This window comes from Serinus canaria, chromosome Z, assembly GCF_022539315.1.
Source record: "Serinus canaria isolate serCan28SL12 chromosome Z, serCan2020, whole genome shotgun sequence".
NCBI lineage: Eukaryota > Metazoa > Chordata > Aves > Passeriformes > Fringillidae > Serinus > Serinus canaria.
In genome coordinates this window covers 25488529-25559838 of record NC_066343.1, presented here as the reverse complement: position 1 = coordinate 25559838, position 71310 = coordinate 25488529, and the positions used below count along the sequence as shown (strand labels likewise).

General features: G+C 45.5%; 2 protein-coding genes and 1 long non-coding RNA gene across 7 annotated transcripts in view; 1 reads left to right on the top strand and 2 right to left on the bottom strand.

The window, feature by feature from the left end:
• Positions 1–26137: 26137 nt before the first annotated feature.
• Positions 26138–31526, bottom strand: TOPORS (TOP1 binding arginine/serine rich protein, E3 ubiquitin ligase). 2 transcript variants are annotated; one of them, XM_050987147.1, is made up of 3 exons: positions 31274–31401; positions 30111–30223; positions 26138–29683 (listed from the first exon to the last, which is right to left on the bottom strand). In XM_050987147.1, the coding sequence occupies exons 2-3, from the start codon at positions 30171–30173 to the stop codon at positions 26708–26710; spliced, it is 3039 nt and encodes a 1012-aa protein (XP_050843104.1). In that variant the 5' UTR covers positions 30174–30223; positions 31274–31401; the 3' UTR covers positions 26138–26707. The 2 variants fall into 2 exon arrangements, with proteins under 2 accessions (XP_050843104.1, XP_030093248.2); XM_030237388.2 differs by lacking the exon at positions 30111–30223 and having other exon boundaries at positions 31274–31526.
• Positions 31527–35592: 4066 nt separating this feature from the next.
• On the top strand, positions 35593–53786 carry LOC103821847 (E3 ubiquitin-protein ligase Topors-like). The gene is given in 6 exon segments (XM_050987357.1): positions 35593–35651; positions 39694–39932; positions 47339–47506; positions 47509–47601; positions 47604–48750; positions 53681–53786. Coding segments are annotated over 6 exon segments (1812 nt in total).
• Positions 53787–63340: 9554 nt separating this feature from the next.
• Positions 63341–71310, bottom strand: part of LOC108963040 (uncharacterized) — a 9773-nt gene continuing 1803 nt past the window's right edge. The window contains exons 1-3 of one of the 4 annotated variants that reach the window (XR_001991758.3): positions 70241–71310; positions 68124–68456; positions 63341–64631 (exon numbers count right to left, since the gene is read on the bottom strand). The exon at positions 70241–71310 is cut by the window's right edge and continues 46 nt beyond it. This is a non-coding gene — a long non-coding RNA (uncharacterized LOC108963040). Of the gene's footprint in view, positions 64632–66435; positions 67308–68123; positions 68457–70240 lie in introns of those variants that run through there. The other 3 variants (XR_003945807.2, XR_007780489.1, XR_007780488.1) reach the window with 3 other exon arrangements.

Genomic DNA, 71310 nt, shown 5'->3' with positions numbered 1-71310 from the left:
GGTCTCAGTACTCTCTGACTTTGGCTAACTATCACAGTTCAGTCCATCCATCCTTCAGTTTTATCCTTCAATTCCACATCACCAAAAGGGTGGGGACAATATGTCTTCTCTGCTGGCCTTGACTCTTGCCCATGAGGAGGACAAGACCTCTGCAAAAAGCACCGTCTCGCTTGGCAAGCACCACAATAAGGCCTGTAAGGTCTTGGGCAAATTGACTAAGAGGTCATGCTGCAGCTGTTTGACTCAGTACAGACAGATGGCCTGTGCTCAACCAAGACAAAGAAGGTCCCTGGAAACCTTTGTCCTAAGTTTTGAGTCTTACAGCAATGCTGAACAGGGTGATCTGTACACTAACCTATGGAGGCTGAACTGGTTCAGTAAGGAGATATTTTCAAAAATTTTACCCAAAATCCTGCCTCTGCAAGGCTCATCCACAGCAGGGACCCCCCTGGCATGAGTAGGCATTTTAACAGTGTTGTGTGAATTTAGGTTGCTTGGTCCAGTCCTTGTACTTGCTCTTTGCAAAAACACAAAATATCCAAGGGCATTTTAAACCTTAGTTTGTGATACCATTATTTGGCTAAAAAATTTGTCTCTGTGTATGTACACACGAACAATGATAATATTAATTCATTTGTGATAATTTTTTTAAATTGCATTGATTTTAAAATATAACAACAGTATATGGTGTATCCAGTTCCTGTCCCTTCCTTACACAAAAAAGAATTAATTATCTTTCTTCTTTAATTTTGAAAATCACAAAAAATTTTTGCCTGCTTTGGCAATGTTCTGCAATGTAATCATGTACATTGCAGAACATTGAAGTCTAGAAGTCTAGTACAAGCAATTTTATTAAGAAATACTGTTATTTTATAGTTTCTAGTAACTTCTTCGATATGCCAAGCCCTTAAGGTAAAAGCTTTCCACACCCTGACTGCATTGCACTCTGGCTGGCACATGTGAAAGGCAAGCACTTCAGGAGAGGAGTAAGGTGATTGTGCACTCCAGGAACACTTCTGTTACACCAGTTGCAGAATACTGGCAGGTCTTTTCTTTGTCCAGCCTGCAGGAGTGAGCATGTGGAGTGCGGTAATCCGTGTTTTTTCTGGGCCTTATATAAGAGTCCAAATCCGGCTAACTTAAGACTCTAGCCCACACGGATCTGCATAGACAAAGGTAAAAGACGAGAGGCGCTCTTCTCCACGTGGGTGCAAGTATCCTGTTTATTGGCTTGGGGCAGGACACAGGTGATGGGTCACCCAGGTACAAAAAACTTGGAACTCTCACACAGGAGGTTTTATACCCTAGGGGGTGAGGGGCGGGGGAGAGAGAACCGGAGCCAATGGGACGCCACTGGGGAGGGGCGAAGCACCTGAGGGACAGACCAGGTGTGTGTAACAGGCAGGTGTGTGAGGGGGAAACCATGTGATGAGGGAGGGGGAACCCGCCACCAGTGCAACAACAACTAAATAAACTATTTAGTGAAATACAACACCTCCACTTTTTCTGTTAACTAAAATTGAAAGGAGATGTGTTGGACCATTTGTGCTACTGATTAAAAATTTGTCCACCACCCCGAGAGTCTCCAGTCCTTGAACAGTCCTCAGATTCTTGCTTGACTTGTCCGATCAGGCTTTTTACTTCTCGGAGGGCTGCGTGGATGTCGGGTGACTTTGATGTTAGGTTCATGCAGCACAGTCCTGTTGGAGCGTCCGTGCCAGGGTCACCCAGATGTTTTGGTGTGGCTGACGAACAATCCACGCAGCTGTCAGACTGCTCAGCGTGAACAGGATCACAACTTGGACAGGGCTCTTCGTGAGGTTAAGTGGGAGGTAGATTTCCTGTTCTACAAAGGAAAGCAGACAATTTTTTTTAAGAAAATACATACAAGTTCACGGGTCTGCCGGAATGCAGCTGACTTTTCTATGACGATTTTTCTCCTCCTCTTTCCGGCGGCGTCTTCTCTTGGAGGCAACAGCTGCTTGCTTCTCATCCCCGTCTGCTGGAGCTGGATTTTTAGGGATGAAAGGTTTTACCCACTTTTGGGGTATTCATCGAGGCCCTGAGGGGGTGGATACACATGCGTAACCACACCCCCAGGTGACAAGCTCATAAGGACCCTTGGTTGTCCAAGTTTCTGGGTCCTTAATGAGAACTGGTGGACGCTGTGACAACTTAAACCGGTTGTTATTATTGAAATGATGTATTACCGGAGGGTTCACGTTTTCAAATGAACAATTCAGAAAATTGATGGTAAACAAGGCTTTACAGAGCTTTTGTTGTGGAGTCATCCACACTGCAGAATTTCCCTGCCTAGCCAGAACTTCTTTGAGTGTATGGTGGGCACGTTCGATCACAGCTTGACCTGTGGGGGAGTGGGGAATGCCTGTCTTATGCTCCACTCCCCACTGCTGGACAAACTCCAGGAACTCCTTGGAGGCATACGCTGGGCCATTGTCAGTCTTGATCTCCCTAGGGACCCCCAATACTGAAAAGGCTTGCAGCAAGTGTTGTTTAGCATGCGCAGCCCTTTCTCCTGTGTGGGCAGAGGCATAAACCGCACCTGAGTATGTGTCTATGCTGACGTGTACGTATTTCATGCGGCCGAAACTGGGAATGTGTGTGATGTCTGTCTGCCACACTTCACAGCTGCCAAGGCCTCGGGGGTTAACCCCAACACCCAGGGATGGCACTGCCTGAAGCTGGCCACAATGGCTCGAGCCTGACTTCGTGTTAGCTGGAACTGGCGGATTATACCTGGAGTATTTTGATGGTATTGTTGGTGACTTAGTTTTGCCTGTTGAAAGATGTCTGGAAGGTGTGCCATTTCTGCTGGAGCTGCAAGGGAACCTGCTTTGTGATTACCTTCTGCGATCTCGCCTGGCAAATCGGTGTGTGACCTCACGCGCATCACATAGAAAGGGTGCTCCCGCTGTGAAACCAAGTAAATTAGTTTTGAGAGCAACCTGTGGAGATGCCTATCATCAATGTCCTTGAGAACTGCCTGCTCCGCCCTGGACACTACTCCCGCCACGTAGGCTGAATCAGTAACCAAATTAATCGGCTCCAAAAACTTCTCACTGGCTCTCTTACTGCGGCCAGTTCAGCAATCTGGGGCGACCCCTCCACAAACTCAACATCAGCTTCCCAGTGCTGGGTCTGGGGATTTCTCCAAGTCATCACCGACTTGTGGGATGCTCCAGATGCATCAGTGAACACTGTAAGCACCTTGAGTGGCCTACGACTCCTTTTCTCAGGAGCAATGAGGTGGAATTCCTCGTTGAACAGCTTGTGTGACGGGGCCTGGACTGATACCTGTCCACTGTAGCTGTGCAGGGATAGCTGAAGACTGGCATTGTTTTGGAGCAGGTCATTGAACATTTTCTTTGTCAACTTCTCAGGAGAGCCCTTTCCCTCCTTAGCAAGAAGGACTGGAAGGTGAATACTCAAAGTCACAACCGGCCAGCTCATGCAATCTTAACCTGGCCTTCCAGATCAGCTGAGCTATCAGCTCCTGTGGCTGTGTGATGGTTTTGGATCTCTGATGGGAGAGGAAAACCCACTCTATGATTAGAAGTGGATCTTTTTGTACTTCAAACCACTGGAATATCAATCCGTGTATGTGTGGTAACTTCCCTAAAACAATGAATTCAAAAGGCAGCTCGGGCTTATAACGATGAGCCTGCCTCTCGGCCAAAGCCTTCTGAACTTTTTGGAGGGCGATTTTTGCCTCTGGGGTCAGTTCCCTGGGAGAGACTAGCTCTCTCTCTCCCTTCAGTAAATTGAGAAGGGGAGCTAGGTCCCTGTTAGTGAGACCCAGCCAAGGCCTGACCCAGTTCAAAGACCCACACAAGGAATGGAGATCTGCTAGGGTTTGGGATCACTCTTAATTTCCTATTTCTGCAGAACAATGGTCTGCGCAGTGATTTGCAAGCCCAGGTAGTTCCAAGGTGTCATCCTCTGCAACCTGTTTTCCTGCAATTGAAATCCAGCAGAGGTTAAAACTTTAACCACTAGGTCAAGTGTGTCTTGGAGTATTATGTCATCGGGGGCACACACAAGCACATCATCCATGTAGTGTAGGATGATTGCCTCTTTTTTCTGGGCGTGCACTGGGGACAGCAATGAAGCCACGTACCACTGGCAGATGGATGGACTGCATTTCATTCCCTGTGGCAATACTTTCCAGTGGTAGCGCTTCATTGGGGCTTTTCGATTGGTGGTAGGACCGAAAAGGCAAACCTTTGAGCATCTTCTATGTGTAGAGGGATATGGAAGAAACAGTCTTGATGTTTAGGACAGCCAATTGCCCATTTTGGGGAAGCATCGCTGGGGAGGGCATCCCTGGTTGGAGAGACCCCATGTCCACAATTTTTTTGTTTATTTCTCTTAAATCTTGGAGGAGCCACCACTTATCCTTCCCTGGCTTTTTTATTACAAAGACTGGGGAATTCCAGCAGCTAGATGTCTCTTCAATGTGTCCTTTAGCCAATTGTTCTTCCACTAGCTCCTCGAGCGCCTTTATCTTTTCATTACTGAGTGGCCACTGTTTTACCCAGACTGGATCTTCATTCAGCCATGTTAACTTTTGGCAAGGCGCTCCACAGTGGCCGCTTTTAAAAATCCTGGGGTGTCTTAGGAATGACAGTTTGACTCCCCACTGGGACATGGTGTCTCTACCCCACAAGGGAGCTTTGTAATTAGTAACAAATGGACGGACACTGGCCAATTTTCCGTCTGGTCCCTCAATTGGTACGATGCTTTTTGATATCTTTGCCAATGTGACTCCTCCTACACCTTGGATTTGGCCAGCCACAGGCTGCAAATTCCAATGTGATGGCCACAACCTTTCAGGTATGATTGTCACATCTGCCCCTGTGTCAAGCAACCCTTCCACGTGGAGATGTTCTGTTCCACGCATCAGGTTGCATCCCATGATGGGTTTGTCCTCGCCAACCACTTCTGCCCAGTATACACCAGGTGCCTTGTCATCTACCGAAATGTCTGCTGGGACAGGAATGGCCTGGGCGATGATTTGGCCCTTAGGCCAAATAGAAGGGTGGCTGTGGACAGCGCGCCAGGAGAATGAGGTTAGGTACGTCCCCTTTGATGGTCATAGGAGCCACCTCAATCTCCATGGGTGTGTGTGCAGTGTCCCCAATAACAAAGTACTCACTGTCCAATTTTGTGCAATCTTTTGTCAAGTTTTGCGAGTCCTCAGGTGGGCCCACTCCAATGACCATCCACTGGGTAGACCTGAAAGCAAAAGCTTTGGTGGTCACGAGCTTGAAGCGCTTGTGAGACCACCAGATTTTATCCTGTAAATGGCAATGTTGTTTTCCCGCATCCACTCCCTTCCTCCCCCCTTTCTGTTTTGAGGGTTTTCCCTTCAGGGAAGCCCGCCGCATTTATGTCGTGGCGCTGGGCGGGTTTGCGCTGACATCGGAGTTTTTTGGTGTGAAGGGTGTCTTTTGTTGCTGGTTTTGAGGGCAGTCCTGGGCAAAGTGTCCTGGTTTTATGCATATGAAGCAAATGACATGTGTAAGTTGTTCTGGTGACATCTGTCGCTTCCTGACTCCCAGAGATACAGCTGCCACCGTCTCTGGGTTTGTTGGCCTTGACCATGCCTCCCATGCAGCAAACAGTTCCGCCTTCCTAGCACAGGCTTCGATCATCTGTGCAAGTGTAGGCAAGGGGTTGAGAGGCAGTCCCAGGAGCGCCCTGGTGCAGATCTCATTGGCATTCCTCTGTGCCATCTCTTTCACTATTTCCATTTGTGTCTTGGGGTCCCGTATTTGTCTCTGAACCTCTGCACGGAGTAGGTCAACAAACTGCAAGAAACTTTCTGAAGGAGACTGTTTAATGTCAAGAAAACTACCAGTAGGTTCAACAGGTGGTAGTGGTTAAAAGCCTTGTATGCGCTTTTTGAAACCTCGGAACGGCGGTTGGGGGTTTTTGCCGGTTACTTTTTCAGTTCTTCCATTTAGTGACGCCTATGTTTCCGTTACAGGGCATACCTCCCATAGTGTAACATCATTATATGATTTTTTGTCCGCAATCATGACAACATCTTGCTTTTGCTGTTTCGCACCATTGGCGCATTTTCTCCCACTTACTGTGTTAGCTTCCCTGCTTTTTGTTGTGGTGGGGGTTTGAGGTCCGCCTGTCGTTTACGGCTCCGCAACATCCCGCGTTGTGAAGAGAACCGTTTTTATTCTCGATTGTCCTGCTCCAGGTGGTCAATTGTGGGGGGTGTTTTCTCCTCCATAACACCGTAGGGGTCTTGATATGTTGATTAAAACTCGTCGTTTTCTCGGCCCGTTGCCTCTTTTACTGTTTTGGACCGTCACTTTGCATAAGCACCATCAGCGTCGATGACTTTCTCGTAGTTCCTGCTCTCTCGCGGTCTTTTCTTCCGGTCGGTTATGTGTTCTTTGGCTCGTCGCTTTTCTCCTTGTAATCCCCTTAAGATTCCCCTCTGCTCTTGCTGCTTCTTTTTTTTCTATGAATGGACTTTGCGACAACCTGAGCTTCGGTCCAGGCTTATCCACTACCCCTCGCGCATAAATGTTTTTTCTTTCTTTTTTTTCTCTCCTGTCAGTAATCGTATTTGTTTCTACAATCTTCGGCCAACCTGTGGTGTTTGGTTGAGAGTCCTTCACCGAGTCAGCCTCTTGAGATGATCTCTTCCTATGAGCTTTCCTCGATCCAACTCGCACTGTGTAAGCAGTATGCCTCCTGGAAAAGGACACATCTAGTATTTCTTCAGTAGGTCCCAAACTTCATATGTGTTTGATTGTATTACCTCTGTACGCTCTGACTATCAGAATTTTTTTGTTCCTGTACTACGACACCTCAGTGTGTCACATGCACCATAGTTGACCCCTTTTTTCTGGGACGACTCTGCCCAACATCTAATCCTACCAATGACCGCTTGTCAGATCAAGACCCACTTATTTTGTTCTTTCTTGTGTCTGACTGAGAAGTTGCTGTGAACGTTTCTAGTGTCATAGCCCTACCCAAACTTATGTTGTTTATTGATATCTTTCGTCGCCCTGAGATACCATTGAAAGCATGGATTCCTTTGCCTTCTTTATCTTCTTCGTCTGGTCCCTTTTTTATCTTACAGTGCAGTCGATTCGCCCGTTTGCATGCCCTCACATCGAGCTGTGGGACCAGCAGGAGACCCACTCCCTGTCCCCACGCCCCAGCTGCCCGATCTGACGAAGACGGAAAGGGGCACACGCTGCGTTCCGTCAGCCTTGGCTTCTTCATGCTGTGCTTCGCGCTAAGGAGTCCCAAAGGCAGGCGGCGGCGAAACACCGATGTCACCCCATGCTCCGCGAGACGAATCCTCGGCTTGCTTTTGCTCCGTGATCGGTCGCGCGGGACAGGGCGGACCCAGCCAAGCGGCGGCGCAACCGGAACCGCGACGCTCGAGTGCCCTGGTGGAGGTCAGGTGAGCGCGGCGAGGAGAGGTGCCCGAATCGTGCACCCCCACGCACGCCGCGGCTGTGGCCCAGACCATTGTTTAAAGAGCCGCGCTTGAGTCCGCGTAGATGTACGGACGAGGAGCAGCTGCACACTCCTCCTTCTGTACCACCTCTCCCCGTGGGAAACAGGCACAGGCATCTTTACAGCTTCCTCCAGCCCACCTCAACTACAGCTCCTTCGTGCCCTAACACTCGTTCGGGACCCAGCGAAAATTTAGGGGGGAGGTGAGCAGAACTCTTTCGCCGGAAACAGCGCAGGTGAGGAATAGTGAAACAGCCTGCGCGAACTATTTACGTTTTTGTTTTGGTTCGGGGTCAACGTTGATTCATAATATTTGGTTTGCGGCGGGCGCCCCCCCCCAGACCCAACCGAGCAGGCGGGCGAGGGACCGCTGCCGACGGGAAGGACTAGAACCGGCTTAGGGTTTGCCTCGAGGGACCAGGTAATGTTGTCATGGCTGGGAGCTCACTGTGAGCTTGGTCATGTTTGGTGCTGCTGCTACTAGCCATGTATACAGAAAGGCATATGATTAGTTGAGGTGTGCACTGCAGAGAAGGCAAAAGAGGTGGGGCATGATGAGACCACTGAATGGATGTGCCCATTTTGCGGCCTTACACACGAGCAGGTCAGGTCGTCTAGTACACGCAATACGCCCAACCATGCGGTCTGTCAGACCACTTATTGTTAAGTAGTGGGCACGCGTACGTAGTACAGTCTGCGCAGAGCCGCCCCTTTTGTGCGTCATACGGGGGCCTTTGGCCTGGATTCGTTCGTGTGGACGCATTCTCTTACCCCGCTTCGCCTCAGTGTAATGTGTCGCCTAGAATGTGTCATCTAGTCTCCGCTGGACTAAAACGCAGTGAACCCGGTACCCGCCAACCAGCCGCTATGTTCGCTGGACCAGTAGAGGACCAACCCAGCCAGTATTGTCTATTTTCTGATCCAGCTTATGAGCTTAGACGGGTAGAATTATTTGGAGATTGTGACCGAAGTGTCTACACAATGTTCGTTCCCTGTGTGACCTAGGTGATATCACGCGAGGGACTGCCAGTCCTATGAGAGAGGAGATTCTAGAGATGGGTAGGCCACGGCCAGACAGCAAGATCGTCGCCACTACCCGTGCAGCTTACTCCTGAACACATCTGCAGCTCATGCCGTTAGACACCGCACTTCGAGTGTTCTCGGAGTCAGTGGGCAGGACGTTAGACGCTCGTTTTTTTGGAAGTAAAACGTGATGTGGCAGGAGCTGCGTAGCGGAGGAAGTGGGAGGGATGATGACATACGTTCTGCCTGTGCGTAGAGTGGCAGGAGAGCGAGACGGCAGCTGCGGGAGGGGAGACTTGTGCTGGCCGTACTTTAGGCATCGTCTGTTCGCGACTCCGAGTCGTTCCGCGATTCCCTTTCCACTCCACTTTAGGTAAAATGACCAACAGTGTAATAACATTTCGAGACATTGTTCCAATTCCCCTTTCAGCCTGGGTGTAACCAAAGTTTCTACGCTTTTGTCCCCAGGCAGAGACTTGATTTTATGAAATTCTGCTGTGGTGCAAACTGCAGGGAAACAAAAAAGTAAAGAAATCCACCGAACGCGAACCGTTTTCAAAACTGCTTTGGGAAAGGGAACGTCCACACTTAATGTGTCTAAAAGTTGGGTATAAATGCCTCTCTGTGTAGCAGAAAGCTTACCACCCATTTTTGCTTTCTGCAGCACTCAATCTACCTTTTATACAGCTAGTGCAAACAAAACTGAAAGCACTGAGTCCACAGCCAATCCGGGAAAGAAGCCGGCAGCCTTCCCCACCCCCTCTCTCCGGGGGAGAGACGAACTGCTTGCGTACACACCGCGCGGCTTTTAAAATGGTGGGCGCCCGCTGCCGACTCCCCCGCGCCACGTGACCTCCACACGGGCACTCGGAGCGGTCCGTTCCGGTTCGCCGCCGCTTGCTGGGGTCTGCCGCTGCCCGGGCGCGACCGCTCACGGCAAAAAGCAAGCCGCGGCTTTCGTGCCACCGCCGCGCCGCCGCCGCTTTTGGGAGCCGCGCGCCGCAGAAAACCAATCGACGGAACCCCGCTGCCGCCGAGACGGCACACAGAGAACACCGGACTCGCTGCACCCGCGCAAACTGCACGGAATCCGCAAACCTCCTCGGGACCGGGCTTTCCCTTCACCGGGAGCTCACCACCACCCTCCGGGGGCTCCCCCAGGGTCCCACTAACACTCGCGGGGAATACTCACCCCGCCTGGGGACTGTGGCTGGCTGTGAGAGCTGTATAGAAGTCCTCGTCTAGAATCGATTCCGCCGTGGGTGCGGGGCGGGGGTTCTCGATCCCACCCTCTAAATTTCTTGCCGAAAAAAAAGTGACGAAGAAATCAGAGGCAGATGATAGTCCCAAAAGCTAACGTAATCCACTGGTGGAATTACCAGCTGCTCCGTGGCCGTCGTGGGAGACGAACACGTGGGGCGCCAGCTGCGGTAATCCGTGTTTTTTCTGGGCCTTATATAAGAGTCCAAATCCGGCTAGCTTAAGACTCTAGCCCACACGGATCCGCATAGACAAAGGTAAAAGACGAGAGGCGCTCTTCTCCACGTGGGTGCAAGTATCCTGTTTATTGGCTTGGGGCAGGACACAGGTGATGGGTCACCCAGGTACAAAAGAGGGGTTGGAGCTCTCACACAGGAGGTTTTATACCCTAGGGGGTGAGGGGCGGGGGAGAGAAAACCGGAGCCAATGGGATACCACTGGGGAGGGGCGAAGCACCTGAGGGACAGACCAGGTGTGTGTAACAGGGGGGGATGTGTGAGGGGGAAACCATGTGATGAGGGAGGGGGAACCCGCCACCAGTGCAACAACAACTAAATAAACTATTTAGTGCAATACAACAGTGGAGAACCTTTTGGCCCCATCAGAATCTGGTGATATTCTGTTAATCTGTATTTTAGCCACCCTCTGACCTGCAAATCTTGTCCACATCTTTGAAAATTCAAATTTTTAGTGAAATGCAAAAAAAGCTCTATTACTTCAGGGACTTGTGTACTAACATGGAAAACTGAGTTATAACAAAAGGAGAGGGAGAAAGAGGGGGGCTGAAACTGGCACCACAGAGTGCTAGTAGAGTACCAGACAGGACAGGGGATGGATAGAAGTACAGTGGGAAGAAGAAATGACACAGTCATGAAGAAGTCAAATTAAAGTAATTAAATGGGAATGAATGAGATTAGCCAAAACTCTAATGATACAGTCAGAAGGATGGGAAATCAGAGGGCTTCACCTCCTGTGAGAAAGAAAAATGTGCATGTGCAGAAAGCCAAGACAGAGAAACACAAGGGCATGGATGGGAAGTCCTCTGTGTACAGCAAGGTAAAGAATAGTCCCTCTGAAAGCATTGGACTAGAAAAAGAGGTAGAGCTATGATTCAAGATGAGGAGGGATCAAGGCTGAACAAGGTCATAGGTCTGAATGTCAAATGTCCCATGCTGCTGACAGTGAGGGCTTGAGATATTGTGATGGTGCATTCCCCCTAACACCTTTTCAGGCTGTTGTGTTCTCTGAGAAAATGCCTGCTAGGCCTCATCCTTGAAAATGCCACCTGGGCTCAGGTCATTCTGAGCTTATCAAAAAACTGTCACCTCTCAGAAACTCCTCACGAGCTTCAGTTTTTCCAATGACCAGCCTTGGAAAATATTTATCTGGCCTGAATGGCATAACATTTCTGTTCTCACGCTTTCAAAGAAAGTGACAACCCAAACTGTGGCCAGGATAAAACATTGTAATGATTAAAGTTCACTCTCATGTGACCCTATAAACAGAGGTCCAGAGTGGGACCCATCTGGAGATGGAAAAGCATCTGAAGTGAGTATATTCACTGACCTCTAAAGGGAATTTTTCCACAAGTACCTTATTTTGCACTATGTCTGCACACATGCTCTTTGAGCATATGTCTGGAAGTTAGGTTAAGTTATAGTTACAATTTAGGATAAATGCTGTTAAGTGTTATTTCCCTGTTAGATTGTTAATGTTTAGCTATAAATAAAGGTATAAGTTAAGTTAAAGTACTGTTAAGTTTAAGTGTTGTTAAGCTTTAAGCTGCATTCTTTTTCATTCTTGCCTACACTGTCCTTACACAGAGACACACACATGCACTAAGGTAGTTTCAATTATTTTCTGTTTTAATAGCCTGGATTTTGTTTGGTTTTGTTGTTGCTTGCTTCCCCCTCTTGTTGTGCCTCAGTTGTCCTTGTAAGAAGAGTGAATCTTGCCAACGAACCTGTTGTGCTTTGTAGTTTAATATTAAATCTGACTTCAGCTCATACTCTTGCTGGTGATTTTTTGAGCTATCTCAAACACACTTGTTCAGGACAGATATGAAAGTGGTTTTAGAACAGAATGGTTTCAAAAAGGTTTGGCTTTAATGCCAAATGAGTCAAAATCAGCAAGGGATGGTGGTAGAGTTGGTTTACACATATGGTTGGATACACAGTGGCAAAACTTTTAAAGGGTCATTGGTGCATCAGTGTCTGTAAGAGGAGTGAGAACTGACACCAAAATTACATCTCTGCCCAGGGACTTCTCCAGAATGTAAAAAAAGAAGGAAAAGAAAAATATCAGATCTCTGTGGAAAATCAGACAGAACAGGAGTACCTAATAAAAATGGCTGGGCATTTTCTTTTCTTGGAAGAGACAGCAGGTCTTCTTCCTCTTATGGGGGGAATATTTGGCAGGCTGCAATATCTGAACTTGCTTAGGAGTAGTAATTACCAATTAAGTAATTTGAGTAAGTAAATGAAATATTCACATTTCTAGTTTGCTTTCAGGTAATAAGTTCCTTATCAATCTTTACTTCCTCCGTATTCACCACCACTTGTGGTATTTTGCAGTCCCCCCAAGTAAACAAAAAATAATAGAAAATATTATTCTGACAATTTTTAACTACGGTGTAACTTATTTCCCTCTTTCAGAAATCATTTGCTATTCTTTAATTATACTCCTCTACTAAAATGTGTTTCAAAGCACTTCACACCAAGGCTAAACAAAACAACATCCTAAACTTGTGCCATTTATTGTGACAATCTGTCAACTTGTTGTGACAGGCATAACAGATTGGTAGGAAAAGCTGAGCAGCAAAGGCTGGCTGACTGACTTTTGTTTTAATAGATGATAGTCTTGCTTGGCTACATTTTTAAGAGTTATCAGAGCTAGAAAGACCATTTTCAAAATAATCAAAAACTCCTTAAAGCTGCAATGTAAGTAGTGTTGAAATCTTGGGGGAAGAGGCAGACTATACCTTTAGCATCCACACAAGGCCTTAGAGCAGACATGAACTTTCTTACTTGCATGCAGGAGATTTGGGATGCAGATTTCTTCCTGGTTCAGTACAGGTTGATTGATAGTTTGAGTCAGGGCTGGGCTGAAGATGATGACATTGAGTCACTGTTAAAAATCAGTTTCCCAGCTTCTCCTTCTGAAGGCAGTCTGTCAGAGCTTGGCCAAGAAATCAGATTGCTGCTCTCATTTCCTGTGCTGTGAGGTGTGGAGCCATAGAGTCATAGAATATCCTGAGTTGGAAGGGACACACCAGGATCAAGTCCAACTTCTGATGCTGTGCAGGACACCCCAAGAGTCACAGCATGTGCTTGAGAGCACAGTCCAATCACTCCCAGTGGAGGTGTGGATAGGCTGGGGAAAAAAAACAGTATTGGATACATATCCCTTTGGCAAAGAAGAGGTACTTCAGGTATCACTGCAGCTGAAGTGCCCAGACAAACATATACCCTGCAAAAAATCACTATTTTTCTCAAATTTATGGAAACCACAAACCTGGAAACTTCTTGCTGGAAAACAGAATTGTTAGTAAGACGTTTCTGGAAACAAAACTGACAAGCAGCCTCTGGCTGGCTCTGCTCATGACTTCAGCACCATCAAAGGCCAAATCCTTTGGAGAATTTAGTCCATAACTATGAAGACCTTAGCCAAAACTCAAAATACCTCTAAAAAGGTCTGGAAATGTGCAAACCAGTGCAGTCAAAAGCATACAGAGTGTATTTGAAAGATATCAACAATATGCCAGACAACCAATTTTCCAGAATTCACCAGCCACATACTTGACTGCACCAATAATAACCAGAGACTGAAAGAAGGAGATCAAAATAGTATTGGAGGTAAAACTCACAGATCTGTTTTTTGTTTTCCTGCAATAAAAAAAGCAGCCAAATAGATTAAAGATTAGTATAGTTCATAACAAAAAGCCATTATTATAAATTGAAAGTGCACAATACCTCTTAAAATGCCATTGCCCAGTAAACACCATATTTATACATTGTGACAATCGTTTAATCAGATGGCAACCTGATGAAAATGGATCAATTAAGTCATGCAGAGGCTGTACTGGAACCAGGAAACATGAGAAGACTTAAGAAAAAGAGATGAGAAAAATAAATAAAAGCTGCATATAAAGATAGTCAAGCAATCATATGTCACTGACATGTTTTATGAAAAATCCTTTCCTTAGGATTTTTCCCCTCCTGAAAAACTGAGAGGCCTCAAGAACAAACTGTAAACAATTCTTATCTGCTGCTGTGGAATGCAACGAGGGAATCTGTGATTGGCCTCATCAGGCTGTTTCCAATTAAGAGCCAATCACAGATCACCTGTCCAGCCGGTCTCGGTCTGAGAGAAGACCTTTGTTATTCATTCCTTTTCTATTCTTAGCTTAGCCTTGTAGTGAGATCCTTTCCTCTATTCTTTTAGTGTAGTTTTAATATATTATCTATCATATAATAATAAATCAAGCCTTCTGAAACATGGAGTCAACTTTCTCGTCTCTTCCCTCATCCTGGGACCCCTGTGAACAAGACCACAATCATGTCTGTTTTCATCCAGTAGAAGGAAGTGTGAGGATGGAGGAGCCATTTATATCTTGTGCTGTGCAAACAACACACAAGATACTTCAAGAGGAGAAAATTACTTACAAAAATGCTGTAAAATTCCACAATGAAGAAATAGGCCTTTAAAGTATCCTATTCTAAGCTTAAACTTAAAATAACAGCAAGAAGGCATGAAATGTTGTGAAAAGATGCAACCAAAGGGTTTAGGGCTCTCTGCATGCTCTTTTTTTTTTTTTTTTTTTTCTGGAATTCCAAAGCTAGGCAAAAGCCCAGCTCAGGCAGATAAAGGGAAAAGAATTGTCTTATTAATGTACTTTCCACACTCAGCAGAGAAAACCAAAAGTTGTTAGGTGCTCTTCTGTAGCTGAAGAAAAGTGTTGGTACTTCTAATGGTGCACAGAGTACCACTGGCTCTTATATCCATGCCCCAGAAAGGCTGACAGCACCCTCAGTACTTCCACCTTGCACAAAGCCCTTCTTATGTCACAGCAACAGCTGTCGTTACATTTGAGTTTTTCTCACTAACATGACAGGGAGTCTGGAGTCAAGAGTCCAGAAGACGAGACATTTTTGATATCTCTAAAATGTGCTAAAATGAGACAAATATTCCTAACATTCCCATAAGATGTTTTAATTCAAAAAGAGTGGCTTACCTAGAATTGCCTCCACTCTAATTCATGTCTTAGGAAAACTCTGTCTTTGACTTTAAAAGAAATACCTGAAAGACCTTTAGAATGTTTCTCATTTTTATTCTCATGTATTAAGCCACTCACAAACTCTGTATCAACTAAAAATGCATGTCTACAAGATAGTTCACAAAGTTTGCAGAAATAAAAAAATTCACTGGTAAATCTGACAGACTTCATCAGAGACTCTGTAAGTCTATTTCTCTATGTCTGATATAACTTTGTACATGCAAATGCTCATTTAATGCCATTCACTGAAAATTCACAGAAGCAGTTGTTTCACAAAAAAAATTATGAGGTTCAGCTCAGAAGTTCTACTGCTGTTCAAATGTCCTGTTACCATTACGAAGTTTTCTGATTCTGTTCACTATGCTACATTTTCCACTGGAGAGTTACCCTGGAGCCATAAAAGCTGCAAGGCTGTCAAAGGAGTTTCCACTTCAGTGAGTCTTCAGAGGAAACCTGAATGTTGTTTACACCCATAGTAATGTATATAGTGAGAATCAGACAGAACACATCAGCCAAATACCTCTACCCATTTTGTCCCTGCTTTCTTTTTTTTAATCTCTAGAAGGTATGATGCTGTGGGGTTCAACTCAAGGCATGAATGCTGGTTGTGTGTTTTCAGAAGACTGACGTCTGAAAAATTACTTATCCTATCCTTATTTGTCTCTCTTCTCCTGAAAAAAAAGGTAATTTCTTCATCTCTACAATATTTCCAGTGAGTATAGATGTATGAAAGAGCATTTCTTGGGAAATTCTATTAAGCAGAGATGCAATTTGGATTATAAATAAATTATAAATAAAGCTGTCTTTAGAAAAAAAACCTGGAAATTTGATGGTTTTAGTCCCCTACAAAAAAACAGCTTGTGCAAAGCAAAGGCCTACAGATATTAGCAAAGCTTAATCTTGAGAGATATTACTTTGGATTCTACTATGAAAAAGAAAATATAACCAGTTGGGCTATTATTACTCTGCTTATTCTCAACTGCAATCTGCATCTTCAGTTTCATAAAAAGGTTTGTGCTTGAAGATCATCTTCTTCCAATGTCCCTGACATGGGCAAGGATGGCATTCACTAGATACGGTTGTTCAGGGCCCCATCCAACCAGGCCTTAATCACTTTCAGGGATGTCATATCCACAGATTCTTTGGGCAACCTGTTAAGAGTGCCTCACCACCCTCTGAGTAAAGAATTTCTTCCTAATATCTAAATTAAACAGCCCTCTCAGTTAAAACCAGTGCCCCTTGTCCTGTTACTATCTGTACCTATCAAAAGCCCCTCTCCCTCCTTTTATGCACATAGAGAATTTGAAAGTTGCAGAGCAATTAAGCTGTGCTTCTGATACATCTAGTTACTTCAATATGAATAAAAGGAAGGCAAACTGCCTGAGCAGATGGAGCAAAAGTACATTCAGAAGTGAATGAGCCATAGTATGGACAAATTTAAGTTAAAGTAAGAAAGACCATGGAAAATCAGGGAAGAGAAACTGTGCAGGAAAGTTCGGCATTGCAGAGACATTTACTTCCCTGTCCTTTTTATACGACCTGAAAGCACGGCAGGGCTGACACAAAACTGTTTTTCTGAGTATCTTCTAGATTCTCCTGCTAGATCACTGTTAAGTGGTACTGGCAATGTAATATTTCAGGACCTGGAAGCAGAGCAGCACACAACCAGACTCAAGACCTGCAGCACAAAGCTAAGGTAAATGGAAGCTGAACCAGTTTGCACCAAGTGCCAATAGCTGGCTGCTTGGCTGAGGAGCTGGGTGTCTGGGCACAAGGACAAACCAGAGGGGCAGAGCTGATGCACGCCCCCAAGTGATCGGAGCTCCTGGCACTCCAACACCACAACCCCAGGCTAATGGCTGCACCATGCCAGAGCTGGACATCAGTGTAGGCAGACAAGAACTGGGGAGAAGGCTGGATTGCCATGCCCTAAGGACTCTGACATTAACTTCACAAGATTCATACTCTGCCCATATCTTTTCAAATATCTGAGATGTTCAGGAAACCTGCAGAACAAATGGAAAAGGTAGGTAAAAGGAGAAAAGGATTAATAAAGAGAAGAAAGAGCAGAGGAAAAATGCCAACTCTATGGCTATTAGCCATTTCGTAAACACGTTGCCAATCATTGATAAAATTTATTATTTTTTTGAGCTTCAGTTATGATGGAACTGGAACTGATCATGATACTGTCTAACTGGTGACAACAAGGCATTATTATATGAAACTATCTCTGGCAGCTGTAGTTACAACACAGATAATATGCTACATACTATCTCAACACGTCTGCTCAGTGCTGTGTAGGAGATGAGATTATTGTTTGGCCTGTGGGACATGGTAGGGGTATTCTGTGACAGCAACTTATTCTTTGGCAATCTTCATTGTGGTGCCAGCTGTTTCCTGCACAAGCTGTTTCCTGACTGCACACTGTCTTCCATCACTGCTCTGTACCAATCAATAGGCCTGTGGAAAAAGACAGCAATAGTGCAATTAAGTTCTGACAATTCTGACATGTTAAAATAAGGATTATTAATATTCCCAAGGATGATCACTCCAACCTAGTTTAGCCAACCAGCCCTGTAAATCTGGCAATAAATAGCTAACCTCACATAAAGCAACAGAAAATTTGGAATTAAAATAAAATAAATTGGTGGTATTTAATCATACTTTGGAACACAGAAATTCTTGCTTTAATTTTAAAGTGGGCAACAGCATCTATTGTGTAATGATGATAACAAATCTCTCACTCTCTGAAACTGAGATGCCTGCACAAAAGGCTGTGTTATTAAACAACATGAGGTTTTGTTTTGTGGCTGAACTCTTTAGTTCATTTTTTTTTTCCTTTTTTTCTAACCTGGAAGGGACTATTTAATCCAATTTTTTACTATGACCTAATTAATAGCAAAAGTCAAAGAGTCCTGCTGAGTTATCTCTGCATCAATTTGCCATAAAAAATGTAGACATTTCCTTTTTACTTATTGAAAAAAAATTGACACTATAAAGGAATAGATAAAATCTGTTTCCACTAATTAATGCCTCAGTCTAAAATTACAGGTTTCTTCTGCAATGATCTTGGTGATGTGGTTTGGAGCACAGGTGGTTGCAATGAAGAAACATCCATAGCTACAGGTAAAGCAGTAGAGGTTGCCTGTAAAGGTTACCTGAACACAGCTCAACCACTAGCTTGTGATGGTCTTCTGTATTTAATCATCTGTGTGACTCCTGCAGTGTTTTACCTGTAGCAACTGAAGCAGGAATTCTGGAAATTAAACATTACAAAGGAAGACTACCTGAGAAAAAGAGCAAAAAAATGATAAACAGTTTAATACAAGCTTCATAATGACTGCATATCTTGAGATTCAGCAGGATGTTGCCTGATCTGTGCAAGAAAATGACAAATGAATGCTATTTAACATTTTGCTTGAACAGCTTTCCCATTCAGAAAACTATCTGAAATACAATAATGAGAAAAGCAGAACTGTGAAGCATTTTATAAGGCTGATTACCTTTCTAGGACGTATAATCTGATACATGCTTTGTTTATCCAGAGTAAATTCAGTAGCTGAAAAGATGAATTGAACCTATTTTATGCTACTTGTGCATGATCTCACAGAGAAAGTAACTTACCTTTTTTGCCTTATTGACTCTTGCACAAGAGCCTGCAAAATACCAGCAAGAGTAAAATGACTTGTCTAAATTTAGTAGTTCATAAATCTTACAAGACACCAATCCAGTGGTTTGTTGTTTGGGGCTTTTTCCTTCTTTCCTATACCCAAATAAAATAGGAGTGCATGCAGGAGATACACAGTATTGGCTTTTGCTTTTCTCCTTTCCCAGGATACAAGAGGCATCTGTCAGCTTATTCATGCTCTACCCTCTACTCTCTCTCCCTCCCTCCCTCCCCATAAACATAATGCAGGCAGTGTGCACACACATACATGTGCAAGTATGCACATTCATTTTTGTCTCTTCAACTAATGGACAAGAAACTGCTATGACTTCAAGGCACAAAGCCCTCTGTTTTGGAGGAGCTGTGTGACCTGGCTCATGTAATTTGCTGAGGATTAAATGTACCATCCCAGCTACACTCAAGAGGTGAATTAACTTTAAAAAAAAGTTGTGCTCTGCATGTCTTTTCCCCTATGCACTTGATGTTCATCTCAATGCCTTGGACAGCAGCTTGTCACTTAGTTGTGACTTGTTCTGTGCATAACACTCTGGATGGATATCTGATTTCTAATGGCTACAGGTTTTCAAAAGATAAACAGTATTTTTGCCACACACATTGGTTTTTATGTTATTCATTACGACTGAAGACTAACTTAGATGTGCAGTTGGTCATTCCACACCTTGGGAAAAAAATTCTTCAGGACTCAGAATTCCAAAGTATCCCAAGAGGGGACTTTTCATCAGCCCTTGCTAATAACAAAAGACATGCTTCAGTAATTTAGTTCCTCTTTTGGAGACCACTGACAACATACCTAGATGAGCAGGTTCCCTACTGTGGTATTGTCCACAAGGGTCCCAGGATGAGGAAGAGACGAGAAAGTTGACTCCATGTATCAGAAGGCTTGATTTATTATTTTATGTTAGATAATATGTTAAAACTATACTAAAAGAATAGAGGAAAGGATTTCATCAGAAGGCTAAGCTAAGAATAGAAAAGGAATGAATAACAAAGTCTTGTCTCTGACCAAGACAGTCTGGACAGGTGATCTGTGATTGGCCCTTAATTGGAAACAGCCTGATGAGGCCAATCACAGATTCCCCCCGTTGCATTCCACAGCAGCAGATAAGAATTGTTTACAGTTTGTTCCTGAGGCCTCTCAGCTTCTCAGGAGGGAAGAATCCTAAGAAAAAGGATTTTTCATAGAACATGTCGGTGACACCCTACCTAGGTTCCCTAGCTAGGCTTGGGATGTTTCCAGGTCTTTTGTCACTCCATGGCAAAGGCCATGAAACCTGTTGAACTGTAGACAGTTCCACCTTGCTGGAAACTGATGCTTGAAACTTCTTAAAACTGAGGCACTGAGCATCTGTGGCATTGCTGATGATACATCTACCAGTAAAATGTTCAATAGATATGCATGACAGCAGCAGCAGCATTTTCTGCGGTCACCTTTTGGATTCTGGTCCAGTTTGGGGACAGAAACACACTTCATGTCTGCAGTTTCACTTCAGTGTGATAAATCTTAGAGTCTCATTTGAAGCACAGCAGGTGAGTACTGAAGGAGGAGGCCCATGCAGAGCACCCTGGGTTATTATGTATTTCTGACAGAATGAACTGCAAACAAGATCCCAGGCCGACATGAGTAAGCTCTGCATGCATGTACAGCAAAAAAACTCTGGTGGGTTTATCTGCTCTCATTGTCTCTCCTGAGATTTCAAGTTACCCCAGTGTGAGAGACTGGAGAAAATCATTACTTACTTATTACAACCAAAATGTGTGTGTGTGTGTGCGGCAGGGTAGCAAGGCAAGTTCTGCAAAAATGATGCACTTCTCCATATCCCACCTCCCTGGAGCCTCTGGTCCAGCTCCAGAATGGTTATCAGCCACTGGCACACCAGAAGCCCCACACGGAGGGTGGGTTCCAAGAGGCCAAAGCAGATAAAAGCAGTTCCACAAACACCCTCTCCCTAACTTCTTCTTCTTGAAGTCTGGGTAATTTAACTTGGACGGGTTAATGTTTGGTATGTCAATGCCTTGTGAAATGCTTATGTTGACTGAATGTTTTAAAATTTGCCAGGTACCCTTATTTTCTAAAATTTGTCTGTAAAACTTTGTTTAACCTCCTGAGAACACTGTGTTTCTCCCACATGCCTGTCTCAGGGAATAAAAATCTTAATCTTAAAGAAACACATCAAGAGAGTCCAGGGCTTTACACCCCAGGTCAGGTAGATAAGACACCTTCTTCTCAGAAGGCACCTGGAAAACAGGCAGAATATCCAGGGAAAGTCAAATAGCCCTGGATAAGGTTATGTGGGTTGCTAAATCCAACACAACTGCTTGGCTGAAGTCTTGTCTAAACCTACAATATTATGCCAGGGGAACTCTAGAAGAGGATTGATAAATCTCATTTCCTACCCTGAGCTGATTAATGCAGTTCAGGCCTTGTCCTAGTTTTGGCTGGAATTAGAGTAGATATTTTTAGAAGCAGGTATAGCACTGTGTTTCAGATTCCGTATGAGAATGATGCTGATAACATACTGATGGTTTGTTTGTTGCTTACTCTGAGCCAAGGACTCTTCAGTGGCTCATGCTCTGCCAGAGAGGAAATGCACAAGGTGGAGAGGAGCATGGCCAAAACAGGAGACCTGAACTGGTCAAATAGATATTCCACAAAACAGAATGCCACACCCAGTATATAAACTGGGGGAGTTACCCAGAAGAAGGCCTATCTGGGTTTGGCATTGGCCAGCAGGTGGTAGCAATTGTATTGTACATTACTTACTCTTTGGTTGTCTCTCTCTCTCTCTTCTTTTTATTACTATTACTAATACTACTATTATATTTTACTCCAGTTCAATTATTAAACTGGTGACCAAAAAGTTTAGCTTTTCTGTTTCCCCCCAGTTCTCCTCCCATCCTACTGGGGTAGGGTGTTGTTGAGTAAGCAGCTGCATGGTAGTTAGTTGCCAGCTGGGGCTAAGCCACAATGCTTTCTTTACGCACGTACAACCCTTAGTAGCAGCTTGACGCCAAGTCACACTGCTTACTCACTCTGTGCAGGTAGGTGCAGTGGGAGTGATGAGCTGGTTTACATGAAGCAGCACTGGAAAGCAACGGCTGCCTGTACTAAACTTGTTTTCCTCAGTTGTGCTCACTGCCATAGACACCCTTCATGTTTAATGACAATTTCCTAGGAATGAGTGTCATGAAAAACAATCAAATGAGGTTTCCCACACCTCATTTGTAAATGAAGTATTAAGAATGTTTTCTGACAGCTTGCTCTTTTCCAATGCTTGCAGTAGATTCCCAAGGGACTTCTGAGTGGTGCAATGTTTGCTCTCTCAAAACAGAGAAGCAACCCTGCAGTTCTTTTTTCCTTATTGCACTGACGTTTTTAAGCTGAACCATTTCCTGATCACTGTGGCCCAAGACCATGCCATCTCCCAACAGGCCTTCTCCATTCCAAACTAGCAAGTCTAGGGCATCTTTCCTAGTTGCCTCTCTGAGTACTTAGAATACCAAGTTCTCTCCCACAAACGGTAGGAATTGTTCAAATCTGCTCATCACAGCAGGAGGCATTTCCAGCTGGTCTCTAGAAAGTTGAAATCTGCCATAAGGAGAATGGCTGCTGATCCATAGATTTCTTCTAATTGCCTGTCAAATTAACTTCTCAGCACTGGCATCCTGGCTAGGCAACTGATAGAAGACATCTACCATACCTGCTTTTCCCTCCACCCCTTCATCCTCACCCAGAGACTCCCAACCACATCATCACCAACTGTAAGGGCTGTATCAAACCTCTCCCTTCTATTTAGTGCAACAGCTCCAACTTGCCCTGCCCTCTCAATAGCCTGTACCCTCCATCCCAGCACTTTGGGTGTAGAAGTCCCACTTATACGAAGGATATCCCAGCTCTGTGAATGGACCAAGGCTTCCAGTCAAAGGCATTTGCAGCAGCAATCCCTGAGCCATCTGCCAGGGATACCCCAGGTCCTGAGCCCTTACCCTCCAGAATTTGGAGGCTGTAAGGGCTAAACAGAACAAAGGGAGCCACCACACTGATTCCCAGGAGATGCCACTGAGCTCTTAGCAGCCAATAGCCAGAATGGACCATGGCAAGCCCACCACTATAGCTCACACCATGTGGCCCCCAGGCCTTCCACTGCCCTGGCTCCTTTAGACATTTGTGCTCCCTGAAACTGAATCCCATGGTAGGACCAACCTGACCCGGGCAGCCCAGGGATGCTCTCAGGGGCAAGAGTGGAGGTGACCAACTGTCATCACATCTGACTCTCTCTCAGGTTCAGCCAACCTGTCCTGACTGGTCAGGAGCAGCCCTCCTCCACAGCCTGGGCAACTCCAGGTGATGAAGACCATGGTGTAAAAATGCAGGTGTTAGAATGGTGGGTGTTGCTGCCTATTTTTGCCCCCAACAAGCCTCTCCTGTTGAAAGGCAGGCTGAGTTAACATTCAAGCAATGCAGTCAAACCCCCATTCAACACTCACTGCACCTGGCTCTGAGACAGAGGCAAGAAAGGCTCTTTTGCAAGGTTTTATTCCAGCAGAGCATGGCTGAAGGGGACCCACATGAAGCAGGCAGCTTGAGAAGGGGAAGGACTGGGGAGCGGAGCTAAGGGCTGGATAGAGGGGTTTTGTCTCCAGGGGAAGTGGCGGGGTGGGGGGGGCACCAGGGATACCAATCCAGTGAGGGGACAGGGGAATGAGAAACCAGAGGAAGTTGCAACACAAAAGTCCATTTGGGAGTCTGTCTTTTTCCCCCCAGGAGGACCAACTCTAAGGTAAGTAGTTGCCAGGGCCAAGGACTTGGGAACTGACCGAAGCAAGAGAGTTCATGGGATACTACAATGGTGAGACAAGTTGCCCCCTTCAGCCCCTGGATAATCTCAGTGGAGCAGAGACCCACTTGCAGGCTGCGGAAAAGCCCCACTCTCAAAAGAGATGCCCTGATGGAAGCTACAGCCCATGGACATGTCACACAGGAACAGGCCCCTGTCAGGAGCTGAAGCCTGCATTTAAGAGCACATACAGAAGCAAGCTTCCTGGCAGCTGGAGCAATCTGTTTCAGAAGCACTGCGTACCTGAAAAAAGGGCCCATGTTAGAGCAGAGGAACAGTGTAAGGAGTAAGAAGCAGCAAGAATGTGACAGACTTAAACACAACACCCATTCCCCATCCTTCTGCAGAGCTGGGGAGGAGGATGCAGAAGAGCATGCAGGAAAGAGTGAAGTTGAGAAAGGAGGGGAAATCTGTTTCAGTTTTGCCTTTGTTTCTTATCCCCCTACTCAATTTTTCATTGGCAATAGAAGATATTAATTGCACCAAACTCTATCTGGCTAGTGACAGTACTCTACCTTGTCCTTGCCTCAACCCAGCTTTCCCATCTTACTTTCTCCCAGAAAGAAAGTGACAGAGCAGCAGCTTGACTACCTGGCAAGCAACCAGCCAAGTTAAAACCCATAAAGAAGGTATCCTCCTCATTCAGTCCTCAGAGCTACTGCTGTGCACACACAGAAGGTCCAAACCTGGAAAACAAAATGTCCTGGTTTGAGAGGAAATGAGGTTTTTTTGGGATGGTGTGGTCAGGCCAATCAGTGGTCAGATTTTTAATATTGGCACCTGGTTTGTCCACTGAGGGCATGGATACGCTTCGGAGAACACAGGGGATTAAAAGCTGTGAACGCCGAGAGGAAGCTCCCTTTTGGGTTCCGGTCTTGGAAGAGAGCGGACCCTCCCCTACCCGGCTCCGAGCTGGGCGGGGGGGGGGAAGCCATGCGGCCGGAGGGAGGTAGGCCAGGTCTGGGCCGAAGAGTGGAGGAGCACTGCACTGCAAGGGCTTCGGGCAACCATCCCCCATTTCCCCCCAGGACGGAGAGAGGGAGAGAGCCAGAGCCTGTGCCTGTGATAGCGCGGCTGGCGTGAAGGAGAAGCGAGGGGGGGGGGGGGGGGGTGCCTGGCAGGGCAGCCAGGCGTGGGAGTTCAGCAGAGCCTGGGACTTTTAACCCTTCTTGGGATGATGGAAACCTTGCAAATGCTGATTCTTCCTGAAGTTGATGAGATAGTGTGGGATAGCAAGAAAATGGGCAAGTGAAAGACATTGAGAGAAGGTGAGAAGAATCCGAGGTGGGAGATGATGGAGTGGCCTTTGGCTGGACTTTTCTTGTATAGCCATGACAGAACCCTTGAGTTCCTGTGACACAGAGACTGCCTTCTAGGGGGAGGCGATGGCTCAGAGCCAGGAGAGTGCGGTGATTTGGAGGTGTGTGAACAGAGACGACGGGTGAGGAGGGTGGTGGTGGTGCCCTCCGTCTTCAAAGAAGAAGAGGATCTCTGTTCAAGAGACCCCTCAGCCCCAGGGGGTGAAATTTGGGGGGGACAGGTGTCCCAAAATGAGAGGGACTGTGCTCTTTTTGGAACTGGACAAAGCATCCTTAAAGGGAAAAACCCTACAAGCAGCTCTGGCCCATGTGCAGTGGTGAAAGCACTGGACATGGAAGGAAGAGGTCACGATGGCAAACGTTCTCCAGGCGGTGCCACACGTGACACGGAAACACGAGAAGTTTTGACTGTTTCCTGGGGAAGTCTGTGGTACAAGATTCTTCTCTTCTCGAGGAATTGAGAATTGATTATCTAAAGGGTGGTGATGGACTGAGAGCGAGTGATCCAAAGGGTGGTAACAGAATTAGAAATTTGGTGGGGGGAGGAGGAGGAAATTTGGAAGGTTTTCATCCTGTGTTCTGTGTGTTTTTCCTTGTAGTTTTAGGTTAATAAAGTTCTTTTCTCTTTCAATCTTAAGTTGGAGCCTGTTTTGCTCTGTCTCTGATCACATCTCTCAGTAGATACCAGGGAAAGAGGTATTCTCATGGGGGTACTGGCATTGCGCCAGGCTCAAACCATTACACAAAACCCTGCCAGAGCCCTGTGTATTGCACATACCTGCGGCAGGATATATAGGATGTGCTGAGCTGGGTGAATGCTGGTTATTTTAAGGAGGTCAGAAGGAAGACCTTTTATTGCCAAGGCTAGACAAGACAGATGACTTTCAAGTATGCAGCCACAGAATATAAAGAAGAGGAAAAGACTTCTTGAAGACTGCATAGCTATAGACCGCAAGGCAGAATGTACAGGCTCCAAAAAGGGAAAAAAAGAAGAAATTTGAAAAAAAAATGTCTCCCAAGGGAAAACTCTTTTGTTAGAAAGGGCAGGAAAGAGCAGCCACCCAAGTTTTGGGAAAACTCAGAACTGAACCAATCCCAGGCAATCTGATCAATGTTCCTGCTTTCAATGAAGGCTTGTACCAGCTTATCTCCAAACAGCCCTTCCAACCTGAAGTACTCTGGACTGCAAAAATATCTGGATACACAAGACACTCAAAAACAAAAGAAAAAAACTCCATTTTCAAAACACACAGTACATATGTAAATATATTTAACAAACAACAAAAAAACCCTTATTGCTTTATTCAGATTTTTGACATAGATTACCTTAAAATTACTCAAAGTCATTTGAGTATTCTGTAGAAATCTGACTGCTTTTCAGCAGAGATCAACTTAAACCAGAGATTGAAATGATGCTGGAATTCAGACTGAATCACTTTTTATGAACTATACGACATTTTTCTGGTCTAAGAAAAGCTATCCCCATAAAATGCATTTCCAGGCTCTTGTTTTGGGCTCCTTTTCTGTAGTTGGTTTACACAAAACTTTTAAATACTCTGTGGATGGCTTTATGAAATTAAAAATTCCAAACAGTTCTCTAACAAACTTTTAGAATTACATACTAGCAATATTCTATCTTCTTTGACTTAAAAGTGCATACACATTCAAAAGTTTTATACATTTCCTAGACATCTTTTTAACAGACAGAAACCCTATCGGACATTTTAGTTTTCAAGAAAAAAAAGAAAGTAGTTAAATTCACAGTTTTAACAAGTGTTCCAAGGAAAGCCTACTACATTTTTTCTTCTGGGAAATCAAACCACGAGGATCTGTTGACAAGTCTCTTTGGCAGTCTCAGTATCAATGGCTCCCTCTCTGGACACTCTAGGAAGGAAGTCCTGGAGGAAGGCAGTTGACTGGAAGGCGCAGCTGGTGCTTCCTGAACATAACTGGTTACAGTTTCTGTGTGAGAGGTGTTACTGCTGGTACTCACTGTGGTAACACTCTGATCAGCGGCTGTTTCTTGAAGTTTGACATCAGCATTTCTAGCGCCACCATCTAAGTTTTCCCTTGTGGCAGGGATACCACACTTTTTGTCTACTCCTCCAGTTTCCTCACATCCTGTCCTAAGAAAAGATGGAGACTCATTTTCCTTCTCATTTATTTGAGTTGTGCCTGTCCATGTAATACTGCTGTCCCATTCGGTACTTTCTGGTTCCTTGCTACTATCACTATCAATTGTAATCACCACTGGAGAAGAATGTACTGAGTTACTTGTGTGATGTTTCCGGTGTTTCTTCTTATGCTTCTTCTTTTTCTTTTTAAGATGCCTCGTTGTGTCTGTTGCTTTTCCTTCATAGACTATTTCCACACTTGGACTCCTCATTTTCTTCTTCCTTTTCTTACGCTTTGTCTCGCTGCTTGCATGATTGTCTGACAGGCTATCTTCATTTTTGCAGCAGTCACCGAATTTTGAGGAAGTTTTCTTGGACTCATTTTCTCTTTCTAGACTTGTGCTTTCCATAAATGCATTCTCCAGGTGGCGAGTTTTGTACTTCCTTTTTCCACCAGGCTTTTCACTTTTCATTCTGTCAGTTCCTCCAGAAGGAGTCCTTGATCTGTTGCTTGACCGACTCCTTGACCTGCATCTTTCATAACAGTAATAGTGTCTCTCATGGAGTCCCCTCTGGCTATGTAGATCTGTCCTCTCAATAAACGATCGTATCCTGTATTCTGGACTGGCAGACTGCCGTGAGTAAAGAGTGTTAGACCGGGTCCTCCTTCTACTGGAGGATTCATAGCTGTCTCCAAACACTTTTCGACTACAGAAAGCAGAACCCCACTGGTGTCTACTTTGATAACTGTCTCTTACATAATAGCGATCACTGTCTCTACTTCTTGATCTCCTTTTACTGTGGCCTTTGCTGCGTGAACGCGATCTGCTCACTTCTCTGGATGGAGTGCTCTCACCACTTAGAGAGGCCCTCTGGCTTTTCAGGGAGGCTCTGGTGTCATGAGCCCTTGATCTTCTGCTGCTTCTTTTGCTCCTATGTTTGCTACTATCTCTGCTTCTTGATCGTCTCCTTTTAAGTTGGCTTTTGCTATGGTGTTCCCTTCTAGACCGATGGCCGTGACTGCCTCGACTGTCCCGTGAACAGGACTGTGGGCTTCTAGACTTTCCCTTTTTAGACAATCTGTGATTCCATGGGGAGCATACTGTGTCACTCCCTGGAGATGGGCTCCAACTCAAATCCTGTGGAGGCAGATCTTTTCTTTTACATTTGTTCTTCTCATCCCCTTTTGATTCCATCTTCTCCACTGCAGGAGATAAACAGCTTCTACAACTTCCTACATCCTCCCTGTATGTTGGGGAATGTGGTGAGAAGCTCCTGCTTGGTTCACTGTCACTCCAGCTGGGACACTGGACCGGTTGCTGTTTCTTGGCATCTTCCCTTTTCTCCTCCTTGATGGACTCCTCAGAGTCAGAGGACAGCTCAACCACTTCTGGCGTCCTCTCAGCTAACGGCTTAACATACCCAACGATGACACAATTGTCTGAGGAAGAGCCACTGTCGTTGGAGTCAGCATTAGCCTGTAACTCAGTCTGCAGCTCGGCTCTCCGGCTCCCTGGAGCAGAGTCCTCGTCAGAACTTTCTGATGACTCCAGAGGAGAAGCTATGGTTGCACGAACCTCTTCTGAAATGGAATAGGAAGGCCCCGGAGTTTCATCATCCCACGGGGCCTGACCAAGACCGGGCACAGACAAACTATTATCTGGCCCTTGTGGGTACGCCACATCCGGAGATATTGTAATAATGGATGAGTCTGAGTGGCTTCCCTCCTCGTACGATGGTGCGGGACAGTCGTAATTGGCGTGTTGATCGTACGCTTCCAAGTTAAAAGGACAACGAGCAAAGCTGATGAATTCGTGCAGGAAGTGTTCTGTCCGATTCAGCAAAAATGGCTTTAAATCGTCAGCAAAGGCCTGGCTTTCCAGATCGTACCTAGTTACGTTGCTCATGATTATGTGCTGCACAATATTGATCAGAGACCCGTGGGCACCGAACAGGACCGTGAGTTCTCGCTTCAGCCAAGGAACCAAGCGGTGAAGGCAAGCAGGGTTGCGGCGGAAGAACTCCGCCGAGATCTCTCGGTATCGCCCGCCGTCCTGAATGCTGCGGATGCGCACACCGGTGCGGTACAGAGCCCTGCGGAAGGTGATCATGTCCTCCTCCTGAATCTGACGCAGAGACCTGCCCTCCGCGCTGGCCTTCCTCCTCGAGGCCAGCCTCCCGAGCATCTGCTGAATCTCTCTGTGTCTGTGTCGTGCCGGCTCGCTTGACAGCCCTTCAAACAACATCCCGTTATCCGGCGGGGACAGCATCCTTCGGGAAGGGGAGCTGCGTGTCCGGCGTTCCCTCGTTAGGGTAGTGCGGTAACGGAACCTCCGGCCATCGGGGCTGGCAAAAGAGCTGGTTTCTAAAGGGCTTAGGATGTACTCCTTGAAGTCGTCTTCGGCGCGAATAGTATGGAAAATGGAAAAAAAGGGCTGCTTGCAAAGTGGGCATTCTGCTTTGTTTTTTGACCATTCCTGGACGCAGCGGAAGCAGAACCTATGCAAGCAGCGATCTAGATAGGCAACGTTGTCAAATCTGTCCAGGCAGATGGGGCATTTGGAGTCAGGAGACGCATCTGCTGGCAGCTTACTGGTGCTGGCTTTTGGAGAAAAATTGCTATTTTCTGCAAACTCCTTATCTGACGTCATGTTCTAGAAAAGACAGAGACAGAAGATCATTGCTGTCACAGAGAGGCAAAAATCTTACACTCTAATGCAGAAACCCATAACAATTGCTTTTACAGTTGCAAAACCCAGCAGTGGCTCTGAGAAAATCCTGAACAAAGAGGCAGCATGACCTAACTACTTTGTTTGACTTCTTGTCACAGTGAAATCTAGTTCTTCAGTGCTGCAAGTTTTACATAGCACCCAAATCATGCTGGCAGAGATGAAGGTAACAGGCAGACCTATCTTCTTCCCCACTCTTAAATAACTCTTTGATGTGGTCAGTAAATTTATTATTAAAATTGTAGCTTAAAAAAATCTAGCATTTATATATGAAAAGTATGAGAACAGTTAGTTCTGTACTTTAACAAAAAACCAGCCAAAATAAGTAATTGGACTTGAACTATGTTATCACCTTCCAAGTTCTGCTGGACCTGTTCTGTTCCTGCACAGTCTGCCCCTCTTTTTGGGCATTCATGCTGGACCACACACAGCTTGTTGGACAAGACAATCTCCAAGGATGTGTTCCTGCCAAAATAAGTATTTTTTTTCAAGACTGAAGCAGAAACAACTAGATGTCATGCTGAAGTACACTGTCTTTTATCTAGTCAGGTTGTTGTGCTGTTCGCCTGAGATAGTAAATTTTCTTCATAGTGACTGGTCTGGGGCTGAACTTCGAATTTGTATTGAACACAGTGTTGATAATACAGAGTTTTGTTATTGCTGAGCAGGGCTTACACAGAACTTTTTGTACTTCCACACTGGTGAGGAAGTTGGTGGGGCATGGCAGATTGGGCGGAGACACAGCTGGGACAGGTGACCCAAACTGACCAAAGTGATTTCCAGACCACGTAACATCCCCAATATATAAAATGGGGGAAACAAGGAGGAAAGGTGAGACATTTGGAGTGATGATGCTTGTCGGCTCAAATCACCATCACACACGATAGAGCCCTGCTCTCCTGGAAATGGCTGAACATCTGCATGCCCATCGGAAGCAGTGAATTAATTCCTTGTTTTGCATTGGTTGTGTGCATGGCTTTTGGTGTCCTTATTTAACTGCCTTTATCTAAACTGACGAGTTTTTCAGCTTTCACCCTTTTGATTTCTTCCTCGAGTGCAAGTCGCTACCTGGTGATTGGCAGCTGGCTGTGGTCAAATCATGAGATGTCAAACATGGTCAACAAAAAATCAATCTATTTAAGAGTTATTTTAAGTTTTGGCGTTACTCTAAGACATTACAATTCAGTGGAAATAAGTTACCACGCTACTTCAAGATCCATTAGCCCATGTTTTGCAGCCTGTCTGGCACCAGGCCTTTCCCGCCGGCAGGACACCGGGGGATGGGGCAGCAGCAGCGCTGGGGTGCCAGGGGGGCAGAACGGGGTCAAAGAAGCGCCCGCGCACCCGCGGAGGTGAGCAGGCCCAGGCCCCGGCCCCAGCCCTGGCCCCGACCCCGGCCCCGCTCCGCCCGTGGAGGCGCCGCCCCCACCCGCTCCCCGCCACCCTCGCCTCGGGAGCCGCCAGCCAGCGCCCCGGAGAGGACGGCGCTCCGCCCGCCCCCAAGCCCGCACTCACCGCCGCCGGGCCCTCGCTTCCCGTGCGGGCCAGGGCCGCGGCCGCCTTCAGCCTGTGGCGCGTCCGGCAGCGCCCGGTGCCGGGAGGCTCCCGCCGCTCCTCTCCAGGCTGGCGGCGGCGGCGGGCACCCTCTGCCAGGCGCCGGGACGGGTCCGCCATCGGTGGCGGCGTTGCCACGGGAACAGGTTCCCGCGGGCGCGGAGCTGAGCCGGGATCTGCCGGGAGCGATGCCGGCGCCGCTACCGTCACTTCCGCGCCCCGCGCAGTGACGCGATTCCGGGGGCGGAGGCCGGGGAGGGGCCGGCGCCGGGGCGGTGCCGGCGGGCGGTCGGGTTCCGGCGGGCGGTCGGGTTCCGGCGGGCGGTCGGGTTCCGGCGGGCGGTCGGGTTCCGGCGGGCGGTCGGGTTCCGGCCGGCTCCGCCGGCTGGTGAGCGCCCGTGGGGCGGGCGGGGCAGCGGCAGGGCTGGCGGTACTGGGCAGCCCCGGGGAGCAGCTCGACGCGGCGGCCGCCCCTGGGAAGGAAAAGCCAGGGGAGTGGCGGCGGTGGCGTCGCCACCGCGGAACGCGCTTTGTTCCGCAGGTGGTGGCTGGCGTGTTGGTCCGCAGCTGGGGCTTCGTTCTCTGGGAGCCCGGGTGGCCCCTGCGGCCGCTGGAGTGCCGCTTCCTTACCCAGAGGCTGCCCTAGGCAATGGCAGAGCCCGCCGCGGCGCCAGCGGGAGCTTGGCACTGTCTCCGAGAGTGCAGAGGAAGGCTGGAGAAGCCGTGTGGTTTTTTTGGGCAAGTGAAACATGAATAGCATAAAACATAAAGAGGAGATAGATAAAGCATAAACCGTTATTAGGAAAGAGAAAAATAACTGTTCTTACTGATTTTTACAAGCGCACACCGGCAGTAGATACAAGTGTGGAAAAGACACGGCCTGCTGTGCATGCTGCCGCAGGTGGGGCACAGCCTGCCACAGTACCTGCATATATTATACCAGGACTTGCGTAAAACAGGAGTACAGCCAGCCCTGTCCCTTTTCTTACCCGCAGTCAGTATGGACTAAAGTTCGCAAAAGCACACGTGAATTCACAGATGCCCAGAGTACCAGCTTATCCCTTCTGTTCATGTGATAACCCTGCCCCATATCCTGAGCCATTTTACTCATTCCCACACACCAGATGGTCCTGCTTCTTGCTCAAGAGCAAATGCATACTCTGGTACTTCCCAACAGGTACTTCACTCCTAAACATCTCCCTAGGTAGCAGCAAGGGCCTACCCTTCATCACCTGCCTGGAGCCAGAGCCTGCTTCTCACCACGTAGCCCACCTTGAAGTTTGCTCAGGAGTTACATCCCTGCCCCCAGTAATTTTCCCTGGTGTTCAGGCCAGATGCAACCTTTCTTGTGTCCACAGCAGGCAGCATCAGGCATGTGGGCTGTGACCTGCAGTCCTGCTTTGTGTGTGGGTGCCAAAACTCGCTCATTTTACTTGCCTCAGTTCCCCAGTAGGTGCACCTGGGGCACACGTACCCATCCTGCCCCAGTGACTGGAGCCACACTTAGCACCTGCACCCTTTGTTGGCATCAGAGCCATTACCCACTCCCACTTCTGGCATAACAGGAGGGATTTGTATCTCAAATAGTTGTACTCTGTCAACTTGGTAAATGCTGTGTGCATGTGTCAGCTCTTAGGCAAGGTGGTACCCACTTGGACAGTTCATCTCTGGGTCATGGAAATATAATGGTATACTTGAAAGGCATTCCAGGCTCTTCACAGGGGCTTATAATTTCTGAGCTGAAAAGAAGCAATTTTAGAAGTAAAATGGATCTGGTTTGAGGTGCTGGTTTTCTACACAGCTGTGAAGAGCAGAACTCCTGTGGCTCCTCTGCCACTGCCCACACGGATTGGTAGCACTTCATTCCACATTCTTCTTGAAGCTGGGGGAAAATATTTCTTTGGTGAGCCTGGCCCTCCTTCTTCCGCCATCAGAGCCTTTGGGGTCCCTTGGTCATCAGCAGGAATTTTCCCTGCCAGCAGCTTTGTGGGAATAGGAGTGTGGAGAGGTCTCATGTCTTCCTAAGCAGCAGCCACAGCACTGGCAGTGCCCACACTGTTGATACATGTGGGATCTGCAGTCCCTGAAGAGGAACAACCCCCAGCCCTCTTTCTGGTGTGCCCTGGCACCTCAGACAATGCTCCCTCAGGCACAGCAGCAACAGCTCCTGTGAGAAAGGAGGTCAGTGGAAGGTTCAGATTGTTCAATTCCTGAGTTTGCTCAACATCTCCCATCTTAGCTAGATCACCCTGTAAATACATGAAAATTGTCATAGACCTATAAGCAGTGCTTCTCTAAAGGTTTCTGTGCTGATGGGCTCTCTGCCTCTCTGCTGACTTTCTCTGAGCCAAAGCTGACTGGCTGGATCATTCTTCACTGTCCACACCAGAAGACAGTGAAGAAGAGCTCAGCTTCAGCCCTTCAGCTCTTGTCCTCACTGTGGTGTTGAAGTCTTCACCAGCTTGCAGTTATCCACTCCTTGCCCTGACTAGCTGGGAATCTCCAGCAGCATGACACCAAGAGCAGGAGTTAGAAATTTCTTAATCTGACCACTGGCCTGCCCCAGGCTGGGTGCTCTTCAGTGATATCTTCTCAAGCTTTGTTTTAGATTCTGTCACTGGTGTGCACCTGCAGCTGCACATGGGCAAGTACTGGTCAGTTCAGGGCTGTGTCCGGCTCTGCTGCAAACCTTCCAAGTGTCACTTTGCAGCCAGCTCAATGGAAATATCTCTTTTTTGGCTTTGTTCCTTCCGGGCAGCGAGTCTTTGTGGTCACGTTGAGATGCTTTACTTCAGAGCTGCCACGAGATGGCAAAATACTCCCCGGCATCCCCTCCAAGCTGGCTTGCCTGCACCGCAGGCTGCAGCCGTGCAGGACTATGGGGAAGGAGCAGCAGCAACAGCAGCTGAATTTCTCTCCCTTCATCTTAGCCTGCTGCTCGGTGTGCATGCTCGGGGATGCTTCTCTAAAAATCTCCAGATGACCAAGACCTATCCATTTTGTCTTGTCCCTGAAGTCCAAGGCAGAGACTATGCTCACAAGAGAGAAGAAACACTTGATAATGTCCCTGCTGATGACAAGGACCTGGCACAGTGACCGCAAGCTAAGGCAGAAGGAGGCCTTTCTCTTTTTATGACATGGCCTTAGCTAACTGAGAAACCTGTGTGGTCTTTCTGTTTATATTAAAAGAACTGAGAGCCTCACTCAAGAGCTTTTATTTCTCTAGCCTGTCTTGACTAGTCACTGTATCCTTTCTTTTGTACTGCTGTCACAGCTCAATGCTAGAGTAAATGTCAAGGGTCCTAGAAACATCTCCAGTTCCACATCCTGATGCTGATCTGAAGTCATGTTAGCATGACAGCAGAAGCAAGAAGCCACTTTTACCTCCCCCATAAGACAGAAGTGGGATTAAAGGCCCCATAGAGATTTAGAAAATACCTCCTTCTAGTCTAGTGGGAAGGTCCTGGTTTTGGCTGGGGTAGGGCTAATTTTCTTCACACTATCAGACTGTGATTTGAACTTGTGCTGAAAACAGGGCTGATAACATAGGGATGTTTTTTTTTCCTGCTGAACCAAGGCCTTTACTGCTCCTCACCCACGCCACCAGTGAGGATGTTGAGGATGTACAAGGAATTGTGAGGAGACACAGCTGGGACAACTGACCCCAAATGTTCCAAGGGATATCCCAGTCCTATACCTTATGGTGCCATGCTTAGCATATAAATCTGGGAGAAGAAGAAGGAAGGGGAGGAAGTTCAGTGTTTTGGCATTTGTCTTCCCAAGTCATCCTTACACAGGATGGGGCCCTGCTCTCCTGGAGATGGCTGAACACCTGGCTGCCTATGGGAAGCAATGAATGAATTCCTTATTTTGCTTGGCTTCTTTTGTGCTTTTACTTTCCCTATTAAACTGTCTTTATTTCAACCCAGGAGTTTTTTCACTTTTACCGTTCCAGTTCTCTTCTTCATCCCTCCACAGAGGTGTCAGCAAGTAGTTATGGGGTGATTAGTTGCTAGTTGGGGTTAAACCACAACAGTCCTTCTTTGGACCCAATGTGGGGCTCAAAAAACTCAGATTATGATAGACTCAAGGAATGTGGTAGATGAAATTCTCAGCTGTTATGGTTGTTAAATTATTAATCAGCAGGCTCCAGTGCTTGCCCACAGGGGTCACTTGCCTGATGCTTATTGCAATCCAGTGCTTGTTGGTGGCTGTTTGCTGTAGTGCTGTGCTTCTTATCTCACTCTGCTGTGCCTGGGAACATTTTGATAACAGCCACGATGCGCCTGGGCTGGCAAGTGGCCAGGGCATTGCAGCTGTCTGCTTCTGCACTGGACAGGTTGGAATTCCAGGATGAACTTGAGCCAAAGAGACTGTGACCAGTGGATGAGTCCACAGTACAGGGGGACAGTGTGAGAAGCCCTTACCCTGAAAAAGAAGGAGAGGCAGGAGGTGGGCCAGGTGATGAAGCAGAGATTCCCCTGCAGCCCATGGTGAAGCTATAGTCAGGCAGGCTGTCCCTCTGCATCCCATGGGGGTCCATGGTGCACCCTGTAGTTGCTATTGCACGAACCCCTGTTTCTAGCCAGACTAGAAGCAAGGTGAGGAGTTCATTACACTCTTAAACCCTTCTGTCTGGCACAAAATGCCTTTAAATTATTGTAATCCATTATTTGAGTTTGCTTACAGGAATTACTGTCATAGGAGCCACATGAACCAATGGAAGACAAGTCTTATAATATACAGTGCAAATGCAGCAGTGACTTCACCTGAGGTGGCTCTAGGCCACAGTACCACACCACATCACCTCTCTTCTCCTATCCTGTCCTGAGTGACCAGCAGAACAGACAGAGCCCCAGCTCATGGGCCCTGAAATGAATTCAGCTGACATTCTATGGACATATGTTAACATTTGGTGGGCTTTTGCAGGGGGTGTCCATAGACTTAAGGGAATGATATCTGTGTATTGTATCAAAGGATCGAGAGGAAATGGGGGGTGCCAATGAGATTCTATTAAATCATATAGGACTACAGCATGACATAAATTGTATGAAGTGAGGAGTAGAGAATGTACTGAATCTGGCTGGGGTAGTTTTCTTCACAGTGGCTAGTATGGGGCTGTGTTTTGGATTTGTACTTACAACTGTGATGATAATATAAAGCACTTTCTGCACTTTCTGTTACTGCTGAGCATGGTTACCACAGAGCCAAGGCCTTTGTTGCTCCTCACCCACACCAGGGAGGAGGCTGGAGGTACAGAAGGAGTTGGGAGAAGACAGGACACTGTCAGGACAGCTGACCTCAGTGGACTCAAGGGGTATCCCACACCCTGTGGCATCATGCTCAATATATAAAGCTGGGTGAAGAAGAAGGAATCAAGGGAGGGGTATTTATCTTCTGAAGTTACTTTTATGTGGGATAGAGATGGCTGAACACCTGCCTGCTCTGGGAAGCGGTGAAGGAATTCTTTTGTTTTGCTTGTATATGTGTCTTTTGCTTTACCTATTAGCTGTAATTATATCAGCCCATAAGGTTTTTCACTTCTGCTTTTCTCCCTGATCTTCCTGGAGAGGGAGTGAGCAAGCAGCTGCGTAGTATTTAGTTGCCTGCTGGGTTTAAACCACACCTATGAGGTTTTAAAGCCAGTTATCTCATTTTTTAATACACTGATCTACCTCTCTCCGAAAAAGCTGTCTATGAAGCTGTTCAATGACAGTGTTATATATTCCACCTCTCCTTCTTTTTAAAACTCTTTGTTCAGCTTCTGCTTGTGTGCTTGCTCATAGAAGTCAAGAAGCACATAGAAACTCCCTCATCCTGCTTCTGGGATTTAATAAGAAGGGCTTTGTCTCAGTATTCAGTATCCACCATCTTCTCACCCAGGAAGATTCAGTTCAGAGCAGAAAGCTTGTGTTTCCTGTCACATTCAAAATGATGCAGCAAATAACTATGTTTAGGGAGCATTAACCATTCAGATGACATCACCAGAGATGGCTAAAGGAATATATGCATAATGCTGATGAAATCTCCCTCAGATCTTCTTTTTAATCCTGTTTAATAAAGCATAGCTTATCTATCAGAGTAAGACTGGTTTATTAAACTTGAAGTGGTTTGTTTGTTTAGGTTTCAGGGGGGTTGTTTGGAAAAATTGTGATCAGCATGCTTTTGATTAGCATCCCTAAGAGGACTTTCATTTAATGAAATGATTAGTTGATTCACCCAGGTATGCAGCCACACTAACAGCTGCTTTAATGGAGACAAAAGTTTCTCCATCAAATACAATCTTATCTCATTAACATGAAGCAGTACCCATGGATACATGTTAATTATAAGGTTGATAAGAATATGTAAGGACAGCTAAACCTGGTGCCTATAAAAGTTATGGAACAGTTTTTCTTGAGTGTGCTCCCATGGCATGTACAGGACAAGCAGAGGATCAGGCCCAGCCAGCATGGGTTTAGGAAAGGCAAGACTTACTTGATCAGCCTAATTTCCTTCTATGACAAAGTGACCCACCTAGAGCACAAGGGAAAGGCTGTGAATGTTGTCTGCCTGGACTTCAGCAAGGCCTTTGACACTGTCTCCCATAGCACACTCCTGGAAAAGCTGGAAGCCCATGGCTTGGCATCTTCACTGGATGAAGAACTGGCTGGATGGCCAGGCCCAGAGAGTGGTGCTGAACAGTGCTGCATCCAGCTGGTGGCTACTCACCAGTGGTGTTTCCCAGGGATCTGTGTTGGGATGGTCCTGTTTAATATCTTTATTCATGATCTGGGTGAGGGGATCAAGTGATCAGAGTGATCAAAGTCAGTCACTTTGCAAATGACATCAAGTTGATCTGCTGGAGGGCAGGAGGGCTCTGCAGAGGGATCTGAACAGCCTGGATTGATTGGCCAAGGTCAGTCGTAAGAGGTTAAACAAGGCCAAGTGCCAGGTCCTGCACTTGGGTCACAACAACCCCTGCAGAGCTGCAGGCTGGAGAGGGAAGAGCTGGAAATCAGCCCAGAGGTGAAGGACCTGGGAGTGCTGGTTGACAGCAGCTGAACATGAGCCAGCCATGTGTCCGTGGTAGCCAAGAAGGCCAATAGTGTCCTCCTGGCCTGTACCAGCAATAGTGTGGCCAGCAGGAACAGGGCAGTGATTGTCCCCCTGTACTTGGTGAGCCCACACCTCAATTCCTGTGTCCAGTTCTGGGTCCCTCACTAAAAGAAATACACTGAGGTGCTAAAGGGTGTCCAGAGAAGGGCAACAGAGATGGCAGAGGGCATATAGAGTAAGTTCTATAGGAGAGGCTGATGGAGCGGGGATTTTTCGCCTGCAGAAAAGGAGGCTCAGGGGTGACCTTTTTATTCTCTACAGCTACCTGAAAGTGGGGATCAGCCTGTTTTCCTGAAAGGATGGTCAGGCATTGGAACAAGCTTCCCAGGGAAGTGGAGGAGTCACCATCCCTGGAAGTGTTCAAGATATGATCAGATGTGTAATGGACTAAATGCCAGGGTGTGATTGATCAAAGGTTGCGTTGGATGATCCTGAAGGTCTTTTCCAGCCCTTAAGATTCTATGATTACTGTTGAAGCTGAATTATTTAAGGCAAAAACAAGAAACAAAATCATTAGTCAGGCCACTCTGGGCTAAATACAGCTTTAAATCACTTTAATATACCATGATAATCAATTTCTCACAAGCTTCACCACCCAGAAAGCTCAAACACAATTGCTTCATTCCTGCATTAGTTGGTGTTTGAAAATGGAAGAACTGTGCAATTTGAAAGAGTCCTAATAAAGCCTTCTGCCTCTTTTAAAATAATTGTATATGTTCATATATATAATAAAAATATTATATATATTTATTATCCTCTTTATTATTTATGCACAACCATCTGTAACCTAAAGGCTATATAGGTACAGATTTTGGTAAACAAATGCAAGTTCATGGTGAATGGAAGCCATACAAAGTTTTAAAATCCCGAGATGACCAGGAGAAATACCTATATAAAACCATAACACAGCATTTCAGACTACTTCAGACAAGTGGTTCACAGGTTACCACAGACCAAGAAGCAAAAGCTGCAACTTCTGTGGGGAAAGAGTAAAAAAGATGTATTTGTGGTATAAGACAGAGAAGGATAAGGGAGAGAGAGACACACACACAGGGAAGCGGGATTCAACACTGAGCCCAAAGGACATATCAGGGGGTGTTATACAGGAGACCCTGTTCAATGACATTGCAAATGCTTTGTCATTAGAAATACTGAACAAACCTGGAACTGGTTTTTCTGCCTTGTTTTTCTGCCAGATATCTTGTAAGAGTTTGGACAGATGGGTTTCATTTCCCTATCTGCAAACACAGACGGTGAGTTTTCTTGATGCATTCCCACTTCAGATCTCCTCTACTGTTTGCTGCTGTCTTCCATCCCTCATCTTGTGCTGTGACCACTTCAAACGATTCTGTTTCCAAACAGAAGTCAGTACTACAGGACCTTGACTCGCCGACAGAGGCTCGGCAGAGCTGTGTTAACAGACGAACGCAAGCAGCCAAGAAGCAGAAGTGCACAAAGCCTTGGTGGAGGCTAGACGGCAGTGTTGGCACACGCTCTAAGGCACAGCAAGCGGCTGCTAGGGGTTCGCGCAGCGGGCTCTAGCTGTGGAAACTCCCTTTACGGGAACCGCGCTTCCACCTCCCTTTTTTATCATCGGAAGAAAAAATGGTTTAGCGCCTCTGAAACTTCAGCCTCAAAAACAACAACCACAAAAGGGGTGCTCAGGGGGTAGGGCAGAGCCAAAAAGGCTCAAGCGAAGTTCCCAAAACAGAAAGAGCACACCATTGTCCTTAAATGTAAAAGGTGTTTTCTTCCTTTAATTCAAATTTCTACATGTCAGTAGAGGTCCAACTGAACAGTGACACACCACTAAATGAGCTGGTCACTAAGAGGAAGTTACAGTTTTTGAAATGGCTCTTTACATTCAAATGAAAGAGAGGTGGTGAGCTCTGCCACAAACACTGGAAGAGACAAATGGTTAAAAAGATAAAGACCTTCAAAGACCATATGTTGCCCCAAGCAGGCGTTAATTGATTTTACTGTGGTTCAGTGAGTCTGGCTTGCTTTTAATGGTTCATTAGACAGGTTGTTGCTGCAGCGATTTCTAATAATAATAATGTCATAATAATCTTTTAACTGGGTACAGATGTGTGGCTATTCAGGATTGTTCTAAAAGTGATTTCTGGATTTGGTGAGATGGAAAAACATAGACAGTAAGTTCCTTTAGTTTCTTCCTCTATGGCACACATCACACTTAAGAAGAGAAGGACAACAGTCACTCTAAGAAAGAGGAAAAGGCATTTTCTTCCACTCACTTTAAAATAGTTGCAGCAGCTAAGAGCACAACATGGCCAGCAGATAAAGACAGCATTTTCTGTGTTCACACTACGTGTGTTACTGATTACAGTCATTAAGACAATATATTTTACTCAACACTATTTGTTGGCAGAGTGGTTTTCATAGTTCACCATTGCAAAGATATAAATGATATTTTGACCTTATCCCTGTGCTGATTCAAGTAGTAAAGTAATCAAAATTACAAAAATTATGAACTATAATTAAGACCATATATTGGTTTTTATCATGAAGCAAAAGCTCAGTGCCAGCATTACAGCACAAAAAGAAAAAAAAACAATAAACCCAAGCAAGTGAAATAATTTGCTGGTTATGCAGCTAGATAATCATATCTTATCTTTTTTCATCAGCTGCAGTCATCCTGCTGGCACTCCACATTGCTACAAAGGCTCTCAAATGCAGGAAAACACATTCTGAGTTCTCTGTTGTCATTTTTCAGATGTAACTGTGGATGGACAATACATTTTGCAGCAGGTAAAGTGCCCACTGCAAGAAGGAAAAATTTGTAGCACACTCTCCATTTCAATTTCTTCCCCTTTTCCTTTCTTTAGAAGACTAAATCCAAAATCCATACAAATTACTCGCCTGACTTGGGGCAAATAATCCAATCAAAGTAAATAAAAGCACACAATTTAAAAAATCATGCTCCATGTAACATCTGCAGTAGGCTTCAGATCCATTTCAGACATGAAGATTCCCACGACTGTGACAGTTGTTTCCAGTGATTTCAAGCTGACTATTCTCATACAAAAGCATGTGCTAAACTTCCATGTTCAGGACATAAAGCCTGTAACTCAGTTTTAGCTACACACAAGCACCAAACTAAAATCTTTGCAAGGTTGCTATTCCTTAATTAGTACTTAGGTATCACTATGCAGTATCTTTAAATCATAAATTCACACACTTGAAAAGGATCGATTTGATTTTTTATTTACGCCTCAACACGTGTTATCCATGAGGTGAAAAATTGCTAAAAGGACTGTACAGGTGTTGGGAGCCCTGTCCCGGGGAGCCTTTGCCTGGCACCCGCTCGGGCCACAGAAAGCTTCCACGCTCGGGCTGCGAGCGTGGTTGGGCAGATGTCCGGGTGCCTGGCAAAAAATCCCTGGGAAATCGGGCTGTGGGAGGAGCCTCAGCATATCAGAGCAATTAACAGCGACACGACCAATGCCATTTTCCTTTGGCTTTCTTGCAGGGGTCAGGGGCTCGCCCGGAGGATCAGCTTGGCCCCCCTCGCCCCTGCCTCCCCGGCCGCACCTGTCCTGCCGGGCTCCGCCGCTTCCCGGGGCAGGACATCCCGTATCGCCCGTGTGTACACACACACACGCACACACACACACACACACACACACAGAGATATACACACACACACACACACACACACACACACACACACACACACACACACACGCACACGCACGCACGCACACACACACACACACACACTCACGCCGCGGCCCCGCTCAGAAGTGGCGCCGGCGCTGCCCGCGCTGCCCAGGCTCGCTCGGCGCTCCCGCGGCCGCTCCGTCGGAACGGCTGAGCCTGAGCGGGCGCGCCGCGGCGGCGATCCGTCCCTGCCTGCTGCTCCTCCGCCCTGCCTGCTGCTCCTCTCTCCGTCTCTCTTTTCCCTCCCTGCTCTCTTTTCTCTCCCACTTCGGTAGGAACACTTACCCTTCTTTATCAATAAGCAGTTCTCTGCCTTTGCGCTTTATTTTCGTCCGAGAAATCAATCAACAAGAGTCCTCCTCAACTCCCCTTTTACAACAGGACGGGACACATGTGTTGAGATAAAGACAGTTTAATAGGGAAAGTTAAAGACACAGAAGCAAAGTAAATCAAGGCATTCGTTCATTGCTTCCCATAGGCAGCCAGGTGTTCAGCCATCTCCAGGAGAGCAGGGCCCCATCCTGTGTAAGGATGACTTGGGAAGACAAATGCCAAAACACTGAACTTCCTCCCCTTCCTTCTTCTTCTCCCAGATTTATATGCTAAGCATGGCACCATAAGGTATAGGACTGGGATATCCCTTGGAACATTTGGGGTCAGTTGTCCCAGCTGTGTCCCCTCACAATTCCTTGTGCCTTTCTCCTTTTCTCAGCGTCCTCACTGGTGGCATGGGTGAGGAGCAGCAAAGGCTTTGGCTCTGTGCAAGCCCTGTTTTCAGCCATAACAAAAATATTCCTGTGTTATCAACCCTGTGTTCATCAGAAATCCAAAACCCAGCCCTTTACTGCCACTGTGAAGAAAGTGGACACTACCCAAGCCAAAATCAGCACACAGACCATCTCCTTCTCCTCCTTCTTACATGCCTGCACAGATGATGACCAAGTTTTGCACATAACCTGAAGCCTTTTTAGAGGGGTGCCTCACCTGATCTGAAGTGCTGTCTGACTCTGGTATCTCTGCATGGATATGTCCCTGGCTCAAGATGGGCTGCAAAGCTGTGCCTGCTGGCCTCCTCCCCACACAGCTGCAGCCTCCCAGCACAGGCTGCACCCAGGGCCTTTCTCTGCCAAGGAGAAGGGCCATAAAGGAGCTGATGCTGCATTACCCATGGTCTGGCATCAGGCACAAAAGGCTGCTGGTGTCCAAAGGAGTATCTGAGGGATTAGTTTTGGATTATGGAATGCTCAGCCAGAGCTTGATTTGCTCTTTACCTTGTGCCAAATAGGGAATCCCTGTGGGGAGCAGACACTGGAACCAGTGTTTCTGTCTTGGCCTAGGGTGTGGGCATATAAATTGCCATTTTCAGGATGAGCTCCTGACTGTGCAATAGCCAGAGAGACCAGTGGAGATGCAGCTACCCTTCTTCTCTTCCTCAGCTTTCCCACTCTCCTGTCTCAGTTTTCTTCATCACCCTGTCCCCTTCTCCTTCCTCCTTAGTGTCTGCATGACACTGATCCATATGGCTGTAACAGAATATCATTAACCTGCAGCACTACAGAATGCTGGTGCTCTCTTAAAAACCTGCCACTTTCTATTTTTACAGTCTCTGAAATACAGGCATCTCAGACCAAGCTGAGGGGCTGATCTGCTGCTATGTACTGATCTTGGCTGCTGTATCCCTGCACAGGTTCTGCTGGTTCTTCAGGGGTGGCTTGGACTCCAGGTTGTGTCTCTTCAGACTGTGGGCCCATTATGAATTTGTACAGTATCACATCTAAAAGGGTGGAAGTAAATGTGCACTTTCAGTTTTCAGATATGGATATGTAAATGAAGATGCCTTTGAAACTTGAAGAAGAGAATGGGATTTGCTTCTATGTTGCAAATTCTCTTCTTGCCCCACCCTCATCTATTTTTTGTCCTGCTTTCACAAGTGCTGCAAGAAATGAACTAACTTGCCTTTAAAACACAGCAAATATGATGTGGAACAGCACGAGTGTGCTTGTGCTCTCCTTCCACCACACTGTAACTTCAACTTGTTCACATGGCTTTTTAAACAAGAGTATGATAATAGTTTGTATCATTTGAAAAAATAAGGACTTTCCATTTTTGTCTCTCTCAATCTAGGTTGCCCTTTTTTTATTTAGTGGCTGGATAAGCAAATATTCGCTGCATTTATTTCATGTGGTTCCTTTCTGATAATGATTATGTTATCTCTTTATGTAGTACTATGCCATGTAAATTTTGGTGGAGGGAGTATAGATTTTTACATTGCAGGCTGATTGCAAACCTTCTCAGAGTTTAGCAGCCTGTTTTGCTGGCAGCCAGTTTAATCAAGTGTCCATGGTAAAGGAAAGCATACATGATTATATTTGTAAACTTCCTTTTTGTGAATAGCAAGACAAGTTATTTTACTTTGGAATTTAAAAAAAAATCTTAAAACTGTGGAATCCAGATGGACACCTAACTTTCCTAACTCCAGGAATGCTAAAATTGAATAAATTAAATAAAAAAAATCAAACATTTAAACCTTCTCAAATCACCAAGTTTCATCTTAAAAGGCTTTTCAAACATCTAAAGGTCAAAGCATGCATCTTTGTGACTGAAAACCTTTGGTCATTTTGCATGAGTTTTTAACTTTTAAACTCTGGAACAGAGGAACATAAGGCATAGTACGAGATTTTGACATTTTATATATTCTCTAGTGAAAGTTGCTTATGTAACTTAAATGTGCAGTTCATGCCTTGCAGTATCAGCCTGACTCTGAGAACTTGCCACGGTTACAGAGCATGCTGGCTCACAAAACCAGGCTGTTCCATATTGGCTGTTTAGATGTCTAAAGTATATTTAATTTACAAAAAGAAAAAAAAAGAAAATTAATTGAATGGGTAAGTGGCTGCTTACCTGGGAATACACTGTGCTTGCAGAGCACTACAATTTGAGTAGGACCTCATAATTTGTTGCAATTTATTTCTTTCATGACCTGACCATTTATCGGCAAGTACAGAAAGGGCTTGGTTTTTTTTTTTCTTTCTCCAGCTGCAACATAATGTTGTGGCATACAATAAAAGCAGCATTTCCACTGCACACAAGGAGCAGAGGAGGGAGCCCCAGAAGCCTTTCTGTGCACAGGGCTCAGCTGTCATGGAAGCAGGACAAGATGTGAATTACCTTTGTTATTCTTTCCCTTATGGTCTCTACTCGACCTGGCTCATCCTCTCTAGGAGAAGCTGCTATTACAGTTGGATGTCACTTCAGTCCCTGTTCACAAGTGCTGGCTGTTTTTGTCCGAGATGTAAGGATAGATAATTTGGAGTAATTGGCTAAGGCTTCTAGTAAAACCACTGTGCCCTTAGTATTTCTGTACCAATTTCCAGATAAATTTTTCAGTGCATGATTCTGCAATTGTCTTACACCAGTTCCTGCAGTCCTGGATTGGAATGCTTTTTCTGATTGCTTTCCACCAGGGAAAGGATGGGTTGTCTTCGTAGTGTTCACACCTGCCATGCATGTCTTTTTTCAAGGTTCCCTGTTTCTAAACTCAGTGTTGTGTGCTCTGAATACATTGCAAAGAAGGATCAGAAGCTGCCCAGGAACACAAAGCACCCCCTTTGTAAGTTCTGAAATGCCTACCAAGGGGTGTTACAGGGATTCTTGTAAGTACTGTCCTGCTGGAATCCTTCTCAGAGGAGGATGGAGTCACTTCTGGTATTATTGCTCTTCTTTTGAGGCATTAGGTTTAGTCAAGGTATGGACAGGCAGGAAGCTTAGGCTTTGTGACTTAAGACGACAATATGCATTAAATCCTTGGAAGTTTAAAAGTTCTGTATTTGTGTCTTATTTGTGAGTGTGGAAGGAATGCTGCCCTTGCCTATCTGTTAAAGCATGTGATATAATTTCTTCCCTTTTTCAGGATTGTTGGTATTGCTTTTTCCTGCACACCTTCTTGTTTTTGCACATGGCTTCTGCTCCCAATGCAGCTTGCATCTGCTTTATACAACCTCTGCTCATAGTTCAAAACTGCCTGCAGTCTTGAGCAGAGCCAAAAGCAAAGCACATCCTGGCCACAGAGCGATTGATATTGCTGCATGGACCATCTTTGAAATAGCAACCTTGGTTTCTCACTTTGCCTAACAGCTTCTGTTTCAGGCCCTTTTGACCCAGTTTTCTCATAGCTCGAGAACTCATTGCTCGCTTTACTTTGTGTCTGCAATATGGCTCACTCTGTTTAGAGATTTCCACTTGACCTTTCCAGTTTAACTTGCTTCTTTGCCATCAGCCAGCCAAAGGGCAGGCGTTGAATTTGTTCAAGGTGTCAGGTTGCTGATGTGGGCACTGTTTGGCCAGTGGATGTGCAGTGCTGCAGGAGCATGAGGAATGACAGGAGGATGTACAGCTTGCTGGTAGAAGGCAGTGCATTTCAGAGCTTGAAGGCTTTGCATAGAAGAGCCTGTGCCAGGAAATATTAAATATTATTCCATGTTTAGAAATAAAAGTCTGAAGATCATACTGAATTTCTTTCTATCTTCCCTTCCAATTGTTACCCCGAGTACTCCTCAAGAGGAGCATGCAATTTTGCAAATATTCAGTCCCTTTGGTAAGTGACTGCATGGTGTACATATTTGGTCTTTTTGATTATGATGCCAGTTTAGACTGTATATTTAGACTCCTTTCATGTCCAGAAGACTGAGTCTATGTTTTTGCTTAGACAATAATAATTAATTTTCCTTTAAAACAAATTTTATTTTATTTTTTTGCCTTAGAACATGATTATTTTATGAAGTAAAGTAGATCACTGGACTGTGAGAACTGGGTGCCTTAAAGAAGTGGTTGTGGAAGCTAAACCTTTGCTTTCTGAATTTCTGACTAAATTCCCATTCACGTATCAGTGAGCAGTGCTGCCATCTGAAAGCTGCCTGCAGGTCACATCAAGATGACATGTTTGCTTAAGACCAGTCCTTGAGACTACAGGGTACTAAAATAAAGAAAAAAAAAGAGAAAGACCCTCAAATCTCTACTGCAACTTGGGACCCTGTGGGCACCCTTTGGCTAAGAGCCAAGAACAGAGACAAGAGATGCACACAGAGCATCTGCTTGCAAAAACTCCTTATCTCAGTGAGTAAACTCAGCCTGTCCTTCACAGGTCAGGATGTGACTCATGCTCCAAGGTGCTTTGCAGCAGGGATGACCTCACTTGCCAAATGGTAATCCTAAACTGTGGGAGGTACTAGGTGCTTTCTGTTAGCTGAGAGTTAGCAGAAAATAGCAATTTTTCTCCAAAAGCCAGCACCAGTAAGCTGCCAGCAGATACGTCTCCTGACTCCAAATGCCCCATCTGCCTGGACAGATTTGACAACGTTGCCTATCTAGATCGCTGCTTGCATAGGTTCTGCTTCCGCTGCGTCCAGGAATGGTCAAAAAAAAAGTAGAATGCCCGCTTTGCAAGCAGCCCTTTTTTTCCACTTTCCATACTATTCGTGCCGAAGACGACTTCAAGGAGTACATCCTAAGCCCTTTAGAAACCAGCTCTTTGCCAGCCCCGATGGCCGGAGGTTCCGTTACCGCACTACCCTAACGAGGGAACGCCGGACACGCAGCTCCCCTTCCCGAAGGATGCTGTCCCCGCCGGATAACGGGATGTTGTTTGAAGGGCTGTCAAGCGAGCCGGCACGACACAGACACAGAGAGATTCAGCAGATGCTCAGGAGGCTGGCCTCGAGGAGGAAGGCCAGCGCGGAGGGCAGGTCTCTGCGTCAGATTCAGGAGGAGGACATGATCACCTTCCGCAGGGCTCTGTACCGCACCGGCGTGCGCATCCGCAGCATTCAGGACGGCGGGCGATACCGAGAGATCTCGGCGGAGTTCTTCCGCCGCAACCCTGCTTGCCTTCACCGCTTGGTTCCTTGGCTGAAGCGAGAACTCACGGTCCTGTTCGGTGCCCACGGGTCTCTGATCAATATTGTGCAGCACATAATCATGAGCAACGTAACTAGGTACGATCTGGAAAGCCAGGCCTTTGCTGACGATTTAAAGCCATTTTTGCTGAATCGGACAGAACACTTCCTGCACGAATTCATCAGCTTTGCTCGTTGTCCTTTTAACTTGGAAGCGTACGATCAACACGCCAATTACAACTGTCCCGCACCATCGTACGAGGAGGGAAGCCACTCAGACTCATCCATTATTACAATATCTCCGGATGTGGCGTACCCACAAGGGCCAGATAATAGTTTGTCTGTGCCCGGTCTTGGTCAGGCCCCGTGGGATGATGAAACTCCGGGGCCTTCCTATTCCATTTCAGAAGAGGTTCGTGCAACCATAGCTTCTCCTCTGGAGTCATCAGAAAGTTCTGACGAGGACTCTGCTCCAGGGAGCCGGAGAGCCGAGCTGCAGACTGAGTTACAGGCTAATGCTGACTCCAACGACAGTGGCTCTTCCTCAGACAATTGTGTCATCGTTGGGTATGTTAAGCCGTTAGCTGAGAGGACGCCAGAAGTGGTTGAGCTGTCCTCTGACTCTGAGGAGTCCATCAAGGAGGAGAAAAGGGAAGATGCCAAGAAACAGCAACCGGTCCAGTGTCCCAGCTGGAGTGACAGTGAACCAAGCAGGAGCTTCTCACCACATTCCCCAACATACAGGGAGGATGTAGGAGGTTGCACAAGGTAGATGCAGTGTCATTAACAGACCACGTGAGCTGATCTTTCGAGCTTAACTTTATAGCTTGCCTGTCATCAGAATGTTGCCAATTTCATACCTTGATTTCAAGTTACTAAAAACTGCATATGCCTGCCAGGAGATAATAAGATTGGAATGACTGGGCTGGGCAGCACAGGAAAAATATTCAGAAATGCCTGAATTCCAGGAAACAGGAACTCCTCTGTGAAAATGTCTTTTCAATCAATCGTAATTACAACTGTCCACTGATAACCTCAGGGCTGGGATGAGACATTAGATTAATGCCATCAAGTGTGCTGGACTTCACAGCCAGACTGATTTAATGAGTTGCCTCAAAAGGTGTTATAACGGATGTGAGTTAATCTCCTCACTGCATGACTGGATCTCATTGTTCCAAATCAAGTTCCCTAGTCTGGCAGACAGTGCAGCCTGGAACATCAGCTTAGCAAGAAAGGCTAAGCCATTGGAAAGCATCTTTTCTACAGGCAGAGGTAGAAAATGCTGCTTAAAAATTATTTTATTAATTCTTTGATTGATGAGGACTATAGGGGATACTGCCCAGTGTTCAGGACAAACACAATCAAGGTTTTTTACAGTATTGATCTTCTCTGAGAGAAGAAAACCCTACCTCATATGAAGTTTTCCTATTTCCTCACTCCTATGTCCTCACACATTTTATTTGGATACATACTTCACATACCAGCTTTCCTTTATGAATGGTCGGGGAAATGAAGTTAGCATTTCCCAGATAAGCATTTCCTTCTTATGTTAGGTCTGTTCTGACTCAGGAAAAGCCAACATGAAACTTCTCATGTGCACTGGAAGTTTTGGGAGTGGAGTGATCCTGAGTCAGTGTTGGAAAGAGAGGTATGAGATGAGACTTAAAAGCTAACAAAATGCCTTTCTGTTCAACTTACAGTCCTCCTGTAGCATCAGAAGGCCCTGATGAAAGGGAAAAATAAATCAAGGGTGCTGATTTTTACACTGTCAGTTGAGACTTTGTCCAGGAAATGGAACATATTTGATAATACACACTTTTGTAGATAGTTGAAGTGTGTTGAATTACATTGGGCCTTGTTTATGGTAAAAATTATGTTCTTCATCTTCTGTTACCTTGTTCTCACTGTAAGTAATTGTGAACTTTATCACTGAAGCACAACTGATAATTTTGAAGCATTTAGACAGCTTTGTTTCAAGTTGTTATTTTCAATGTCAGTAGAAGGATATAAAGTATGTGACTGATGTATACTAAGGCACCAGAAACAAGTCAAGAAGGCCAGCTGTAGAGATAGCTTCCTGGTAATACTTCATATTCCACATGGGTTTCAGAAAATCAAAAGGATTTAGACATGAATGGTAAAAATGTCTCACTCCATGCACAGGTTAATTCCATGTTGTTCTCTTTGTTCTGTTTAATTAAATCTGTAGTTTAGCATTAGTTAGATTCGTTTTGCACATTTTGAAAGCCATAGAAAGATGAAGAGCAGCAAGAAGATGAGATGCTCTGAAGAACCTCACTGGTTTTGAGCATGCATCATCCCTGTGGCATCTCTCTGCCACATGCCCCTTATGAAAAATCCATTAATTCAGGTTACTTTTTTGATAAAAGCTTTTGCTTCAGAAGACAAAACGTCTGCTCTGAGTCTATGCAAGAAATCTGTGATCTTTGCATGTCAGAAACAGCTTGTGTATGTGGCAAAAGGCTGGGCACCTTCAGGGAGAAAAAAAACAGATAACGTCCCAAATTCAGTCAGTGGTTACATAAATTTTTCCACCTTAAACTGCTTAAGCTGATGTCACTTGATGCATTTTGGAGTTAGTGTTGCTCTGGCATGGCAAAACCCCTTGCAGCTCCTACCCTTCGATGTTTGTACTCTCATGCAGGCAATAAGTGCATTGCTGATTTATGCCTGATTCACATTTTTATAATGCTCAGAAGAAATGTGAGAACAGAGCATAGAGTAATAATTCATGGATGAGTCTGGCCCATGGATGAAAACTAAGACACCAGCCTTTCAGCAGAAACTAGATGGCCTAGGATGAAAACCAATTGGTCAATAGTTAGCCAATTTAAGCTAGATATCCAGTTCCTGGATGGCTGTTAAGACACAATATCTATCTAGGTTGAACTAGATATCTAATTCAAAATATCCATGCAGGCATGAGAAGATAATGAAATCCTTAAAAAAAATTACAGATTTGTAAATATGTAATATAAAATAGGTGTTGTCACCTGGCTTTTAATTGTGTGTTAGTTCTGTATGCTGCTGAAAGCCTCATTCAAGGCTTTTAATTTTAAGCATTAAAGCACCATTTTTACACTGTACAGTAAGAGACTGCTGCCTCTGTCTTTCTTAACTTGCAGTTCAAAACTTTTACTTCACTATATTCAAAGGAAGATTGTGTGAACTTAGCAAAAACCTGACTCCAGTTTGAGTTTTTAATTTTCAACGTATGGCAAGTTGTGCTTGAACTTATTATAAATGTAGTAAAAGAAGAAACAGGCTTTTTTCGACTTTTTTTTCTCTAAGGCACGACTTTGTGTCTGCGGAGCTAATTGTGTCAGGAAAGAGAGTCAAACTTTAGTTTGGTGGATATGGTCTTGTTTTCTAAAGGACAAGTGGTTTTAGAAGTCTCTACTTTGCATTTTGTCCCCTGGGAGAGATGAGGGTGTGTGCCTGATCTGACAGCTCTATATTCACATGCATGCCATCAATCTTTTTATTTTTTTTTTCATTTAGGCTTTTCGCACAACATAGCAGGGAAAGAAGCATTTTTTTTACTACTGTGAAAATGAAAATTATCAGCAGACTGCAGGCACAGCTTCCTGTCTTCTAAAAGTAATAGTAACTCAGTTTTACATAGCAACTGATATTGTCCACTTAATTCAGCACAGAAGTTTTATACAGATTTTTAAAGAATCACTTACAGTTTCATTGTCTAACTTAAATAGCAAAAAACAACATAGATGAGTTATGCTTGACCCTGAAGAAGCAATAAAAGAACACATGCTTATTAATAAGAATCCTACTAAGCTGTTTTTTACAATTCCAAAACTAGAAGTATGTGCTCTTCAAATGAGCTCTTTTCCCAGAAGCTGTTTAGAGCTGTGGCTGAAAAAGATAAATTGGCCAACAGCAGGCAGAAGCATGAGCGAAGTATTTCTGAGATGTAGTTATGTTTCTTTCTTTCTCATGGGTAAAAGCCTCCTAATTAAGGAAAATTGATAGTGGTATTGACTTACTCATAGACTATCTGTGGGTGAATCTTGCACAGAAAACACAGCCAGTTTATTCTAGTCTACCTGTCTGAAAAAGCACGGTTTTCTGAGCTTTTAGTATTTCAAGAAATTGCAAATTATCTTTACTACCCATTCAAATGGAAAGTTAGTGGTTTGAGATACAACCACTTTATAAAGCATATTAAATTACATATTTGTACGCAGACTTTGTCCTAATACATATTAATAAATCCTATTATATTTGGAATAGTAATGAAATTGTTTCTGAAATTGTAAGTCTGTCCTACTATATATTGTAAAACATTTCATTTTATCCAAAATCAAAATTCCTTATGCAATTTTTTTTTTTTTTTCCCTGAAGTCAAAAGTAATGGACCACTCAGAAAGAAACAAGCTGTCAGGAAAAATACAAATCAATCATCTATGAGTTGCTGATGTCCCCAAGTGGTCACTTGTACTGGACAGACTAAGGTGGGTGGGAAAAATACCCCCTTCTGCTGACTTTCTTCATTTTGAGGAGGGCAGTTTGCCATTGCCTGCCCAGTGAAACTGTCTCGCTTCCTATCCTACCCTTCAGAGCAGGGTTGCTCACTGTCCATCTCGCTCAGATTTTTAAATAATCAGGCTCTTTGTCTTTTAATCTGGGACATTGCACTGTGATACCACAGGTTTTATTTTCTGTTAATCTCCACAGTTCTCCATTGTCATCCATTTGCAGCCCATATTTCCCATCACAGCTGTGGCTGTGTTTCAGTACAGTTTCAGAAGTCTTTAATAGAAATGATACGTTAGCTGTGTTTTAAAAGCCTCTTAAAAACCCTGTCTGGCTCGGGAGATAGGGGGTCATCTCAGGAGGACTGTGGTCAATCAGTATCTTTCACCTTGCCATTGAACACAGACAACTTACTTACCAGTTCATCTCCTCAGCTTCTACTCAGGGAAACAGCCATGACTGCATTTCCCTTCAGTGGGTTTACAGCCGTTCTACAAAAGACCATAAACTCCATGGAGTGTTTGCTACTTTTTTGCACTCCCACAGAAATTTGGCTATGTCAGTGTTACACTTACTGATGGCTTTAACAGCAGTTATATCAGACCTCTTTGAAAGCTGAGATCAAGCCTAATGAAATACAGTTATTTGAGGAGGGGTTTATTGCTGACACTTTTGTCACTAGGCTAAATCCTCCATTCTTTTCTGATGAAAACCCTTCTGGTTGCAGTAAATAAGGCTAAGGCCCCATGTTGTATTGCCTTAAGCCAGGGATATTAGTTTAATTGACTCCTTTTGAATTGTCTGTTTTGAACAGTTAACTCCTCATAGGTGCCATCTATCAGCCCAGGAATGGAAACAAAGGACAGAAATGTTAGCACTGCTTAGTTTAGTTCTCTTGAGGTGTAACACCCAAACAGTGTCTCTCTGTGGAGAAGACAGGCCAGCTTTACCAGGAGAGGGGTTGTTCATTTGAAGTCATGGGCTTTCTTCTTGTAACAGGTGATGAGATGATAATGAGCTAACACATTCAGCTGCAAATTTCAGGTAAAATGTAGTCCACAGGTCTTTGGAATGCAGATAATATAAAAATCCTGTTGGAAGCGGATTACCTACCGCCAGGGAGAGATTAGCTGAACTCTGCATACTGTCAAGACCTTGGCATTCTCCTTTGTGTACCATACAGTAAATTAGAATATGAGCCCTTCTTGAAGACATACGGTACCTGGGTAACTATCATCCCTATTGTCCGATCCCGTTGTAAAAGGGGAGTTGAGGAGGACTCTTGTTGATTGATTTCTCGGACGAAAATAAAGCACAAAGGCAGCAGTATTATATATGAGAACTGTTTATTGATAAAGAAGGGTAAGTGTTCCTACCGAAGTGGGAGAGAAAAGAGAGACGGAGAGAGGAGCAGCAGGCATAGACAGATCGCTGCCGCGGCGAGCCCGCTCAGGCTCAGCCGCGCCGACGGAGCGGCAGCGGGAGCGCTGAGAGAGCCTGCGCCGCGCCGGGACACACGGGCGGTACGGGATGTCCTGCCCCGGGAAGCGGCGGAGCCCGGCAGGACAGTGCAGCCGGGGAGGCAGGGGCGAGGGGTGCCAAGCTGATCCTCCGGGCGAGCCCCTGATCCCTGCAAGAAAGCCAAAGGAAAGTGGTATTGGTCGTGTCGCTGTTAATTGCTCTGATATGCTGAGGCTCCTCCCACAGCCCTATTTCCCAGAGATTTTTTGCCAGGAACCCGGACATCTGCCCCACCAGCAAGGGGGGGTTGCTCGCAGCCCGAGCGTGGAAGCTTTCTGTGGCCCGAGCGGGTGCCAGGCAAAGGCTCCCCGGGACAGGGCTCCCAACACCTGTACAGTCCTTGTAGCAATTTTCCCCCTCATGGATAACACGTGTGGAGGCATAAATAAAAATCAAATCGATCCCTCTGACGATGTTTTCTATTTTTCACTCTTACCCTTCCCAGTCTCTTCCCCATCTCACTTCATAGAATGTCAATTTGCCCAATTACACATGTGAAATGAAACCTGTTTTCCTAACCATTTGACTTGTGCTCTACACTCCATTGTCACATCTTGGAAGCTATCAGGCTTGGAAGAAGCAAAGTTTCAGGGATGACAGCCTTTCCCCAGGAAGGATGTGTACTGAATGTGTTCATCTGCAGATTGAGCTCAGATGAAATGTGAGCTGGCTGACTCTTGGTAGCACATGCAGTAAAGGCAGAAACATGCCACCTCCCTGCTGCAGCCTTTACCCAGTGCTTCATGTCATGGATGAAGGACATGAGGATGCCAATGTCACAATCAGAAGAGGGGTCTGGTGCAATGACAGCTACCCTTGACAACCACGCAGGAAGGAAGCTGCAAATTGGCACAGAGTGAAACCTTGACAGACACCAGAGACAGACTGACGCAGGACACCCGTCACTGAACAACCTCCTTCCCAGAGCTACTCCACCTGCCAACACTAGCCTGACCCAGAAGCTGCCCGCTGAAATCCTACCCCGCAAGCAATGCAAGCTGAACTGAGCCCCTTGTGGGCTGAAAGGTAAATGCATGCGCGAGTACAGATGAGACAGAAGTATGGATTATCCCACCTCACAACTCCACAAAAGATTGGTCCCATTGTATCTTGCAGACCTGGATGCATATGCTGGGAGTTGACACAACTGGAAATTCTACAGCATGTCCAAAAGGATCCCTGAAGGTCAAAGAGCAAAGCACATGGTAGAGAGACTGCCCCCTTCTGATCCTTGTCATATTCAGCTTTCTTTCCGTGAGACCCTCTCTTATTGTAGCCCTGCTGCTTTTAGCTGCTGCTCCAGCAGTGCAGAGGTCCCTCCAAGAAGATGGTGTACCCGGGGGTTACCTTTGGGCCTCACATTGCCTTTGAGCAGAGCTACAGAAGCAAGAGGCCATTGCTTTCAAGCCTGGTGTTGAAGCATCCTCACTACCACAGTGATTATGACAGGGGCAAGTTTTCTCTATTCAGAAGCTCTGAGACTGATGTGACAGCTGGCTGCAGTCTGGCAGCAAGGGTCAGATATGAGCACTGCAGCTGATTTTACAATCCTCAGGCATCACACCGGATAATTAGAGCTAGGGACCAGTGGGCCTCAAAGCAACATGCTCCTGCTGCCAGGATCGGACTGAGACCTGGTCAAAAAAAAAAAACCATATACAAGAGCACGTTCAAAAGGAAAAGCAGAGCATGCACCACTTTCTATCTCCACTCACTGAGATTTTAAACTTTTCTTTCACTACAGATAAACATCAGCCAGCACAGGTGTCACAGGCCTGTTAGGCAATCGGGAAGTAACTAATTACCTCGGTGGGGGTGCCCTCTCAGGTATTTAAAACAACATGTGTGATGTGAGTACAGCCTGCCAGTGCACCTGGCACATCCCCTGCTCTGAGACCCTCCCCAGCTATGGTAGTTCAAGATCCAGGAGTGAATTTAACCAGCAGGACAAAAGAGGATGAGCAAGATTAGCAGCTCGAGGAAGACCATAATAAAAGTGTGTGTTACCAGTGTGCTTTTTCTTGGAGGACTGTGAGAATTGGAATCATTCAGGCACACCACATCAGAGTGGTGAAAGGGAATCAGCTCATGCACCACTGAGATGTATTTGTCATTGGGGGGAAGTACAGCAGCTGTCTAGTCATGTACAGTAGCAGTGTGTAACAGTTTTATGCTGAGAATGCCTGAGTTAATTGGACCTTTGGGGGAACTAGGGAAGGCAAAGTGTAATTAATAGAGCTGGAATTTATTCAATTTGACAAAATCCCCAGTTATTCCTGGAAAAGTATTATGTGACCTTCGATAGTGAAATCCATTGTTCAAAAGGAGCCAGGATGCTGGGTTATTATGTCCTATTAAAAGTTATCCAGTGCTGTAAAGAAATTGGTCAAACTCACTTTTCAAATATAAGATAATTGTAAGGGGTTAATCTCATGCAGGCAGGTCTGATCGATGAAAAATGCAAATTAATATATACCAACTGACTATCAGAGCAACAGAGCTCCTTACACTGATTTATAAATGCTCCATCCCTGGTTAAGGTATGTTTACTGGTTTGTTTACAACATGAGAGTTATTTAAATAAAATGAATAAGCATTATTTTCTTCCTTTCCTCTGGCCCCCCTGAAGGCAGCTGTCATGTTGTGGATGTGCAGAAGCCTATTGAGAAGTGATCTAGAGTTAATGGCAGACTGTGAGCTTCTGAGCAGGCACAATTCTCTATCATTCAGCAAATTTTGCACCAGATGTGATTAGTTTCTTATTTCAATTGAATTAGTTAAAGAATGATTAAGGTAATGGATGAAGTTAAGCCACTATGAGGGTAGTGAGAAATTTAACTAGTACAAACAAGGCAAGTGTATCAAGCTGAACTGATCAAGCTTTTGTGTTTAGACAAAGAGACAAATGACCAAACTCAGTCTTGAGACTTACTTTTCAGTAGCAGGGTCTCTGCAGACAACTCACCTGCAGCACATGGTACTTCAGTTATGGAGCTGACTATGCAAAGCTACATAAACTACGAGCTGTCTGAACTGCATGCATTGTTTGAGAGCCCATCAGCCACCTAGCACTCGCTGGCAGGATGGGCTGGTGCTGAACCTCCTGCCAGAAGCCACCTGGGATCTGATGCAGCTTGTGTGCAGCTGACCTACCAGCCCCGGGGTCTTGTTGCCTTGTTCAGAATGAAAGCAATGGCAAAGATCAACTGAGGGCATGCTCTCACTGGAGGAGGCTCTGCTGTTCAGGTAGCAAGAGGACATCTTCCAGGACACAGTGTCCCACATCTAAGGCGAGTGGGACATTTTTATTATTAGAAAGCTTATTTTTATATTTGCAAGCTTAGAAGGATATATATTAGAAACATAAATATTTGCAAGCTTCCACTGGATCTTTTTACACTTTGTGGAACTAAAACTCTTATGCTATGGCTTTTTTGTCACATGCCCTTGACAAACACAAACCTGGCAATTAAAATCTTAATTGAAAAAAAAAAAAGTCAAAATTTGCAAAAAGGCTACTAAAATTTTTCTTGCTCATTCCCACATATTCATATACAGGCTCGAGTGAGCACAGGACAATCTTTCAGATACCATGTGCCTATGGATATCTGGAATTCGTGGAACTCTGATATCAATGAATTACAGATTTGTGTGGTTAGTGAAAGCTGGGTGTTCCATTTGACACTTCATGTCTCAGATGTGCATTTAAGAATTTGATCCAGTTAATACACACTTAAGCTTTTATCCGCTAAAAATCTCCCTGGGACATATGGATTGACAAAGCTGATGACACTGTCCCAAAATTGGCTCTGAAGTGACAGTGGGCAGCTGTTACACAGCTCAGTGCTGAAAGCTGATCTGGCTTCATCTGCAGGCAGCCATTGGAATTGCCTGCCCTCCAAACATTTCAGCAGAAAGAAAGAGGGATCGTAGCCAAAGGAAATGAGAAAGTGATAGGCAGAAAAAGTGGAATCAGCTCAAGTGCCACAGAGGGTGATGGAACAAGTCTAAACACAGGCACAACTTTGCTCTCCTAAGAGGCTTAGCACTGTCTTCTCAGGGCTAGCTTTCACACAAGGAAGCATTTAAGAAGAAATGAAATGTTTAAAGGCATTTCAGGAATACCAGAACAAATTCAGTGCTAACATGATGGGGAAAATAGCTACCAGCAGCAAAACATTTGATCTGCTAGCACAGTCATACTGCTGAATTTCATTCCTTATCTCTAAGTACATTTGAGACACGCTCCAGAAATAAAAATTTCAGGGGAAGACAGAGAAATTATCTCAACACCCCTCCACTAAGTCTCCTAGGAATGAATAAAAAGTAGTGGAAGTTCGGCACAGGGTTCTGCAGCACCAGTGGTAACAGGGACTAGAAATGCACAGCTGCAACCATGGACATACACTTAGCTCAGCTCCCATCTAGTAGGAGCCGTTTTCCAAACTCAGAGCTAAATATGTGATGATGAGAGGAATTGCTACAGCACACTCTGACAGGACACCAGCTCCTGTCTCAGATCATTACCAGTTGTGAGAACAGACGTCATCCAAAGAGGAAGCATAATACATGCCTTGCTCCCCCACCCAAAGAGTAAGCAAAGGCATTTAATTTCTTCTGAAGCTATCATGTTGTAATGGTCTTGTCCACTAATCAGGGAGAGTCATATCCTGGTCTTCTGAGGTTATTAGTAAAATTTCCATTAAATTTAACAGGATAAGGACAGGGCCTTTGATCACAGGGGATGAATCTGTCTAAAACATGTTGCTGAGGAATGTTTTATCTAGTCTTTGTTTTGCAGGTAGCACCTGAATAGGAAATGTGGAAGAGATCCTGACAGGGATGCAGGGTCTGAATGAATGCTAAAACACTACTAGAATCTAGAAACTAGACACTTTATTTGCTGGAAACAGCAATCCTGTGAAAGGCCATGGCATAATATGGCAGCTGGTGGCTCCCCTTGGCAGAATAGGGTGCGATTTAGGACAGGAATTCACAAAAGGAAAACCAATGCCCTTAATAGAGACACTCTACAATTTAAGTCCAAGGACTCCATGCCTCGTGGGCTGTTCCCAGTGTGTTTAACAGGAGACCGTGTTATCCCTGAGGATAGCCTTGCCCCTGAAAGGAGCTAGGAGTATAAAAGAAACCAAGTGCAATGCCTGGGACCAGGGCAAGAAAGTACCTAGGAATCAGTGACACATTTGGTGAGAAAATCAGAACTGCAGAATCAGGTACAATGTGCTGTTCAGTGTTACTGCTGGGGCTGAGCAAGCCTCTGCAAGGAAATATGTACCATGGGCGGTTGTGGTCACTTGGTCTTCAGATGTAGCTCCCCCACAAAACCTTGCCATGATTTCATGTTCCCATAAAGAGTTTCTGCTTTGGAAAATTATCAGCAGATACCAGGTCAGCTTCAGAAGCCAGACAGACTCTCAGGTACTGCAACATGCCCAAGTACCCCATCTGCTAATGCAACAAGCACAAAGGACACGTGAGTTTAGAACCTGGGGGATCTTACACACAGTATCCTTAGAAACCATACAATATTCTTGGAAACAGATATTTAATAGTAAATAAAAGACTACCAAAAAATGACCACCTGAGAGTTTGAAAAGGAACAACAACTGCAGCTCATCCAGTTGCACCCAGCAGTTGACATGAGCACCCTGGTAGACAAAGTTGTTTTTTGGCAGGCTGAGCTGGGCCAATGGAGTAGCATGCCAGGTAGGAGTCAGCAGAGCAGTACCAGTGACTTCAGGAAGGCACCATGAAATGTCCAAAGGACCGCCAGAAAAAGATAGAAGTAATTTCATCAATGTGACACAGGCTGCTTATATAAAGCTACTCCTCAGAAAAAAAAAAGCCTTCGAACCCCCTGCTTAATAGGGCCCTTGGAGGCTTCTGGCAGGAAGAAATACAAGCTGATAGCCCTGTGCCAGTATTTACCTGTGAGGAGTGAGTCAAGAGCACGTTTTGTCACATGGCTACAGCAGCAGAATCTGCTGGGGTAAGTGCACAGTGTGCATTTCAGAGGCAACTGCATTCAATCCTCACTGCCTTCTGGCTGTCAGCACTCAGCTCCAGCAGAGCTGCTGGGTACTGCAGCTACCCTGTGTTCCACAGTGCCTTCAGCCTCAGGAAGTGGGTCACCAGCCTCCCAGCATTCAGCCACGGGGGAAAACAGCAACACCCTCAAGGATTAGGAGGGAGTGGGCAGATAGCTACAGCAAATGAAGTCACACTTGATATTTGCTGTAGCTGCTTGCATCCAAAAAGGCTCAGACAGGACTGGGAAGGAAGTGTTTACACACAGCAAGATTGCAACAAGGGATAAAAATCATAATGTGTGTGGCTTTGTGGAGCCTCTACAGCATAGCTCTGTTGCCATGAAACGGAGGAAGTGTTCCAAATTCTGGTCACACAGGATTTCTAGGAATGAGGGAGAGTGAGGCAAGAATTACAAACAATTAGGTGCTGAGAAGTGCAAACTGATAACCCCATTAATGTTTTTGGTTTTCAGTTCCTATATGTTATCCTAGACAAGAATATAGGGATTTTAGTTTGGGATAACGTTTTAGAAATAAAAGCATGGAAACACTCTTCTTCATCAACAAACATTGATGTTCTGTGTGCCTCTGAGCAGGTGGCTCTGAGCAGAGAGCTTGTAGAGGGGCATTCCCAGTTCAAGCAATTTGCCCAATGAAATTATGTACCCAAATTCACAAGCCAATTTCAACCAAACTTGGAAGCAAAATAATCTCTCAGGCTTTAACCTAAGTTTCTGATGGTGTTTGAAAACAGGGAACTGTGTAGTATCCCCAGGGAAAAAGGAAACACATTAGATGTTCAAATATTCATTTCAAAGGGACTTTCCCAATTAATTGTAGTGACAACAAAACACGTGATCTCAAGTCATGTGGAGAACTGTATCCTGCTGAAAATCACACAGAGTATTTAGTTGCTGCTGTGGCACCACCCTATTCCCCTGGCAAGGCCTTTCAGCTCATGTTCCTTGCTCTCTTTCCCCACCCAGAGCCCCAGTCTTCTTTCCAAGCTGTGCTATCATATGCTATGTAAGGTCTAACCTACCACCTTTGCTGTCATCCACTCACTCTTAATTTGAAGTCAAATACTTCACCCTCACAATTGTAATTCTTGAATATGAGGCAGTGCAGAGACAGAAAGAGAAGGTAAAATCCTCCAACGTGTGTTCCCATTAGGACAGATTGTGTGGGGAAAACCAAGTTGCTTCTGGGCTCATTTTCAGCCCATGTCTCTACTTTGGTCCAGGCTGCATCTGGCATTCCTGTTGGTTCCTGAAGAAAAACTGATGCAGTTAGGTAGGATCAAGCTTAACATTTGGAAGTTAAGGCGGAAAGGAAGGACACTCCTTTCTGCCATTTGAACGACGTAGGGTCCTTTTCTGATTCTGTTAGGCTTTGTGGGAGATCCTGTGAAAGCCTTGGAGTTGTACATGTATCAGCATTTTCCATAGTCATGGATGCAGGGATTGTTGGGCTAGCAGGAAGTTTGGTTCCTCAGCCCTCCTGAAGCAGGCAGCACTGATAATGTGGTGCACATAGCACTCTTGGTGCTCAGTCTGCCAGCACCACAAATTACTCTGATGGGCAAATCTCATGCAAGAGCATTAATTGGCTCCTAAGAACCAGCACTTATAAGGTCACCTTCAGTTTTCAAAACTTCTGGACTTAGGTTAAGGTGATGTCTTGAAACAAATGACATGACACAAAATATCAGAAGGAAGCATATGTTTTGCCTTGATAAAATTAGTGTGCTCTTTGGCAAAACTGTATGGACTTTTGGTGGCTGGGAATTCAAAATGTCTATTCAAGTTCCTGCTGTTTGCCACACATTAATCTAATGAGTTGCCTGTGAAAGAAACCATTAGAAAAGCCCTTGTTAAATTGTATCAAAGTAAATGGTTATCTAAAATAGACACCACAGGGAGGTTCTTAATTAGTCTGTTGTCAGCTGGGACTGGAAATGCTTGCAGCAGCATGGGGCTAATTAATTTCTCATCCTGCCACATGGCAGCTTCCTGTCAAAGCACAAGGTATGATTCAAAACACACCAATGGCTGGTTGCTCCTTTTCAGAGACCATAACAGCAGCAGAGGAGGGTTCCACCTTGGCCTGTACTCACTTTCCATAGGGAGATGGGTTGAGGGGGTGTCCAAGCCATGTGAATATACCTGGGATAAACTATCTGTCTAGACAAGGAAGGAGTCTCTGATGCTCATATTCTATTGCTTCAGCTGGACATTGCTTCCTGGATGGAAAAGGAAGGTTAGTCTTGGGAGGAGGGCATTTGGAATCAACTGGAAGCCCCAAGGATGTGCTCAGGCAAGGGTCTTTATCCTGCGTCAAGGTGACGCTGTATGAGTCGTGCCCGTCTGCTTGTGGTGCGGCAGTCAGGGAAGCAGGAAGGACACTGGCTTCTCCTTTAGCAGTGTCCTTCCCTGCAGGACACTGTCCTTGGGGCTAGACCTCTGACAGCTGTCCTGCTGTAACAGGGCTTCTGGGAATAGGCCAGCTGGCGAGACAGTGCCCACACATCCTGGTGGCTCAAATGCCATCAGAGTCTGAGGAACCACTTGCACTTTGCAGGAAGGAGCAAAAAGTTGCCAAATTTCTATTACCATGTCTTTCCTACCACCATGCCAATGAAAAATGTATTCTTTGGTGGAAGTGATTTAAACAGTTTTTCACATGCTTTGGACAATATTTCACCACAAGGCACAGAGCAACAAGGGAACCTGCCATGTAGCCTTCTTTGTTGGCTGGAGTTCCCTCGACAGAGGATGCAGGGGACCTGATGCCTGATACTGGATGTAGAGATGGAGCCTCAAGCAGGGAATGGCTGTGAAGGGCCAGCAATTGTAAACACATTGAGTAAATATTCTCTGGCACCCTCTGCTACCTCTGGGATATGGTAAGGAACATTCCTGCTCAAATGGAGCTGCTCCAGCTAGAGTGCAGGGGGAATGAGGATGCTTCTGAGCCTGTTGTCAAGGCTTTGTTTGCACCAACCCCTCACTCCTGCCGGATGGCTGGAGACCTTCATGTGCTTTGCTCCTTCTCTGCAACATTTGTGGCTCTTTTTAGGGCATCCTTCCCCATCCTTCTCATTTCTTCAGAGATACAGGTCTGTTCTATGGAAAGGGAGTGAAAAGCAGTGTATTTACACCCACACTTACAATCAGAAGCCATTTGATATCCCCTGATATCAGCATGTAAGGTCTTTACCAACTCTAAATGTTGCAAGCACTCCAAGTATACAGCAGTAAAAACTTTATTAGACCCCTGCATCAAATGCCTTTGAAACATAAGAACACCCTACTGCATTGAAATGTGTGTAATGTTGGCAAAGGCCTCCCCCATCACTGCCCTTCTGACCTTTGTGGTTACACACCTCCTCATGTAGTAAACTCCAGATCTGGTCTATATATAAGGCATTCCCAGAGCTGTGCTCCCAGCACAATGAAGACACAACCCTTTCTTTAATACTGCTCCCTGACACAGTACAGTACCACGACTGACTCATGCTTTTTGTCATCTCACCATCTGCCATGGCTTAATTGGATAATGGATACTTTTGGGTGCAGTTTATGGGAAAAGGGAACAAGTCCAAAGAAAGAAAATATTACCGTCTGTGAGGCTGTCCCCGTAAGTTGCCTAATTAGTTAGTAGGGCAATAAGGTCAATCAGGTACACATTTAACCACTCTTATGAGTGATGTGTGTACAAGTCAGTTCCTAATTTTTAGACCGTGGTGGCATGCAAGGGCCATGGTGATGCACGTGCATTTTTCTTTGGACAACAGAACATCTAATTTTTTTCCCACTCCAGCACAGAGACCTTACTACTACTACCACTTCCTACCCATTCATTGCACTATCCATGGAGGAAAACATCTAGATATTCCTAAAAACCATTTCTGCATATTCTTCCCCATAACTCCTCAGGGAGGGTACCTTTGGGTACCAACTCAAACACTGTTTCCTCTGAAGGCAGTCTTCAGCATGTTCACCATTTTAGAAGGAAGCCTGAACAGACTTCTGTCACTTCCTGATCTTGGTCTCTGGTGTACCCAAAAGCCAAATAAAAAAAAAAGGAAATTTCACAGTGTATATGTGCTTTGGTCTGACCCCCAGGAGTGCTTAATGCTAGGTATCGATAACTGGGACAGCAGAGCTGGCAGGTACCTATCTCACAGCTCACCTCTCTCCCCTGGTCTTTAGAGAGGCCCTGAAAACTCTTCACAGTGGCCACCAGCAGCAGCTAGCTGAGCCCAGGTGAGATGAGATGTCTCCCAAGGAGTGTCTGTGGCCCCACGGCTGCTGGAGGGCATTGGCTGAGAAACCTCCTCTCACATACTTGGCTTGCTGGGTGGCAGAAGGTGAAGTAGCAGGTGTTTCCCAAAGGCAGCAAGAAGAGGGGCTGCCAGGGAAATGCCTGCCAGTGAGGGGCTGCCATGGGATCTCAGCAAGCCACTCCTGGTGCCTGCAGCCATGTGACAGCTGATGATCTGCTGCAGCAGAAGGTTCAGGAAAGCCATCACCATTTGACAGGTATTAGACAGGCTGCGTCCTGAAAAGAAAGAGGATTTCATGTTATTCAAGAACACAGTTGCCCTGTGATCTAGGTGTACTCTTAGTGCCCCATTGCGTACTTTTCCCCAGAGAATTCCTGGTGTACCATGCAGATTTCACCCTTTCAAAGAGTGATTCTTTCATCGTCATCTCCTGTATAAAGCGCTTTGCCTATCTCTCTCCAGTGCCCCTGCACACAGTGATGAGAGAAGGCTCAGTCGGTGCATGCACACGTGGCCACACTCATCCATCATTTTCTCTGCCATAAACGAATCACAGAATGGTGCAGATTGGAAGAAACCACTAATCAAGCATGGTCATCTATAGCAGGTGCTCAGGACCATGTCCAGATGACTCTTGTGTATTTCCAAGGATGGTAACTGCACCACCTCTCTGGGCAACACACCCTAGTGTTTGGTCACCCTCACAATGGAAAAATGTATCCTGAAGTTCAGAGGGAACCTCCCGTGTTTCAGTTTGTGCCCACTGCCTTGGTCCTGTCACTGGGCACCACTGGAAGAAGCTCTGCTGTGTCTTCTTTGTGACCTCCCTTCATGCACTCTTAGGCATTGATGGCATCCCTGAGGGCCTTCTTCTCTTCAGGCTGAACAGGCCCAGCTCCCTCAGCCTTTCCTCACAGCAAAGGTGCTCCAGTCCCCCAGTCATCCTAATGACCACTGAAGGGCCCATTGAAGTGTGCATTCTCTGCAATATCTTCATGGCTCTACTGTATCAAGGAGTGCAGAACTGGACAGGGTACTTCAGGGATATCCTCACTAGCTCTGCATAAAGGAGGAGGATCACCTCCCAGCTGGCTGGCAATACTCCTTCTAATGCAGCCTGGGACATCATTCTCTTCCTTTGCCACAAAAGCACACTGCTCTCAGATGTTCAGCTTGGTGTCCCCCAGGACTCCCAGGTCCTATTTTGTCAAGCTGCTTTCCACCTGGGGAATACCTACCATAAATATTTTTTTTTCTCCCCAGGTGCGGGGTTTGGCATTTCCCCTTGCTGAATTTCATTAGGCTCCTGTCAGCCCATTTCTCGAGGCCATTGATGTCCCTGTGATGGTAACATGACTCTCTGATACCAGCTGCTCCTCCTAGTTTTGTGTTCTCTGAAAAATTTCTGATTGTGCACTCTGCCCCATCATCCAGATCATTAATGAAGATTGTTGAAGGATCCTTGAGATCCACTGCTAGTCACCAGCATTCAGCTAGATGTTGTGCCACCAGTCATCAGCATTTGGGTCTGGGCTTTCAGCCCAGCTCAGTGTCTGCTCACCTGAGCCATACAACAGCTGCCTATCTAGGAGGATCTCATGGGAGACAGGGTCAAAGACCTTCCTAAGTCCAAGTACACAATACCCACACTCCCCTCATCCAGCAGGCCAGACGTTTCACTGTGAGCTATCAGGTTGATCAAGCATGACTTCCCCCTTAGTGAATCCATGCTGACTGCTTCTGATTATTTTCTTATCACTCATATGCCTGGAAATATTATCCTGGATTAGCTGGTACATCTTAGCAAAGGTGCAGATGTGGTATGAAATAATCATGGGTCAGGCAATCAGGACTGCTAAAACAAGATTTCATTTTTTCTTTCATATCCACAGCATAGGATGATTTTTTTAAAAGACATATTTGCACTGTTTAAATGAGCTGTAGACATTGATGATATCCATTCCCACTTAAATTTGCTTCAATTTTAATTGGCTTGGGAAGTTCCAATCTTCCAGAGCCTGCAAGGAACATGCATAGCCTTTTGATCAGTTCCCTTAGTTTTATACTAAATTTTCCTAAACAGACAGGAAGGATGTCAGCAAGCTTCACAGAAAGAATTAGTCATTGCAATACCCTAATACACGGTCATCATTATGCTTAAAACTGCTTTAAAAATGTTCCAGCATATCAAAAATTATTAGCTTCTTCTGCAGAGGTAGGTCAAGACAACCTATTTTCCCTTCCTCTTTCTCCACAGACAAGCAACTCAATTAGAGACCCCCTTCAAGAAGTGTTTTCTAAGTTCTCTGGGACAAAGCAAGCTACCCGTTATTCACCATTGTGCATAACATGCAGTACTTGTGGGTGACTCCCCTGAGTTTACTGCATCTTTTGTGAGCAATTTTCAACAGAAGAAATAAAGTATATTTAATCAGAATCTTCCCAAAGGGAAAGAGCACATCAGGCAGAGCGATGCAGATAGATAAAGTTCCCAGTGAATTATATTGGCTAATTTATTGCCTGATGCCGTGACTCATACAGCAGCCTGTACCTCTTCCACAGCAATCCTGCTAAGTCCCTGAGGTCACCTCAAGACGGATGCATGACTCACTACCAGGGTTTCTGAATCCCACTCCTGGTGTGATGGCTCAGTGACAAAACACAAGCCCTTCAGGCATCTGATATTTCTCTTTTGCCCCTTGTTTATTGATCAGATGCTCTCATCAGCAGAGTCCTTCCACATCTGGCCAATTCGCCAGCAAGCAGCAGTCAAGCACAAATGATTGTCTACAAAGAGCAAGACCCAGGGGCTTGAGTGAACAGTCAGAGCCCAAAAATCCTCCCTCAGGTGAACTTCTTGTGCTTGAGGACATGAAGACCCAGAGAACTTTTGAGAGCAGTCCAGAGGCATGGAAGAGGCATCAGAAGTGGGTACACAGACTCTGTAAGAACTAGAAACAAGGTAATCATGGTGTGTGAAGCTGGGTAAACAACAAACACTTCCAAATAGAGGAAAAAAAAATCTTTTAGCAGAGGCATATGAGGATCACAGCACATAGTAGCACATTACAAAAAATTGTCAAGTATTTTCTTTTGTATATGCTGCCAAGAAAACACAATGTACAAAAAGGCCTGGAGATGGATGCTGCGCATTCAGCATCCACTTTCAGCATGGAGTACTTGCTGCAGACAGGAAGAACTTTTGTGAAGCAGCTCTTGAGCAGGTTTGAAGTGCCTGCCAGTGACCTCAGCAGAATGACTGACTGTCTCCTCAAGCTAATGGGGTGGCTCAATAATGTACACAACTGCATTAGTGTAAAAGCTTGAAACTTGAGTATCCACACAGAACTTGCTAGCAAAACAAGTCCCATGTTCCATATCCAGATTACAGATAAGACTTACATGATCCCACTCTCAAAAACAGTACCAAGTTTTAGCATTGCCACAGAGCTTGGAAGGTGAAAATTAGAGTCTAATTTTACTTATGATGTTATTAAGGGCTTGTGAAGTTCTTGATTGGTATGGGATCTTATAAGTAAGCCAGCTGTCAATTGTAATGTATTAATTCAAAACTCCATCTGCCAGATCTTATAATTTTTGGGATACTAAAAATTATGGCACACACACTTCTGCATAGATTTTGCAGTATTGCCTGGTCAGAGAAAGTCTTTGCTCTTGTAAAAGGCCATTGACTGAAGCAGATAATCGTATCTGCAAAACAGCAAGTTCAGAGAAGGGTTTAAGAAAGAAGTACTAGGAAAAATTACCTGTCATTCAACTGTTACCCTTTCCACCACATCTGTCTTGGTCAATAGTTTTCTGATCTCCATCTTCAAACCTACATAAAAAACCAAAAGGAAGGTAATATATGTAAATCTGCTTATATAAAATAGCTGTTTTGGTTGCTCCATGGTTATTAAGAAAGAAAATGTACTCCTCTGATGACATGACTGGAAAACGATGGATGAGACGAGGCTGAGATACTCAGCAATTTTTTCATTGTCCGTCTCTCTTCCCATGCCTCTTGAGTGGATGGACAGCAAGGTGGGGACTGGATGAGAAAAGTGCTTCCTTTCTTAAGAGATCGGGTTCCTTATCACCTGAGGAACAAGGACATATATGTCTATGGGATCCACTGAGATACATCCCAGAAAGTCCTGAGAGAATTGGCTAATGTAGTTGCCAAATCACTCTCCACCATATTTGCAAAGCCATGGCAGTCAGGAGAAATCCCTAGTGACTGGAAACAGAGAATGAATAGTGTGACCACATCAGTGGGCAAGGGAAGGACTGTGAATGTCATTTATCTCCTGTAAAACCTTTGACATAGTCCCTTACAGCATCCTGCTCTTTACATTGAAGAGAGATGGATTTGATGAGTTTAGATGGATGAGGAATTAGTTGGACTGTCATATTCAGAGGGTAGTGGTCAACAGCTCAGAGTCCCAATGGACATCAGTGACAAGAGATGTCCCTCAGGGGTTGGTATTGGGATCAGTGTTATTTAATATCTCATTCATGCCATAGACAAGGGTATTGCATGCACCCTCCACGAAATTGCAGATAACACCAAGGTAAGTGGTGTGGTTGACACTCCTGAAGGACAGGATGTCATACGGAGGGATGTGGGCAAGAGGGAGAAGTGGGCCCATGGGAATCTCATGAGGTTCAACAATTCTCTCAGCTTTTCATTGCAGGAAAGATGCTCCATACCTCTAATCATCTTGGTGGCCCTTCTCCTTATTCACTCCAACAGCTCCGTGTCCTTCCTGTGCTGGCGCCCCAGAGCTGGATGCAATGTTCCAGAGCAGATCAGAGGAACAGAATCTCCTCCCTCCCCTGCTGCCCACGCTGCCCTGGATGCAGCCCAGGACATGTTTGGCTTTCTGGGCTGTGAGCACTCATGGCTGGGTCATGTCCAGCCTCTCACCCAGCAGCACCCCCCAGTCCTGCTCACAGGGCTGCTCTCCATCCATTCACAGCTTGTGTTGATACTGGGAGTTGCCCCAGGTGCAGCACCTTGAACTTAGTCCTGTTAAACCTCATGAGATTCCCATGGGCTCACTCTTCGAACTTGTCCAAGTCCCTCTGGATGGCATCCTGACCTTCAGTGGTGTCAACAGCACCACTCAAAACACTCAAAGCAGGTTGGCTGCAAACACTCAAAGCAGGTTGGCTGCCAATGTCTCTCCATTACTGAGAAAGACATCAAATAATACTTGTCCCAAGGCAGATTCCCTAGGGGACACCATCTATTACCAATCTTCATGTGAAGATTGAGCTGGGTTGACCACTACCCTCTGGGTATGACTGTTCAACTGATTCCTTACCCACTAAACAGCCCACCCATCAAATCCTTTTCTAGACAATTTAGAGAGCTACTAGGTAGCTTTTAATAGGAAATGTCAGTCCAGGGAGGCTGAGAGATCAGTAGTTCCTACAGTTCTCTTTCCTACCTTTTTTAAAGGTGGGTCCAATATTTCTGCTCTTCTAGTCACCTGGGACTTCACCTGACTTCCAGGACTTTTCAAGTACTGTGGAGATTGGCTTGGCAACTATGTCATCTAATTCCTCTGGGACTCAGGGAAGCATTTGTCATAGTTTAACTCCAGCCAGCAACCAAGCCCCAGCAGCCACTCACTCACCCCCCTACCACTGGAATTGGAGAGAGAATCAGAAGGGTAAAAGGTAGAAAAGTCATAGGTTGAGGTATAAACAGTTTAGGAGGGACACTAAAGTCCACGCATGCAAGCAAATCAAAACAAGCAATTATTTCACTGCTTTCCATGGACAAGCAGGTGTTCAGCCATCTCCAGGAGAGCAGGGCCCCATCACAACTGACAGTGACCTGGGCGGACAAACATCATCACTCCAAATGTCCCACCTTTCTTCCTTCTTCCCCTTAGCTTTATGTCCTGAGCATGATGTCACACGGTCTGGAAATCCCTTTGGTCAGTTGGGGTTGCCTGTCCCAGCTGTGTCTCCTCCCAACTTCCTCACCAGCATGCAAGAACAAACAGAAGAAAAGGCCTTGGGTCTGTGTAAGCCCTGCTGAGCAATAACAAAACCATCTCTGTATTGTCAACCCTGTGTTCAGCACAAGTACAAAATACAGCTCCATATCAGACTCTGTGAAGGAAATTAACTCTACCCCAGACAAAGCCAACACAGCATCTCATCCGATCCCTAGACACATATGTTCAGGTTCTTCAGGTGATCACAACCCTGATCTATTACAGTAAAGAGCACTTTTTTCCTTCAGTCCTCATCCTGCTGCCCACTCAAGAGGGGGAAAGAGAGCTTGCCATTGAAAACTGAGGTAAAAACATGGTTGAGTACCTAATTTTTGTGTACAGCACTGGAACAGAAACATACTTCACCTCAAAGGAGTAATTTTTCTTTTCTAGTTAGGAACAGGATAGAAAATGCAAGCATTTGCATTGTTGCTCAGTTGTGTTAAGTGGCACTTGCTGATCTCTTGATTTCTAGCTTGGGAAGACAATTTTAACAACTGTGGCATGCTTTCCTGGAACTGGGTGATTGTTTTCCCTTTCTATCCCCTCCTGCTGGAAGCATACAATCTTGTCTTGAAATCACTCACAAAGGGACAAATTGAAGACATTTAGTTCCACCTTTGTCCTGACATTTTCTGTGTTTTTCTGTCCACTAACAGCTTTCTGTTCCAAAGTAGATGTTCCCTCTTCCATCTCAGTAAGCCTGTTGCTTAAATTTGAAGGGCCATTTTTACTCCTGTTAGATATTCTGACATGTACTTCAGCTCTTACAGCAATTTTCCCATCCACAAATGCCACTAATATTTACATTTCTGTGTCCTTTTTCTATCTCTGAAGGACTGTTGATGAGTGCAGCTTCAGGTAATTGCTTTTCCCAGCCATCATAATTTGTTTTTCAACAAAAGAACTATTTCCAATTTTTTGAAAAACTATCCAAATG

Bases quoted from the DNA above. Each gene is read 5' to 3' on its own strand.
- TOPORS (XM_030237388.2), bottom strand. From the start codon at position 31,432: ATGGCGGACCCGTCCCGGCGCCTGGCAGAGGGTGCCCGCCGCCGCCGC. The intron at 29,684-31,273 runs GTGAGTGCGGGC...TGTCTTTTCTAG, and splicing joins GAAGCGAGGGCCCGGCGGCG to AACATGACGTCAGATAAGGA.